The sequence below is a fragment of the Siphateles boraxobius genome, unplaced genomic scaffold (assembly GCF_051911475.1).
Source record: "Siphateles boraxobius isolate OS27281-9 unplaced genomic scaffold, OSU_SipBor_1 66, whole genome shotgun sequence".
Taxonomy (NCBI): domain Eukaryota; kingdom Metazoa; phylum Chordata; class Actinopteri; order Cypriniformes; family Leuciscidae; genus Siphateles; species Siphateles boraxobius.
The window spans coordinates 18,593,139-18,665,227 of NW_027509193.1; the positions used below are offsets into that span (position 1 = coordinate 18,593,139).

The 72,089-nt window shown below is 42.7% G+C and overlaps 1 protein-coding gene across 1 annotated transcript; it reads left to right on the forward strand.

Moving 5' to 3' along the window:
- The first annotated feature begins 24,653 nt into the window (after nt 1-24,653).
- On the forward strand, nt 24,654-51,613 carry c1ql1l2 (complement component 1, q subcomponent-like 1-like 2). The gene is made up of 2 exons (XM_077212684.1): nt 24,654-25,941; nt 49,983-51,613. The coding sequence occupies exons 1-2, from the start codon at nt 25,330-25,332 to the stop codon at nt 50,160-50,162; spliced, it is 792 nt and encodes a 263-aa protein (XP_077068799.1). The 5' UTR covers nt 24,654-25,329; the 3' UTR covers nt 50,163-51,613.
- The last annotated feature ends 20,476 nt before the right edge of the window (nt 51,614-72,089 follow it).

Below are 72,089 nucleotides of genomic sequence, written 5' to 3' on the forward strand. Positions count from 1 at the left end.
AAGAAAATGCGATTAAAAATGGTCGATACCAACTTCTGTTCGGCAGTCCCGAGGCCTGGATGAGCGCAAAGTGGCAAGACATGTTAGCCACGGAGTTCTATAGAACCAACCTGATAGGCATCGTTGTAGATGAAGTCCATTTAACATATAAATGGTAAGTGGTATTTATTAATATCTTATTGTCATTATGTCTGTAGACTTCTTCCTTGTCTAATTTCTGTCGCTCTACATACGTCATCTGGTATAATCGAAACGATTGGCTATGAGCTACGTACAGGCATATTTGATAGACATTCTTAGCACCCAATAAACTGCGACGGGCATTCTGAAACCACGCCTCAAATACGAGAAATTGCGCATGTGGTTCCCAGACCCAATTCTCAACGAGATTGGGTCTGGCGTTAGCCAGGCTAGTGTAAACGTACCCCAAATCTACATCTGTGTCACTTTCTACACTGTTACTCATTTTATGTAGTTTCTATCAGGTTTATTTTTTTATCCCTTTTTTTATTTTATTTTACATTTTAGAAACTGTAGCATTGGTGCATGTTGATTCAGTGTTTGCTTCATCTGAAGTCCTTGCAGGAGTTGGGGTCATCTATTCACAGGTGTTGGGTCATCTGAACTGTTCATAAGATGTTCGATCCAAACTGGAGCTGACATACTCTCTAGTTACCTCAGGATGGGCATCCCGATATAAAACAGAAATGCAAATGGAAAATAATTAGCGTAGCTGCTGTTCATCACATTAAGCAAAGGTAATCATGTGCATTTGATCTGATATAACTGGAGTATAAGGTTCCTCGCCCCGTCGAGACCAACGGATAGGAATCTCGCTAGAGAGGCCAATCTACTTTGAGTGAAACTAAACGAGCCAAAGCACATTGGCGTGCAATCATTTACATCAGCTGTTCAGCCATTTAGTGCGGGTATATAATGAGCATCAGGTGCGATTGCACTTCAGCTTTTTGCTTCGGAGCCGAGCGTTTCGATGCTGTTCTCTTCAAAAGAGTGTCTTCAAATTCAACGAGCGAGCTCTCCAGGAGGATCTCTCACGAGCTGTCTCTCTTTCTTTCTCTCTCTCTCTTCTGTCTTTTTGTGTCTTTTTGTCTCTGTCACTGAGCAAAACAAAAAGGCTGTTCTCTGTGCCAAGGCCGTTTTTACGGCTGGTAAGATCGCCGCGAGAGAGAGACAGCGCACGACAGGCTGCACACTTCCCTGTCTGTGTTCGCCGCGACCCTTCCCCTGCGTGCTTCAGCACCAGGGAGAGCAGTCCCCTGAAAGAGCTTATACGGGTGGAGCGTGTCTTTTTAAAGATGTCACTCTACCTGTGTGTTTCTGGATGCGGTCGTTACCTGGGATCACGGGATGGTCACGAACGTTGCATCGCGTGTCTGGGCATTGAACATGCTGAGGCAGCGTTCGTGGATGAGTCATGTACCCATTGTGGGAAAACGACCATCTCGGAGCTTCGGTCGAGACTCTTGTTCCTGCAAAGGGGCGGAGTCCCCGCGCCTGTGCCGCGATCTAACTCTCCTCAGAGGGTTACTTCAGGCAGTGGGGCAGATGACCTGAGGATTACCATGAGCGTGCTTCCTTCGGGGAACCAACCCCCTAGGAACCCTCATTCCTCCCACGCTCTGCAGCCAGTGGAGATGCCGACGGAACATGCTGGACCATCCACGAGATGTGTACCTGTCGTTTCCTTCGGCGCTCCCCGAGATGAACAGATGTTGATCGCTGCATCGGAGGGTGGGTCAGACTTCTTTGCGGATGACGATTCGGATACAGCAGCGGTGCTTGAGTCGACCCAGAGATGATGGCCATGCTTTCCTGGGCCACCAACAGGATCGGGCTTGTGTTGAACCCTCCACCATGTCCTGAGCCCTCGAGCCTGGACGACTGATATCTCTGGGTGGCGCATGCTGGTTTTCAGCAACCCACTCCAGTGCCTTTCTTCAGGAGGTGCATGAGGAACTCACAGGGGGCGTTTTACTGCCAGAAACTGCCCCGGTGGCTCCTCCTACCTCACCACCCTTGATGGCGGGGCGGCTAAGGGTTACACGCGTATCCCACCAGTGGAGCGGGCCGTTGCTATGCAACTGTGCCCTAACTCCACTTGGCGCTGAGAACCCTGTCTCCCTTCCCAGGAATTCTCATCGGAATTAACTGCCAAGGCTTACAAGGCCTGTGGGAAAGCCGCCTCTGCCATACACGCCATGGCACTGAAGGACCTGCACAAGGCTGGTCACGATCCACAAGTTCTCCAAGAACTTCGTGCCGCAACGGACCTTGTGCTTTGTGTGACGAAGGTCTGCACACTGCGCGGTCAGTGGGTCGTGCGATGTCCACTATGGTGGTCCAGGAATTCCATCTCTGGCCGTGTCTGGCTGACATGAGGGTACAAAAGTCAGGTTCCTTAATTCCCCCGTTTCCCAGACTGGCCTGTTCGGTGACGCGGTGGAGAACTTCACCCAGCAGTTCTCGGCTGTACAAAAGCAGAATGAAGCAATCAAACATCCTGCCACGACGATCAGCTGCTGCCTTCACCCCATCGCCAATGGCCCCTCAGTCTACTCGTCACCAAGGGCGTCCTCCTGCATCTGCCCCTGCTCCCGCGACTGGCAGCAGCCTCCATCTAGGCGGCGCAGAGGAGCCGCCCCACCCGTCCAGGCCCCCGCCAAGAAGGGCGGCAAAGCCAGGGGTAAGCGACCCTAGGACGGGCGACCCGGAGATGGATGGGACTGCTCTCCAGGAGATGGTGACCACACCACTCCCTCCCCCGGAAGAGGGCCGGGTGAAAAATCCTTTGTTCCCTTTTATTTGTGTTCCACCGCCATTCGCTAGAGTCTGTGCTTTCCTTCTTGCAGCAAGGGTTGGAGCGAAGGCTGTCTCCCTCCCCACCCTCAAAGTACATGCTGTCGCTATTTCAGCATATCACGACCACATAGATGGCAAAACAGTAGGAAAGCATGACCTGGTCGTCAGGTTCCTTAGGGGGGGCGAGACGGTTAAACCCTCCTCGACCCCCCTCCAGACCCTCTTGGGACCTTTCCCTGGTGCTTCGAGCATTCCAGGATGCTCCCTTTGAGACTTTGCAATCAGCAGACTTAAAGCTTCTCTCTTAAAGCTTCTCTTCATGAAGTCTTTGCTGCTGGTTGCACTGGCCTCTATCAAGAGGGTAGGGGATCTGCAGGCAGACGCCACGTGCCCTTCAGGGAACGAGGGTTACCATATGTTATGAGATGCATTATGGGAATGCTTTAATAAAAAGATGCATCTTTAACCTAGATTTAAACTGGGAGTCTGAGCACTGAACATTATCAGGAACGCTATTCCAGAGTTTAGGAGCCAAATGCGAAAACACTCTCCCTACTTTACTGGACTTACATATCCTAGGTTCTACCAAAAGCCCAATATGATAATTATTTGTATAAAAGAACCTTTCAGATCCAAAAAGAGAACAACAAACAGTGATATATACACTCACGGTGGGCTGTTATAAAAAAAATCATGATCTTAACCATTATCTTAATACCAAAATCTCAGTTGACACAGTGATTAATTTTTTATGAATCATTAAAATATTGGTATCCAAGAAACTGACCTTAAATACTGTAGTGCACACAATGTTTTTTCAAAAGCTTAGCTTAAATGTGTGCTATGAATAAATAGTGGTCATAAATGGCTGTTCAAATATCTATAGAAATGGAAGCTTAGATCCTGACACGACTTTTGAATGTTTGACCTTTTGACCTTATTAAGTGAGTCTGACTGACTTTTTTTTTTTATTCATCAGCTTCAATCATCTAACCTTTTAGCATGGAAAGGATTACACTTGTTTGTTTTTGTTGTGAGGATTAAGCTGCAAGGGAAGACTGTGAAAGTTTTACAGGGGCCCATGGGTAAGATGTGTGTGTGTTTGGGGAGAAGTTAATTTTGATAGAGTCCTGTAAGGCATTCTTTCATCCACAGTCAGCAGCAGCTTGGGAGCTCTGCTGAAGACATGCATTTGCTAATCTCTGCTTCTTTTTTTATATATAGTACCATAAAAGCACTTTTGAGAAGTCAAGAGCAGATATATTATGAGAGATTTTTTGGTGCTTTTGTACACATTTAACACTACAGCTGTGTACATTAATATGTTCAGGGTTCACTATATTGTATTGCAATGCATTTGGATGTATGCATGGCTTTATAACGTGTGTGTGTGTGTGTGTGTGTGTGTGTGTGTGTGTGTGTGTGTGTGTGTGTGTGTGTGTGTGTGTGTGTGTGTGTGTGTGTGTGTGTGTGTGTGTGTGTGTGTGTGTGTGTGTGGTTTTGTGAGCACAAGCGCGAAGGAGAGCAGAGAGAGTTCCCCAGTGCAGGCCCCATTACTCTCAGCTCAGGTGATTTATGACACATCTCTGTGCTGAATGTAAATGAACTGCTGTGTGGGAGAGGAGAGCTGTCCTGCCTCTGTGGACAAACACACACACACACACACACACACACACACACACACACACACACACACACACACACACACACACACACACACACACACACACACACACACACACACACACACACACACACACACACACACACACACACACACACACACACACACACACACACACACACACACAAAAACAGGTGAGAGACAGATAAATTACATTGAATAAATACAGTAACAAACCTACACCCCCTAGAGCCCCCAGAGAGGCTGTTGTGAATTTATATTATAATTATATTATTTATATAAGAGGTAATGATCTGCAATACACATGTAATAATTTCCATAAAATGTAAACAAAGCATCCATCTATAAAGCAAAGGTCAAAAATCAATTAGTCAGAGACGTCCAAACTTCAAAATTTGTGTTTGGATGTTTTTTTTTTTACATCAGTGTAATGTTATCTACAACACTGGAGCATCCTGCTTTCTTTCAAGTGTCCCTCTAAGGAAGGTGTTCTCAAGCATTGTCTGTATTTAAAGCTGAATAATATTAACTCAGCATTACCAAGATTATGCTACTTCTTAGCATAAAATATAGTTCTGTGTGCACTTTTCTCAGATAATGAATAGACTGAGCAGCTGAGGCCTTTGTCTTATGTTTAGCTCCTCTGCCAAGTGCAAGACCAGAATCCTTTTTTTATAAGGTCAAAATTCGTTTTCTGTTTTTAATCTTTCAATAAATGCTTAGTGTGCTGAAATTTAGAGCTGCCATCGAAAAATTGCAAATATAGATGACAAAAAATGTATACAATGTTTTTATTAAATGTTTTGATGCAGACTCCATGGGCCTACTGTATTGAATCATAACATGAAGTTCAAAATTCAAAACTAAAGTCATAAAAATATATATGTATACTCTAGGTATATTGTGGAGTGGGTTAAATATTACTATTCCCTCATTCTTTCATTTCAAAACAGAGGAAATATCAAATGTTTAGAATTTCCTCCCTCTCTCTGCAGTAGAATTACATAGCTTTACTAATAAATGAGATGAGAGATCAAATATAATTCCCTAATGACTTTTTCTCCGGCTTTTGTTTACTGTCATCAAGAGCAAATTAAACTTATTCCCTATTTATTCCTCTTTTTCCAATAACAAATTTCAAACCATTTGATTGACTCTAATTTTGCAGACAAGCCGTCTTCAACAGAAGTGTGAAATAATTATTAATGCAATTTCAGAGTTAAGTAGATTAATCACTTTCTGCAACATCAATCTGGAGACTCTGAAACTACTCATCAGCACAACTCATAGCAGATTGCTGTTTTTTCATTGTTGTTTCTAGCAAATGAAGACAAAACTCAAATTTGCTGTACTTTTCTGTGTTTGGGATTCCTTTCTGTCTCTCTGTCTGCTTCCTCTATCATACATCATCCTGACTCACAGAAACCCACATTTAATGTCACATTTAAAATCAATGGCTTACAACGTCCTGGTTGCGTATGCAACCCACCGTTCCCTGAAGGAGGGAACGGAGGACGTAGTCGACGCCGACTGAAATGGGATCACGCTAGGGAGCCTATCGTCTTCGAGTATTATTGAACGAGCCAATACACATTGGCGTGCGAGATTTGCATCTCACACTCCGCCCCGCAGCGCGGGTATAAATACGGAAGTGGATGCACGCACCATTTGCTTTTCGCTGAGGAGCCGAGCGTAACTCGGAGTCAGCGGTGGTCCAGCGGTAGTGGCAAGGGGACTACGTCCTCCGTTCCCTCCTTCAGGGAACGGTGGGTTGCATACGCAACCAGGACGTTCCCTTTCAGTCGATAACGTCGGACGTAGTCGACGCCGACTGAAATGGGATCAACCATTGAACACGCCACTAACGCTGCCACCTTCCAGTGCCTAGACAAAAGGCTTCTGATCCTCCCGACGTTCTAGCGGAAAAGGACAGGGCTTAGGCCAGGAAGTTGCTGCTGTTCCACAAGACCCACTCAGTTAGACTTGGTAACACTGGGAAAGCGTGCCCAACATTGGAAGGAAGGGACGCTGCGGAAGCCCAACCAACCCGAAAGGGGGGGGGGGAAATACACATATGAACTGGGCGGAGGGCCGGGCAGTATAACATATGGAGTGTCACTGGGGTGGCTCCAGCCTAGAGAGGGGGGAGACACACCAATTTACAGTGACGGCAGGACTCTGCCAAGGGAAAGACACAGGCTCACTTTGGGGAGCCGTATCGTGGAAGAATACACATATGGGGTCGCCGTAGGGACCGCAACATATGGACCCAGCCTAACACGGGTTCCACACTGCATACGAGTGGTAGGCCTAACACCAGATGTTCCGCCACGTCCGACGTTGGGGGGGGTACGGAGGAGCTCAACAGGTTCCGGACAAGGGAATTCCACCGGAGCGAAATGGCGTACGTATCCGGTCCGTAAGAGGGGAATGGCGCAGCAAGCCGACACTGAACCGGGGCTCACGGTGTTACTGGCTTCTATGAGAAGAGAGCACACGGGAAGCAACCGGCTCGACAAGTAGGCTATAGAATCTAGCAAACGTATTAGGTGTCGCCCAGCCCGCAGCTCTACAGACATCTGTCAGCGAGGCACCCTGCGCCAACGCCCAAGAAGCGGCAACACTCCTTGTGGAGTGAGATCGCAGTCCGGGGGGACAGGGTTCACCTTGGGACTCATACGCCAAGATGATGGCATCCACTATCCAGTGGGCCAACCTCTGCTTGGAGACAGCCTTTCCCTTCCACTGATCTCCATAACAGACGAAGAGCTGCTCTGAGGTCCTAAAGCTTTGCGTTCTGTCCACGTACAAGCGCAGGGCGCGAACGGGGCAGAGAAAAGCCAGGGCTGGGTCTGCCTCCTCCGGGGGCAGCGCTTGCAGGTTCACCACCTGGTCCCGAAAGGGGGTGGTAGGAACCTTGGGCACATATCCAGGCCGGGGTCTCAGGATAACGTGAGAGTTAGCCGGCCCGAATTCCAGGCACGATTCGCTGACCGAAAATGTGTGCAGGTCCCCTACCCTCTTGATGGAGGCCAAAGCAAGTAGGAGAACTGTCTTTTGGGACAGAATTTTTAACTCTGCTACCTGCAAAGGCTCGAAGGGCGGTCTCTGCAGTGCGGTTAGCACCAGAGATAAGTCCCAAGAGGGTATAGAGGGGGGGCGAGGCGGATTCAACCTCCTCGCTCCCCTCAGGAACCTGACGATCAAGTCATGCTTCCCCAGGGATTTCCCGTCTACTGCATCGTGATGTGCGGCAATAGCGGCGACATACACTTTGAGGGTGGAGGGGGACAGCCGACGCTCCAAAGCCTCTTGCAGGAAAGAAAGCACGGAAATGATCGAACACCTTCGGGGGTCTTCTCCTTGAGAAGCACACCACTCAACGAACAGTTTCCACTTCAGGGAGTAAGCAAGCCTCGTAGAGGGGGCTCTCGCTGACGTGATGGTATCTACGACTGCCTGTGGTAGACTACCTAGAACCTCCGCGTCCCGTCCAGGGACCACACATGGAGTCTCCAATAGTCTGGACGCTGGTGCCATATGGTGCCCCGTCTCTGAGAGAGTAGGTCCTCTCTCAGAGGAATAGGCCAGGGAGGAGCTGTCGAGAGGAGAAAAAGTTCGGGGAACCAGGTTCGGTTGGGCCAATAAGGGGCAACTAGCAAAACCTGCTCCTCTTCCTCCCTGACTTTGCACAGTAGTTGTGCAATAAGGCTCACTGGGGGAAACGCATACTTGCGGAGGCCCCGGGGCCAGCTGTGAGCCAGTGCATCCGTCTCGAGGGAATAAAACAACTGGCAATGGGACGAGTCCGGAGAGGCAAACAGATCTATCTGTGCGGCCCTGAAGTGGTCCCATATCAGCTGGACCGCCTGGGGATGGAGCCGCCATTCTCCTGAGGCCACAATCTGTCGTGAGAGCTCGTCGGCGGCACGATTGAGCAGGCCAGGGATGTGAACGGCACGAAGCGACCTCAGATGCTTCTGACCCCATAGGAGGAGGTGGCGGGCGAGTTGTGACATGTGGCGGGAACGTAGACCACCTTGGCGGTTGATGTACGCAACGGTCGCAGTGCTGTCCGTCCGGACCAGTACGTGTTTGCCGAGCAGCGTCGTCCTGAGGCGTCTCAAAGCAAGGAGCACTGCTAACAACTCGAGGCAGTTGATGTGCCAATGCAGGCGGGACCCCGTCCAGGTGCCAGCTACTGCATGCCCGTTGTACGTGGCCCCCCAGCCAGTGTTGGAGGCGTCTGTGAAGACCACAGCATGCCTGGACACTTGTTCTAGGGACACACCGGCCCGAAGAAACGAAAGGTCCGACCACGGGCTGAAGGTTTGGAGGCAGGCCGCGGTGATTCTCACAGGGAGCGTGCCTCTCCGCCACGCCCACCTCGGGACTCGGTCGCGAAGCCAGTGCTGGAGTGGTCTCATATGAAGCAGGCCGAGCGGCGTAACTGCGGCTGCGGCTGCCATATGCCCCAGGAGCCTCTGAAACTGTTTCAGAAAAAACACTGTTCTGCTCTTGATAAAATTCAGGCAGTTCAGCACCAACCGGGCGCGATTCTCTGTGAGGCGCGCCGTGTGTTGGACCGAGTCCAGCTCCAAACCGAGAAAAGAGATCCTCTGCACAGGGGCGAGTTTGCTCTTCTCCCAGTTGACCTGAAGACCCAGCTGGCTGATGTGCTGGAGCAGCAAATCCCTGTGTTCGCATAACAGCTCCCGAGACTGAGCTAGTATCAGCCAGTCGTCGAGATAGTTGAGAATGCGAATGCCCTGCTCTCTCATGGGAGCGAGGGCTGCCTCCGTAACCTTCGTAAAGACACGGGGTGACAGGGCCAGCCCGAAATGTAAGACTTTGTACTGATACGCCTGACCCTCGAACGCGAAACGCAGGAATGGCCTGTGTCGCGGCAGGATGGAGACATGAAAGTACGCGTCCTTCAGGTCGATCGCTGCAAACCAATCCTGGGGACGGACACATTGGAAGATGCGTTTCTGCGTCAGCATTCTGAACGGGAGCTTGTGAAGGGCCCGATTCAGGACTCACAGGTCCAGGATTGGTCGTAACCCACCCCCTTTCTTGGGTATAATGAAGTACGGGCTGTAAAAGCCGGCCTTCATATCGGCTACCGACACCGGCTCTATCGCGTCCTTCGCCAGCAGGACCGCTATCTCCGCGCGCATGACAGGAGCAGATTCGCTCGACACTGAAGTGTGGCGAATGCCACTGTACTTGGGCGGACTCCGGCGGAACTGAATCGTGTAGCCGAGCCTGATGGTACGGAGGAGCCAGCCGGACGGGTTGGAGAGCACCTTCCAGGCCTCGACGAACCGAACCAGGGGGACCAAGGGTAACACAGGCATACCCGGGGTGGGGCAGCGCGGTGGAGGGCAGGGACCCGGCTCGGAAGGCCCGTGGGCGGCCCGAAGCGGGGTCTGAGTGAGCCGTGCTGCACTTACCTGTCTCCACAGGGCAACAGAGGACGGGAAAGAAGGCGGATGACCGGGTCCTCGACCGCCTCGTGTTGCGGGCTGGCGAACAAGAGGGGGCTGGGGGGAGCAAGGCTGTTCTACAGGGTCGCAAGCCGCCAGCCTCGCCCTCTTGGGACCCAGGGACGGAGAAATTCGCTCTTCTGACAATTGGGGTACCACTGGACTCCGGAGAACCAATGGTGGAACGGTAACCATCTGAAGAGTTAGTCCCCCCATCCCTGGGTGGCCTGTCTCAGGAACGTTTCTGACACTCGACCCCTGGCTGGGCGGTGACTGAGACAGACTGGGCGGCCTGCCTGCTGCTGGTTCTACGCAGGGGCCTGGGTGAAGGCTGTTGCGGAGACCCCGCGGAACCGGAGGCAGCGGCAGGGGGGCGCCCTCGGCGACGAACGGGCGGAGGGACTATCCCCGGCGGCAGGGTGGAGGCAACAGCGGGCCGCCGGGATAGGGTGTGTCGGGGAGCCTCCGTCCGAGCCTGGGTGGCAGAGAACTGTTGGGCGCAGCTCTCCGCCACGTCGCCGAACAACCCAACCTGGGAAATTGGGGAGTCCAGGAACCGAACCTTGTCCGCATCCGCCATCTCAACCAGGCTGAGCCAACGATGGCGTTCCTGGACCACCAAAGTGGACATCGCTAGACCGACCGCACACGCCGCGACACTCGTACCCCGGAGGGCGAGGTCAGTGGCGGTGCGGAGCTCACTCACGAGCGCCCGGTCCAAACTACCCTCGTGCATGTCCATGAGTGTCTTGGCCTGGTAGACCTGCAACAACGCCAAGGCATGCAAAGAGAAAGCGGCTTGCCCGCAAGCTCTGTAAGCTCTGACCGCCAATCCTGACGCGAACTCACAGGCCCGCGAGGGGAAACAAGGATCCCCCACCCAGGATGCAGCGGCCGTTGGACATAAATGAGTCGCAACAGACCGCTCCACTGGAGGGATAGCCTCATAACCCTTCACCGCTCCTCCGACAAGGGTAGTGAGGGAGGAAGAACTACTTAAGTCGTTTTCAGCAGTAAAAGGTGCCGTCCACGACAAAGTAAGCTCTTCATGCACTTCGGGAAAGAAGGGCACTGGGGCGGCGGGCTGAGAACCAGCACGGCCCGCCCCGAGATACCAATCATCCAACCGAGACTGAACAGGACACGGTGGAGGGTTCCACTCGAGCCCGACAGCCTCGGCGGCCCGTTTCAGCATAGCTGATAATTCTGGATCCGGCTCGGGCAACATTGAACTCCCGGAGGGAGACAACGCAGCCAAGTCGTCATCTCCAGACATCAGCTCACCCTCCGATGCTGCAATCGACATCCTGTCCCCCAGGGGAGCCCCGAGTGAAACCGCTGGCCCACCCATTACAGATGGACCAGCAGATAACACCGGAGGCTCCAATGGTAGCAGTGGAAGGGAGGGGTGAGGAGCCCACAGGGAATGGTTACCGGGCGGGACATCCAGCACTACCCTCCGGTCACCCATCCCATGCAGCACCCGGGGGTGGGGCATGGCAATGGGGACTCGCTCTCCGCGGACGAAGGCGAGTCTCGCCCTCAACACTGCGACAGTCATGTTCCCACAGTGAAAACATGAGCTGTCCACAAAAGCTGCCTCAGCGTGCTGTAAGCCCAAACACGTGATACAACAATTGTGACCATCAGAGAGAGACAGGGAACGACCGCACCCCGAAACGCACGGGCGGAATGACATCTTGAAAAAGACGCAAACGCACCCGTGTTGCTCTTTTAGGAAGTGAAAACCTCTCACCAGTGCCGGAGCACACAGGGGAATGACCGCGGCAACACTGACACAGGAATGGTGCACCCTGTGCCAGTGAAGCACTCACTTTCTCGCCCTCAACCGACCGTCAGACAAACAAACACAAACAGAAATTTGGTTGCTGTGAAAACAGCAGTTGAGAGCTTGAAGCTCGCGATCACCGCTGCACTCGCGCTGTAACCACCGACACCAGGAGAGACTTCCCAAAGAAGCGCCGACACACTCGCTCGTTGTACAACAACACTCTTCAGATCCAGACATGAAGCTCGGCTCCGAAGCGAAAGGCAAATGGTGCGTGCATCCACTTCCGTATTTATACCCGCGCTGCGGGGCGGAGTGTGAGATGCAAATCTCGCACGCCAATGTGTATTGGCTCGTTCAATAATACTCGAAGACGATAGGCTCCCTAGCGTGATCCCATTTCAGTCGGCGTCGACTACGTCCGACGTTATCGACTGAAAGGGAACCACTGCAACCTCCATGCTTCATGCCACACATGCATGAGTCTGCACCTCACATGAGAGTGTCTGTGGCTGGATCGCTAATGTGAGAAGAAAGTTGAAAGCTGGTAACAAAGAAAAATCCAAGGCAAGGCAATTAAATTGAAGAAAGTTAGTTATTGTCGTAAGCATGTGGATTTGCTGCCAGTGTCTGGAATCAGCCAAAGAGATCAAGACTCAGCTAAAAGGCTGCTCATAGTACCTATTTTTTTCTTTTGCCTAATTAGCTTAGGTGAAATGTTTGCGAATCGGCTTTATTGAAAGACTTACAAAGTACAATAGGCATGTGTTTGCTAAGCAGACTCAATGTACTATATCATTATATTCTAAATATAATTATATTTAGAATATAATTCTAAAACACTAGGTGACTGAGGATCAGACACTACCAGACCTCCACATGCAGAACATGTGCCTCATTGCTAGGAGATGTGTGACAAATGAAAAGAGCCTACAATTGGCTCAAAATAACATGTTTTATTTTTCTCCAACTGGATGAAATTATTGTCTGAAGATAAAAAGGTGATTTTTCAAATAAAATCTGACAACTCTGACTGGCCAAACATCTGCAGACTGGTGGATTTTTTCATAAATAACGGAAAAGTCAGTGTTTGGTGGGAAAAGAGTCAATGCGTCTTGGATGCACATTCTTCAACCCATGCGGACAGAATATGGAAGTTAAAACATAGCACATGGCATCCAAATGACTTGGGAGCTGATTCATTTTAGTGAATCTGAAACATATATAATGGCCAGAGAAGTCCAATTTCTGAACTGATGGCTCTTATGAACAGGTTATTTTTAGTGAGTCAAAAAAATGAATTGATTGTATAGTTGGATGGTTGTGGTTTGCTATTGCTGTGATGTCATGTGAGTGACAGGTTGATCCCGTCCTCAAGCAGTAAACACGTCATCAGAGAAGAGAAGAGATGCCGCTGCAAGAGGGAGAGGAAGTTATTTTGATTACAAATTACAAGGGCACAAGAACAGAAAAATAATGATAAATCACTTGGATAAATCATTTATTATAAATACTGCAATATTCCATAAAAATATATACTTACTGGTGATTTTATAGTGTGTGTAGTAGGTGATCACACCTCTTGCAATAATTGTTTTCAGTGTATCCATCCATTCTCAAACCACTTATCCTCTGTAGGGTCACGGGGATGCTAAATCCTATAGTTTTCAATTGATTTATTATTGAAAAGATCTCATTATTTGAGATATCCAGAATCATTCAATTCCTTCCCCTAGTTGTAAGTCTAGGCTGGTCTAAAACCTCGTATTCCCTGCATGTCATCAAAGTTACAGCAGTTACTATAATACACTCAAACATTTATTCAGTGCTGCTCCATTTGACCAAAGGACGCCCCCAAACTGAAAATGGAGCATGTTAATATCTCATCTTATCACCGATTGGCTGCTAGAGGAAGAAAAAGTCAGCCTCCTCTGACCCTCCCAAAAATACCCACAGCTGTCCTGTTCACTCCCCGCTCTCCTCATGATTAAAAGAAAATAGCTGTTCGCTTCTCATTAATATCATAACGGACGGAGCAATGCCCAGGAGCGAAATAGTAATAGCGAGAAAGAGAAGGCGATGCCAGGGTGGAGTAAGACTGTGTGTTCATAGTGCTGAAAAGGGCAGTCCCCAAAATGCCTGCATATGAAATTCAGCGCAGAGTCTCACTTAGTATGACACATTGCTGAAACCTCATGGCAGGGGAGCCGCTTCTTAGAAGACTTCAAGATGATACATGTGTAGAGGAGAGAATGCTCTCAGGCAAATTCAGACTTGCAGCGCTTGCTGCCTTATCAAGCTGTGATTTCTGCCCTTACCTTCGATGGTTCTCATGATTTGCTTGTTTTTCTTATTTCTTTCTTTTTCTTTCTTTCTTAATTTATCATGCATACTTTGTGTATGCATTTGGGTTTTCTGCGCATCTCTGTTGTGGAGAGGTCTTCCCTTGTCTCTGTCCTGAGGGCCAGAACAAATACACCACTAATATTGCACCATAATATAATGGCTGTTTTCTCCTGTGTGTGGTCATTTGTGAAACAGTCTTGGAAATGCTATTATACAACTCTACAAACATTTCACTACTGACATTACCACAAGGCATTGTAGCTATCATTTGAATACATACATATTAATGCATTCACGGTTATCAGAACCCATAGTAGTGCAGAAATACCTGTTAAAAGTATCTGGGCATGCTGGGTAGCACATTAAATATGCCTGATAGACTGTAGATGGTTTGTGCAGAAAAGAATCAAAGAATCTCTAAAGCTCAAATATAGACTTTATTGACAGAAAAGCTGCTTTGTGTAATGGCTTAATAGTGTTGATTGTAGTAGCGTCAGGGTGGGGCTGTATCCATTATAGGCTATGTTAAATGAAACCAGTTGAATGCTAATGTGCTCTTCTAGCATACAGACCAGAGCACTATTCTTGTTTTTCTTCCAGGTTTTGGCTATATTCAGTTGCTTTGGATAAAAGGCTTTGCTAACTGAACAGTGTTGGGGAATGTTACTTTTGAAAGCACTGTATTACGATATTGAATCCCTCATAAAAATAATTAGTAAACTGAAGTCATTGCTCTATCAATAAGTTTTCTGGGAAAATAATGCCTTTTACTCTCACTTCTCCGGAGTGGAAGCATCATGGTTTGCAGCCATTGTTTATATTGGAAGCTTCTGTTTTCAAGCGTATCAAAATCACAGGAAACCATATACCACAGACCTAAATGTTATCACCGCTGCTCTGAGGCAACACCTGAATTCTGTTATTTTGTATATTACATATATTGAGTACCACTGAAGCTAGCAAACTAAGTTTGAATGTTTCTGAATAAATGGATGAATGTTTCAATGACTAACTCATAAAGACATCACTTATTATTTTTTTTATTTATTTTTTTTGACTGTTCACACAGAACATATTTTTGGTCTGCTTTTCCGTTGTTTGTTTATGTAAACATGCACTATGCTAGATGGACATGTTGACTGTTGTGCTCACGTCTTGCATTTTTTACAGTATCTCACACATTCTGAAAAGTGCTTATGTTAAAAAAGGTTTTAAAAATGTCTCTAAGCCTTGCGTATTTTTTATTGCACTACCCCAAGTCTAATTCTTTTCAGCGCAGAAACACATTCTGTGTGAATGGTCCCTAATGATGTAATTTACAGATGCAATCCCCATCACTTATATTTTTATATAAAATGGCCAATTGATTATTTAGCATGCATTGTTTATGACAATTTATTCCATAAGTTTACGTAAACAAAACATTAAAAACATAAAAAGCATGTTGACCATTATTAAAAGAAGAATTTATTTTGGTAACTTTGAATTATGTCTAGAGCTGAAGTGTGAAAAAAGAATCATAAGAGTGTGAAATTACAAGGTAAGCTTGGTCAAGTGCTGCAGACATGTATGTGTGAAACAGACCTTAGGCTTAATTTTATGTCACATCTGAAGAAATGATGAAGCTTTTGGCAAGACAAAGAGGAGTTTAGGTCAACCTGAACCTGTCTGAATGTGTGGCTGATTTCGCTTCAAGAACGCCTACGCCTACTCTCCCTGCTTTCCCTCTGGGTCCGTGCACCTCTCACCCCTCCCTGGAGAGATGGGATTTTTCCAGAGTATCCCTCCGTGAGGGCCAGGCCAAGCATAGTGCACCCCAGCTGGGATCCTGCCTGAAGTCTGACAGCCTCTGTTTCCCCACACCCGGATGACAGGAACCGTCCTGCGATTCTTCCCCAGGGTCAGATCAAAGAAGAGAGGAATAGAAAAAGATACTCACAAAAGTTTTCATTTATTAATTTATTTCTTTAAAGTTACATTTTGACAGCTGTCTCCACACTGAAGAGGGGTGGAGTGTCTAACATGAAAAGAAGTGGGCAATAGAGAAAACTGTTCTCATATCTCTAAACTTTAGAGACTGACTATTCAAAGAGAGTTTATTCAATTGCGTTCCTGACAGTGAATAAAGATCCTCAATGGGGTTTTCCCCCGTGTGAATCAGTTGACATTGACTGTAATAAGTAACGGGGGAATTCAGAGTCTTTAACTTCCATGTCCTCCTTGAGGTCTGTCCAACAAGAGACTTGTCAAATGTTATTGTTATGTTATTTCATAAAGTGCTTTTAGTCTAATATTTGCCCATTTTGGCATTGCTCAAATTGACCACGCTGCTTTATTAAATTATTTGATAAAAAGACCAAAACAATTGATAACAAGACCAAAATATGAATCACAATGATAATTAAGCAGTTTAAATATACTGTTGAAAAAAATATGACAAGAAAAAAATTATGTAAGATAATAACAATGGACTAACAATATTTTTGAAGAAGAAACATCATTTTGCTATGTATAATGCAAATGTAAATTGTAGTAATAATAAATGTGTTATGACAGATGTTGCAACTTACATTGGCACATACAATGAAGAATGCAAAGATATACATGAATTAGCAATGTTTTATGCTAGTCAGAATAAATATAGGCTACACTAGGGCTGTTTTAACACACAGACACACAGACATACACAAACATTTAGTGTTTTCATAATTTATGGGAATTTTCCAAAGACATAATGATTTTTATACTGTATTTTTTTTTATATTTTCAAAAAACACATTAGTATTATTTATAAGCTGTTTTCCTCATGGGGACCAAAAAATGTCCCCACAAGGACAAGGATTTCGGATATTGCCATATTTGTGGGGAAACAAAAGATGTTTGCCCACAAGATGAAAGAGAACACACACGCACGCACGCACGCACGCACGCACGCACGCACGCACGCACACACACACACACACACACACACACACACACACACACACACACACACACACACACACACACACACACACACACACTCACACTCACACTCACTCTGTTGGCTTATAATTAAAATTTAGTAAGTAGTTATATACTTTTATAAATGATTCGGTCACTTTTATAGATGCCTTTTATAAATAGTAAAATAGACCAAGATTACTTAAAACTGTGTAAAATTAACACTGAGTCTAGGGAGAGCGGCCATAATCATGACTAGCAACACTGTCACTATCCACCACGGCCTTCTAGGCAAGTGTAACCAGAGGGATGACACACCAGAAGAACCCAGTGACAGCTCCACATTCCCTCACCGGCAGGTCTGCGCAGCGGGGGTTGCAAAGGAGGAGAGAAAAATAGATGGACAAAGGGATGGCAGTGCCACTTTTATTTATTCTTTCTCTCGGTGCAAACCAATGACTCTTTAGTGCTTATGGAGACTCTGTTGTCTGTGGCCTTGGTGTTTCTTCAACAATGGAAGAAAAAGACAAAAACAGCATGCTCTCTTTGAATAAACCTTTCCGATGAAACCAATGCAAGTATGCACACCATCCAGCCTTTGAAAGTAATGAAAGTGAATAAAAAATATAATTGGTGTCACCCTGATGTGGAAAACAGAACCTTGACCTCCTCTCAGATGAAGTCCAGCTTTACAATCAATGTGGCTTTTAAAAGTTGCAGAGATATAATGAATAAATTCAATTATTAGGCAGCAGCAGCAGTCTTTTGAGAACAGTCGTGGACAAAGAAAAAATAAATGGAAAATGGAGAACAAAAAAATAACATTGTTGGAGAGTCACAGTGATGTGCTTGTAGAGTTCAGGGAAAATGTGTCACATGCCATGTACAGCATGTGTCAAACCCGCTGGCATTTTTGAGACTAGTTCGCCCAGAAATGAGTCATATGTAGTTCTTAACCCGTATGACTTTCCCTTTAAAGGTGAAATGTTTTAAGAATATTCTGGAATAACCAATATAATAAAAAAAAATGCATTCCCAAATCAAACATCACCTTTATAAAACTCTCAAGCTATTGTATGGCTTTATATGATTTAGAATTTCGTGCATGAGTCATATGGACTGTTAATGCTAATTTTTTATCTCATTCACTTTCCTTACGTTATCAGCATGATGGTAAATAACTACATTGCTTGTCGATTACCACCCACTGCTACAACGACGGAAATAAGCGCAGTTAGAGTAGCAAAATATGTGGGAGAGCGTTGCTATAGTGTGACAGTATTGTATTGCAATAGTTTAAAACTAGTTAATAATAATTAGCAAGTTAATACTAAATCAAAATTAGTTAGCACATCATTTGTAATGGAAAGGGTTTGATGACAACATTTGATTATGGTTACACCTAAAATAGTTTAAAAATAGATGTCTAAGATTATAAATACTCATGCCATTAATACCCAGCATATATGTAAGTATATGTTACCTGAGAGATAGGAAGGGAGAGAGAGAGAGAGAGAGAGAGAGAGAGAGAGAGAGAGAGAGAGAGAGAGAGAGAGAGAGAGAGAGAGAGAGAGAGAGAGAGAGAGAGAGAGAGAGAGAGAGAAAAAAAAGAGGAGACAAAGTAAGAGGGTCCCAAGAAACCCAGAGAATACAAGAGACAGAGCAACAGGTTGCAATATTCTTTTATCCCTTACCTGACCATGTGACTTCAACCCAAATGTGAGACATTCAAATTGTCATATTGGACTGATTTCTGAAGGATCATGTGACTGGAGTAATGATGCTGAAAATTCAGCTTTGCCAACACAAGAATTAATTGCATATAGTAAAATATATTACACAATTATAATACAATATTACTCTTTTTTTGTTTTTGCTGAATTTTGGATCAAATTAATTATTTTAAAATGTATATATATATATATATATATATATATATATATACTCACTGTAGGTATTCCAAGAAACGTTTGTTCATAACCACACTGTGTTCTGCTCTGTACAAGTGTGTTAGGACTGAGCAGAGGAGAATGAATAGTTGGATTGGATGTATTACTCACACTGGGCCTTCCCAGAGTGCAGGAGGTGAGGCCAGCCTGTCTTCCCCATCACTTTCATCTACAGTATCTATCCATTTCAAAGCGCAGAGAGAATACAGAGGCAGTAGAGGTGCTAATGTCTTACATTTAGCTTTCTATTTCAAAAAAGCGTGCCCTCCAAATAGCTTCTTTCAATCTGTAAAAATCTTTCAGCTCGAGCAAAATTGTCTTGCTTTGACAGGCTAAAAAATGTTTGTGCTTATTGGCGGCTGCCATATTCTGCTTGGGTCAAGGAAGTCTTTCTTAGTCAGTCCTGTTCTTCTTGCTTTCATTTGGATTGCCCTTACACAAACATTCACATACATAAATACACCAGGCGCAATGCAGTGCCAGGCACGCCGCAAGTGTGTTATGCTAGTGTTTTTTTTGTTATTTAAAGAGCACGTATAGCCAGGTCCACAACGCGCATACACTTTGTACCGTAGATGGTCTGCTTGCGTGCATTAACCACACACATGAAAAGATCCGTTTCCTCGCTAGAGAAGCGTTCGGTTTTTTCCACATGCAAATTTTGCCATGTAAATAGCAAATCCGCCATGGCACAAGCGCAACTGGCTTTTAAAGGGAATGGAAGATGAGACTCTGATTGGTTTATTGCACGTTACGCCCAAAACACACCCATTAATCATTAAGAGAATTATATGGACAACCCTTTTAGACTATGCGCCATGTGCACCGACCATTTTTCATGAATTCATACACGCCCTAAGAACACTTGCGCCGTGCGCTGTAGACCATGGGCTTAGATCGTTAAAATAGGGCCCAAAATGTTTTTATTCATAAAATGAAAGCATTTTATCTCCCTTTAGAAATGTAATCAAGTGATACGTGAGGTGCCAGGAGTTTTTTTTTTTTTTAAACTTGAATTCTCCATTGTGCTATTCACTTCACAGACACTATTCATGTCTTACTGACCTTCTGTTTAATTTGTGCTCTGTCCTGTGCATCTCACCTTCTGTTCTGTTTATCAGCCTATTTTATTATGTGAACATTTGTCGATTAAGCACAACATTTAGCACAAGCAGTTGTGACTTCAAATCAACTCTGACAAAAGCCAAACTGTGTCTGAGTCTCCCTCTCTGGCCATTCTCTGTACCTCAGTCCTGCTCTGAAAGGAGCTCTTTGATAAGGCAGCGGTCAGGAAGGATGCAGGGAAGCAGTCAAAGTCAAAGACATTAAGACTGTCTGTGTATATAATGTTAACTATTCTGCTTACTTGTCATACCCAGCCCCCCCCCCCCCCCCCCCCCCCCCCCCATAGTCCTATGAGTACTAAAAGTGATCTATTAATTTGTTCCTCTCAAGCGCTATACTTTTTCTTATTTATTTATTTGTTAGTTTGTTTTTCAACCATTAGCTCTTAAAAGAGTCTCCAATCTTTTTGTCTTGCGCACTTTATTTGGTTGCCATGACAAACATGAATGTGAGCGAATCCATTTGAGACCCTTTCTAGTGCGGATGGTTAATGCGTAATCTTCAGTAGGTGGAGATATGAGTCCTCTTGCTCTCTTTCTCTCGCAGCGCTGAGCTCCTAACAGCACACAGATCAAAGGCTAAATAAACATGCATCACTTGTGTCCTATCACTCCATTCCTTCTGAGTTTGCTTTCACACTCATCACTTCTTACAAGTGTCTTGCTCTAAAAGACTTGGTCAAATCAATCAAATTATCAAGAGGACTGCAGTGCACTTATGATTTAGTATCACATAGGTTTGTTTGTTTATTTATATATAAATATTATAAACTGTACACTTCTGTTCAAAAGTTTGGGGTCATGAAGATTTTCTTGGGAAAGAAAATACTTTTATTCAGCAAGGATGCATTTAATAGATCAAAAGTGACAGTAAGGACATTTCAGATCCATTTTTGTTTAACAAAGAATCTTGGCTTCCTAAAGAAACATTAAGTAGTAGTTTCCAGCATGGATAGTAATAAGAAATGTTTTTTTAAACTCCCAAATAATCATATTGGACTGATTTCTGGAGGATCTTGTGAGACTGCAGACTGGAGTAATGATGCTGTAAATACAGCTTTGCCATCACAGGAATTACATAAAAAGTGTTATTTTGAATTTTTAATAATATTTGACAATAGTACTGCTTCATTGTATTTTTGATCAAATAAATGCAGCCTTGGTGCAGAGAATACCTTCAAAAATCTTACAGACCTTATCAGAAATGTTTTTGGATAGTACATGAACAGATATAAGCATATACATTTAATTAAAGCTGAATTGCAAAAATAATGATTTTCAAAAAGGTTTCCTGAACACTTTCATTGGCTGAACAAACAGATAGTCCCACCCCCAGACTCACTCCATTGTTCTATATCTATGGCTATGGCTGGTTTAAAAGAAAGTATTTGGTTACACTTTATTTTAAGGTGTCATTGTTACAGTGCAATTATATATGTAAGTACTGAGTAATAATAATTAACTACATGTTCTTACTATATGGTTAGGGTAGGATTAGGATTTTGGTTGAGGGTTAGTTGCATGTAATTATGCATAATTTACTGTTATAGCTATTGTAAGTACATGTAACATATGCAACAAGGACACTGTAAAATAAAGTGTTACCAAGTATTTTTTCATAACTAGAGAAAAAAAATTCACCTTTAAGTTCACGTACAGCATTTGGGTTTAAAACAGGGTTTTCAAATATTAATTTATGAAATATGAACATATGGTCGTGTCTGTATTCATGTGTCTAATGAATTCTACCATTAGATCACTGTGTGAAACTGACCAGTGTAAACGGTTGCAATCCCTTACCAATAAATGTCCCCACACCTTTTTCTTTTCAATCACACTTCCTTTACTGAACTCATCAATGGCAATGAAAACATCATCAGGTCATTTATTACCAGTGAGCACACACTGTCTTCCTTTCTTGTCTCTCAGATGCTCTCTCTATCTATTGACATCTCTATCTTTCATTGCTCCTTTATTTCTCATCTTCTCTTGCTGTTTGCTCTCATACTCTGAAAGAGTCTTTTTTTATTATTATTTCTGATCAAAAAATAGTCAACTGTACACAGACAGATTTTTTGGTAACACTCTAGTTTAGGGTCCAATTCTCACTATTAACTAGTTGCTTATTAGCATGCAATTAATTAGGATATCAGTTGTGTATTAGTACTTATAAAGCACATAATAATGCCTTATTCTGCATGACCTTAAGTTATTTTACATCCCTTAATCCTACCCAAAACCTAAACTTAACAACTATGCCTTAATAATTATTAATAAGCCACATTAGGAGTTTATTGAGGCAAAAGATGTAGTTAATATTTAGTTAATGGTGAGAATTGGACCCTAATCTAAAGTGTGATCGATTTTTCTTTTGGATGTCTCACTTCTTAACAAAACATCATCTTTACTCACATCACACTCCTGCAGTAATTCAAGACATGTCCAGAATCCTGTAGTTCTTCTTCCAGTGGCCAGCTCTTTGGGTAGAAATGTCAGCTGTCTAGTATGAGCCATAGAGATTATTACCCCCCCCCCCCCCCCCCCCCCACACAGGACCCTTAATTCAATCAAAGGACTGGATCAAAAGACACCATGCTCAAAAACGCAACAGGACAATAACAAACTATTTCTGAACAGGAGGAGGAGGGAACTTTATTGGCAGCCAGGGGGGGAGGGGGGGGGGGGGGGGGGATAAGTGATATATAATAAGACTATATGACATACACTCAAAGTCAAAGGCACATACAAAGAGGAATAACAAGATAATTTTCTTCTTACATGGTCTTGATAATAGTACTGTATATTAATATATCTAAAATAATTCTTCTAGCACCTCAATTCAATAACAGCAAGTTTAAGTGTGAGTAAAAAAAGGGATATATATATATCCCTTTTTTTACTCACACTTAAACTATACTTAAACTATATATATATATATATCCACTGTGATTTTAATGATAACATACGGTAAAAATGCTATGGTAAAAAAAAATGTAATGGACCATTAATTTAATGTAATTTTACAGTAAAAGAAAATGCAAAATAGACAGTTTTTGGAAGTGAGAATTTATTGAGTTATTATATAATTTACAGTGAAAAAACATAAATTGACATTCCCAAAATTCCCTGGGTGACACTTCCCATTTGATGTATTTTCTTTTAAATACTGTTTCTTCTTAGTTTTTAAATATGTTATTAATGTTGTTAAATTAATATTCATTGCATTTTTTTTAATGTCATGTATGTTACCACATGTTTGTGTGAATGACACTGTGTATATATTAATATATATTTTTTCTTTTCAAATATTGCTTTTGCGGTTGTATTTCTATAAAAGTGGTCAAAACATTTATTATTAGTGGTATAGTAGTAGAAGTAGTCATATGTATTGTATTTAGAATTTTTTGTTAAAGGGGGCATTTAAATAATTATTATTGAATTATTAATTTTCTTTCCTGTTTGATGTGCCAAATATATAAATGGGATTCCATGCTGAAATATATTGCACAAACTGCTATTTTGTTAAAATTGGGATCATTGACACAATGCCAGGCAAAGCACAAGGTTTGACCTTCACCTTTGGGGAACCCGACAAGGGCCTCTTTCCATCCATCATGTTCTTTGCGTCGTTAATTCCATGTGCTGTATTTTAAAGTAATGAGAGAAAGACATCACTATATATGTATCTATGTGTATATATCACATATATACACAAATAAACAATAATGGTTTTAAGTGGTGATTTGCGACTCCCCATTCTGGTGGGCCCATATGCCTAACATAATCTGCACCCCCAACATATAGGCTTTAACGAGAATGATAAAGATATAGTTATACAAATCATTCTAGATATAAAAGAATAGCAAAGTCCACACTACAGCTATAACAATAACGACACAGAGAAACGATACTGTTGGAATCACTTTTTGAATGTCTTTTCCAGTTGTTGAATGAAAAAATAAAATTGACAGCCAATCAGAATTCATCCTGCTTTAAAGAGCTTGAGTGGCAGACGAAATAACTGGAGCACTCGCTTAGAGTAAACAAAACAATCGTCTATCGGTGTGAACGCTATAATTATGATATTTATAGTTATCGTTCTTGGTGTGAATGGGCCTTTACTCTTGTTTCCAAATTTAAGTGGCATTTTAGAGTACCTCACCACGGCTAGGTAGTGTAAATGTGTAATCTTGTGTGTTTTTTTGTGTCTTTTTGCATTGAAGAGGATGTTTTCAGTTCTTAAAAGGACAATGTTTTCAGTGTTTTTATCTTCAAATATATATATATATATATATATATATATATATATATATATATATATATTTATATATATATATAAAACCTGTGTCAAACATAAAATCTTAATGTTTACTGTGAGCTTTTTATGATGAGATTTTATATTTCCTACTGTATTCTTTTTTTCCTTTTATATTTCCTGTGTTGTCCCCTCCTCTCCTCTCTGTTGTTACTTTTCTTCCTTTCCCCTGGCTGTATCCTTGTGACACAGAGAGGGAGAAGAGAGGATGGGTGTGTGTGTGTGTGTGTGTGTGTGTGTGTGTGTGTGTGTGGCAGGGGGGGTTACTCAGTATAAAACCTCAGTCTGAGAAAACGCCTCTGCAAACATACCCTGTCGCTCCTCTATATCTGCTTCTCTCGCTCTCTCTCTAGCGCGCGCGTTCACGCTGTCCTTCACTCCCATGCACACACTCGCTCACTTCATTCTCTCTACCTCTTTGCCGCCTCTGCCGTCCCTCATTCTCTTCATTACCTAGTGCAACTCTGTCCACCAGACAATGGGATCGACTTTTTGGGAGCGCGTGTGAGCACTTTGCATGCATGCACGCGTGCGTGTGTGAGAGTGTGTATATGTGTGAGTGAGATTGAGTGGATGTGGGATCTGTGTGAAAGCTCTATCCAGCCTGCCCAACGGATCCAGTGAGCCAGCTTAACAAACCAGGCGTGCAAGGAGCTAGGAAAGCGTGTGAGAGCGTGTGCATGTGGGTCTCTTTCACCCTCACGTGCTCCTCTACACATTTGGGATCCTAGGGCTTGGCACCTTTCCCCTGGGACCCCCCCTGCACCCTCTGTCTTTCTCTCTCTCTCTGCGGTCTCCTCTTCTCCAGCAGTCACCATTTCGGCTCCCGGCAGACCCACGCTGGCTGCCCAGCCACTCCCGCGCCTCAGCCTGGGCAGGAAGACCCTGGTAGCGGCTGCTGTAGGGGTCATGCTGGTGCTGGTGCTGGTGGTGCTCATCCCTGTGCTGGTCAGCTCCGTGAGCAATGACAACAGCCACTACGAGATGCTGGGCACCTGTCGAATGGTGTGCGACCCGTACCAGAACAAGGGCACCACCACGGGCATCACCAGCACCGGCTCTTCTGTGCAGGCCGAGGCCGAGGCTCTGGCCGACCACAGCAACATGCCTCCACCCTCCACGCTCCTCCAGGGGCCACAGGGGAAGCCGGGCAGGCCAGGCAAACCCGGACCTCCAGGGCCACCAGGGGAGCCAGGGCCCCCGGGTCCAATGGGGCCCCCGGGGAACCGGGAGGACGGTGGCCGAAACGGGGTTCTGAGTCTTGACAAGGATGGAGCTATCAGCACGGTTACATATAACACGCACCCACGGGTGGCTTTCTACGCGGGACTGAAGAACCCTCACGAGGGCTATGAGATCCTCAAGTTCGACGATGTGGTCACCAACCTCGGCAACAACTATGATGGCACTTTGGGCAAGTTCATCTGCAGTGTTCCGGGCACGTATTTCTTCATCTACCACGTCCTGATGAGGGGAGGTGACGGCACCAGCATGTGGGCTGACCTGTGTAAGAACGGACAGGTGAGTGCCAAATTCTTAATAAGTTATTTTTTTTTTGCTGTTGAAAAGCTTAGCTATCACATGATCATGATATATATACATATATATATATATATATATATATATATATATATATATATATATATATATATATATAATATATATTCTTATTTACATAAGTTAATTCAATTTTATAGTTTTTTCAGTTTTTATTTTATTCTGATCTTTTTCAAGTATTGTTTCTAAAATCGTGTTGCATATCTATAAAGCGCATTTCTTCATCTCGTGTTACAAGTACGTGCTTGTGGTTTGAGCTGGTATTCACAGAGCGGATCTAAAATTAATTAAGCTGTTAATAATGACCCCACAGAGGACAAAAAAGACTGTCGTTTCTCTCTCCTCCGTTTTTTTTTTTTTTTTTTTTTTTGTGAAACTGGTGGGAGACGCAGTAACATCTGCTGTGAGTTCCTCGTCCCCCCAGAGCACGCGGGTGAAGTTCGCACAGCTGCGGCGCCACACACCCGGCGAGAAGACACGAGCTGAATGCGCTAAATGCGCGCTGACATTGTGCGCGTGTCCCCGTTAACAGAGGACAGAGATTCGATCTCTCTCTCTATTTTGAGGAATTGTCTTAGCATGGGACACTTAAAAGTTTGCCACTCCAAACTTTTTTATGAAGTGTCCAGTGTGTTTTAAAGCGCATAATTATAGCCTATATCTTTTTTTCCTAATATATATTTAGGAGAATGTATTTTGTTCATCGATATAAAGGCCTACATATTCCAAAGTTACATTTGGTGTTATCAATTTTATCAAGGCTATTGTCATTACACATAGTTAAAGGGAAAATTTCCATTTATTTATTTGCAGTAAATGTTTTACCGCGAATGTGGCAATTTTCCGCACGAAGCTTAGCCTATTAACATAATGCTCATTAATTATGGGGTGAGAACAAAAATGCCAAAATTAGATAACAAAAAAACGGCAGCGCGTGCCAAATCGTGCAACTTCATGAACTTATAATCACAGTGCCAAGCTACAGCCACAAACACATCTTATTATCCCAGCAATATATATATATATATATATATATATATATATATATATATATATATATATATATATATATATCAGGAAACGACCGTTTAATGGTATTGTAGCCTGGTATTGTGGTATTGTGTGTGTGTGTGTGTCTTTCCCTCTGTTCAGAGCTTTTGTTGTTTGCGCTATTTAATGATCAAATGTGGAGTTAGGCTACGAGATACAGTGACACAGTGACACGTCAGAAACTGCACTTTAGACTATAGACAAAAGTGTAACGTCCGATGTTTAAGGATCTGAGACTATTGTTAAGGTTTTGTCGACAAGGTTGTAATTCCTGATACAGCATTTATTAGAAGACCGTTATATATTTATTCTGTATAGTTTGGCACGCAAGACTAACTCTCAAGAGGGAGAAAAGCGCACGTGAAACATCATCCACAGAGTTCTGCCGCACGCGCAACGGGGGTGAAAGATGGAATATAATTATACAGTATACTTCAGAGTTCCTTCAGGATTTGGTGAACAAGAATTTGCATTTCCAAATAGTCCTACTGAAATATTGCATAGTTTCGGAAGTGTACAAAGACACCACAAGGCCAGTTTTGACTTAAAAAAAAAAACTGTCCTGTAGCCCAGGCAGACAATTGACAGCATATTTCATAAACATACTTAATCACACTCATTTAAATGTAGGCTAATTTCAGGCACTGCAATGGTAATTATATGTATATAGCTCTAATTTCAATAATTAAATATTTCATTTGTCAAAGCGTAGGTGTATCTGCTCTGATGTGTCCTTATATTGTGAGCTTTAGTGGTTATAAACTGTCTGGCACCAATATACTGCGTTATATTGTGCGTGTTTTACATAAACCAATCAATTAATAAATGCCTTTCAGACATTTTTCAGTTACAATCTGTGAGTTCACAACGATCAGCCTACTGGCTGATCACAGAATACACTTCAAATTTACATTTCAAGCTCTTTAATTTGCGCATGTATTTCAGTTAATAGAAACAACTTAAATGTCTCCCATTTGCTTCGCTTCGACAGACAACGTGGCCCATAAAGTGTATTTGTCAACATGTAGCCTATTTTTAACTGTTTAGCAAGAACTGCACCTGATATTGATAATGGGTTGAGGAGACTGGAGAGCATCACCTGGAGGGCGCGTGCATGTGTTTTTAGTCTATCTGTGGCCCGGTCCGGAGGTCAGCGCGCGCAGGACTCAGTGTTGCCGCAGCAACCGGAGCTTTCGCGAGACAGCCGATATTTCAGTTCAGATAAATACAATTACCGTGGGTTATCTGACTGCCGCCGCCGCGAACATCAAGCAGCCGCTCTTAGAACATGTAACTCCCAAAAAGAAATTGTCAAAGAGGAAAGAATGGCAGACGTTTAAAAGTTGGCCTATAAGGGTAAGCAGAAAAATGAAAGAGATAATAAAAGGAAGCTGTAACGGTCACTGTAATATCTGGAATTGAAATATGTTTCTTTGTTCCCAACATGTCTTAAACTCTCTCTCCCTCCTCTGCTCATGTGTGTCTCACTACCCCTCCCTTTCTATCTCTTTTAAACCTTATAAATGTAATCATGTTCTTCTTCATTAGATCAAACTAGGCCGCTCGCTGAGACAGAGTTCTTATAAGCGCTGAGTGTCTTTTATTCTCTAGCTGCCATATTAATGTAACTCGTCTGGTCCCTTGGTGCCATGATAATGTGGGCAGATCGCTTCCTCTTAATTAAGATGAACACTTGCTTCTGTCACAGACACATTTTTAATCTGATTACTTGTGCTTTAATCTGAACACATACCTACCAATCAACCACAGTGAATTGCATTCCCCGCCAGAAACTATAAACAGCACTTGGGAAGATTGCAAGTTAGCAGACAAACTTTTTAGCAGAGACGTTTACAAAGGTCTCTATACTTCTCTGTTGTGCAGCTAAAAAGTTTGTCTGCTAACTTGCAATCTTCCCAAGTGCTGTTTTAGGTTTCTTTGTTTTCCCAGTGTCCTAACTAGATTGCCTAAGCAAAACCCATAAAAGAAGTACACTAATGGCAAAGGCAAGAACAGGCAAAAACTGCAGGGAGCACAGTACAGCATTAATGAAGTGTGTGAAGGAAGAGCATTGGGAGAGCATATGTTGTCGTAAAGCACCGTCTGTTGAACACAATGGGTCCTGATCTCTAGAGACCCTCCTCACAGACACTCTAGGCAGACATGGGAGACAAGCCTTCCTCCTGAGAGCAAGCTAATCTTTATAAAGTGGTTACCGCCTCACTAATTAAACCGCTATTCCAGATCAAGCAATTGCAGCAGTGTGTGTGTGTGTGTGTGTGTGTGTGTGTGTGTGTGTATGTGTGAATGGGCATATAGGACCTCAGGCGAGCTGCTGCTGAATTAGCTGTCTCACATTATCCCTTAACAGTTTAAAAGAAACTTTCACTTTGTTGTATCCCTCTTACTCTGAATGTATGTGAACGCAGTATAGTGTTTCTCAATGGCAGTGATGGAGTGCTAACAGACTTTCAGCTAGTCTGCTGTATCCCTGTGGACTTACTCTATTCTTCAAGCGGCCACTGACCATACCACCATACAGACCCACACAGCTGGTGTGCAAAATGTGTACGTGAGTGTATGAGAAAGAAAAAAATTCTGGTGAGACTGTATTTCTGGGTGGAAAATATTAGCGCTGTAATTATTTATATTTAATGGATTTTAGCTTTAATACACATGCTCGTACACAGAAGATGCATTTCTTTTCATCCATTTCCACTCCTCTTTCCATGCTCCTTCTGTTTATTCCTTGCCATTCATTTTTTTTCTTAATTTGCCAAGTCAAACCCCCCCCCCCCCCCCCCCCCCCCCCAAATCACATTTCTGCCAGATGGACATGTAGGAATGGCTGCGAGTTCCTTTTGAAACTCTACTGGCTTTGCAAGGAATTACACTTCAAATGTGATAAAGGAGTAAAAAAGAAAAACTGGGAAAAGAAAAATGCGTTTGTAGTGTGCCAGAGTCTTTTGAATCGTAATTAAAAACTTTGAACCACATCCAGATTGTGCTGGCACCTGTCCTCATGTTCCTTCTGTTGATATTGTCATTAATCCACCCAAACCCATTCTGACTTCAATTATAAGCAAATGCATCCAGGCACTCTTTGTGTTTCTCAAGAGGCTCCTTTGGGATAATCTTGCTGTCTCAGACCACACTCTAATGAACACACACATATTCAAGCATGCGCAGATGTGCGCACTGGTATCTGAAGATTCACCTGTTTGGTTTAAAGCTGATTTATAAAGTACAATATGTGTAACAGTAAGCTACAATAAAGGGACACCCTAAAAATTGAATTTCTCTCATAATTTACTTACCGTCACGTATGACGTTTTCTTTTGCCTTGCACATAAGAAGTTATTTTGAAGAACTGTTTTCACCCATACAGTATAATGAAAATTAGTGGGGTCCAAAACAGCATTGGACCCCACTGACTTTAACTGTACAGACAATACAATTTTTCAAAATATATTATTTTAAGTTCAACTGCAGAAAGGAAGTAATACAGGTTTACAAAGACAAGAGGCTGAGTAAATCATGACGATTAAATCATTTTCATTTTTGGATGAACCATCCCTTTAATCATGAAATTCACTCAATCCTTCTTTAAGAGGGACCTATTATTACAAGATGCCCATTTTTTCAAGAGGTAATATTGGTCTTAGGTGTCCCCAGATGTGTCTTTGAAGTTTCAGCTCAAAATACCCCACAGATCATTTATTATACCATGTTATAAATGCCTAATTTTGAGTAGAAGGAAAAACACGTTTTCGTGCATGTATCTTTAAATTCAAATGAGCTGCTGCTCCCTGCCCCGCTTTCTAGAAGAGGGCGGAGCCTGTACAGCTTGTGCTTTGGAATATATACAGATGGTTGGTCTGGGAACGCCCCCGGGAACGCCCCGTCACTTGATGTGAATTTAGCCCCTGGGGGAATACATCGCCTTGGCGCTCATTGAAATACACATTGAGGTGCTGTGTCGTTTTCTGTACCGCCAATAAACAAACAAATAATGAATTGAAGTTCTACATCCTTCCTAATGAACACACAGAACCGGAAAGGAGAACAAAATGGCTACAAGCAATAAATAGTAGTGTAATACTTCTGTGATGTTCTGTAATACCTCTATAGTACTTCTATAGTATGTCCCAAAATACTATAGTATTCCTTTAGGATTACTATAATATTTTGTCCTAAAATACTACAAGATTCCTATAGTTGTTTTTCATAAGGGATGTCTCATTCAAATTAGCGTTATCAGCTGAAGGCTCGCTTGATAGGCCAATCGCTACGGTCTACACTCAATGCAGACTGCAGTCTGTGAGTTAGGGATCACTGTCAGCACAGTCCCTCGGCAACCTCGTACTACTGATCACCGTTTTACAAAAGGATTAATAGTTTGGAGTGAAGCATGTGTACAATTGACCTATGGCTAAGCCACGCCCCCTCAACTCACTCGGACAAACAGTCAACATTCGGTGACAGGCGCTATGGCAGCTGTCACAGTAGGAGACATTTCACAGGAGGCAATTGATGATTTTTGGAGACAGAAAGATTATATAGATATATATTTTGGTAGAAAGTTGTCTAAAATATTGTGCTTTAATATGTAATTAATGGTTCATGATCAAATTAAATATGTACAGGTCTAAGTTGCATACGTTTCCAGGAACGTTTACCATCTTTACCAAGAGTACCTCTCCGTTAGTTTGGTGCTACAGTATTTACATGAATCATTCAGCACAACATGGCTAACATTTGTTATCTCGGTTATTTACAGATACATTAATGAAGCTAAGTGACATGATGTACAATGCAGCTAGAAGCTAACGTTAACTTGTTCTAATGTTAGGCTAATGTTACATTAGAGATGTTAAAGATAATGTTCAAATACGTTGTTGACTTATCTTAGAACAGATGTAGACATCCTTGTTTAATTTATCCACGTTTAGTTGGTGTTGTGGTCTACCCCATAACTTAATCCAGACAGTTATCTCGGTTGAGATGTGGCTTGGGAAAGGGTAAAAAATAGACACCGTCGCCCAGCCTCTTGGGATACCTAGTGTTGGAGTTGCATGTACCCCATGCACACCGTTTGACCATTTTAAACTTAAAATGACAAGAAAAAACATATAAAAACAAATGAAAACTGACTAACTGCAATGCATTTCAATGGACGAAGAAGCAAATAATGTCCGAGTGTATGGGTTAGCTATGTGCACTGTGATTGGCTCATCGCATTTGGTGGCATGGCTTAGCCGTAGGTCAATTGGTAAGTGACAAGGTTTTATGGAGTTATAGTATGCAACACGAAAGTTGATTGAGTTATAGGCTTGTTACCGCTACAGCAACCGCGATGTCTTACCTGGAGATTCAACCAGATAACAAAATATGTCTGGAAACGACACCTCTGGCCATTTGGTTGGGTTATTGAGTCAGTTTTGAATTAAATAAGGGCAATCATAATGTATTGCTGTTAATTTTGCAATGTTCCGTTCCCGGTCGCCAGGCGTAAATGACATGAAATACGACATTTTGTCATTCAAATACACACAACGTTCGTGGTGTTTTCCCCCACGCCGACCACGCCCCCAACTATGACTAGTTGCCGACTGTATCTATAATCTGCCAAAAACATCACGCTGATGTTCTTTATCATGATGAAAGTTTATTATCTGCATGCGTTTTAAAGCCATATCAATCTAAACTTCTGATATATGGTTTTCTACAGTCAGCTTTGACATTGATAAATCTGCATATTTTCATTTGAAATTCTTAAATTTGATCAATAAATCAAATTAGAATAATAAGGCACTATAGAGTGCCGAAGTTATAACGTCACTTTGTAGGCCAAAACGCGGAAGTGAGTTAGCATTTTAGCACTTCCGGTTCCCTCCCCCTAAAGTCTATGGGTTTTTTGAATGGGTTTTTGCTAAATCGCCAGAAATAAGGTCTGTGGTTAACAAAGCCTCTAAATATTTTCACGTTTGGATGTATGACATAAAACACACCAGTTATAACCTGCAGGTGTTTTTTTAAATTTTATTGTGTCTGCTTGTGGTTTTTTAAACTTTATATAGGCTTCAAAATGTATACATTTTGGATTAACTTGTAAAGATTATCTTGATAGACAAAACATGTAAGGGTCACAACTCTTTGATGAACACAGATCTTATTTTTTGCGATTTTCCAAAAGTCTATGGGGAAAATGCATAGCTTTTCGATCGAGGGAACCCATGCGCCGCTAACTTCCGAGTTGTCCAACAAAGTGACGTCATAACTTCGGCCCTCTATTATGGCTGTTACCAATCAAATTAAATAATTTACACTGAAAAATTACAACCGCATTAAATAATGTTATGAGAATGTTTAAAAAAAAAATGAATATACAAATATGAAATATTGGAATGAATGATATTTTTAATGAAACTAAACCACCAGTAGGTGACGGCAGGAGACCGTCTTAATGAGTGAGTCATTAAGCCATTTATTTAAACGAGATTCGTTCAAACGGTTCGTTCAAAACGCTGAATCATTCAGTAAAGAAAACACGGTTATGTGTTCCGGTGAGATGCTTTATGATTCTGCTATGATCTTTGTTTGGAACTATTTTCGCTGCTGAAATAGAACAAAAACAGTCAATATTGTGTCCAAAAATGTAGGCTAAGTGACTTAATATTAATTGCTTGTTTATTGAACTGTCATTGTGTAAAATGAAATCACTCACACCTTCAATCGTGATGGTTTTCAGCACTCTTGATCGTGTGATGTTGCTTACCTGTATCATATGTTATAAATATAAAAACTTATATGTTGATGTTTATATGCTATATGTTCCCTGAGTTTCTTTGTGTGAGCTACTCTCATTTTTTTCCATTTCTTCTCATGAGGCGCGAGCCTCAACAACACAACCTTGTTACAGTCAGCGGCTGTTTTAGGATTGGTTGGCAGTCCAAATGGCAGGAGATATTTTTTTTAACAATAATAATTTAAACATTAAATTACATTTAAAATGAACAAATATTGTAAGTAAACAACAATAGCCCAAGTTTAGAATTTTTTTTTTATTAAGACTATTTTTAGGTGTGAACCCCTGGCCACGCCAATGCTGTGAAGGTAAACAGCAAGTAAAGAAATCCCATTTGTATATACCTTTGTATTAAAGGGGAGGTTGATTATGATTTCACTTTTCTAACTTTAGCTAGTATAGGCCTATGTATTGTTGCGTTAAACAACATAAACAACGTTGTCAGCATAAACAACATCTGCAAAGTTACAACGATCAAAGTTCAAAGCAAAGGGAGATCTTTTCTTTTAAAGAAATTGCTTTTTAAGGACTACAAACGGCTGTTAGGGACTACATAAGCTTCCTCCCGGGTTAGTGACATTACTAACCCTAAAATTGACATAAACCCCGCACCCAGGAACATGCCACAAAGGCCATGAGAAGAGGATGAGTTGTTGTAGTAGAGCACATTTGGGAGTCTGCTCAAGCTGTCGCACCCATCTTTTCACATTTATTGCAATACAGTACTTAACATAAAGGCAATAGCTTGTCACTCTGTAGGCATCTTACAACAGTTCCCTCACTAGAGATTTATAGATTATCATGACATAATATGCTAATCAATGACTTGAAGATAGTAACTCCACATCAATCACATCAAAACTCTACATAAATTCATCAACTAACCATTCAGAAACATCCTATAGCATTCTGCATGTTGTCACTTCTTCTTGAGTATCTCCATCATTGTCGGACTCCGGTTTAAACAAAAGGCTAAAAGTTTTGAAGCTGCTAACACACACACACGCACGCACGCACGCACGCACACACACACACACACACACACACACACTGTTGATGCTCCACCCTCTGTGCCGGGAGCAGCAGGTAATTTGCATTTAAAGCGACACACACAAAACAAAGCGTTTTTTGCTCACCCTCAAAAAGGGACTGTAGCAATGTCCAGGGAAGAAGGAGGCGGGAACCGGCGAACAATCAAAGAAACTTTATTTAAAATAAAACAAACAAACCAAAATACAGCCAGCAGCCCCTCGCGGACAACTGCTGGCTACCGCTCGCGGAAGACTGCTGGCTAAAATAAAATACAAAAAAAAAAACACAACCTAAAATACAGGCCTGTTCCTCTCTCGATCATCAACGTCGTTGCTCCTCCTTTATGCTTCTGCTCCTCCGTGAGAGATGCGAGACCGGTGTGCTTCACAGGTGTTGCTCATTAGCAATCGCACCACCGGTCTTGCACCGTTCTCTCACGTCCCTCGGCCGTCTTGTTCGCCACAGGGACAGTTTTAACACGCTATAAAAATGATCTGTGAGGTATTTTGAGCTAAAACTTCACATGCACACTATGGGGACATCAGATACTTATTTTACATTTTGTACAAAGGGGCATTATTCAACCCATTTAAAGTGAAAGCAGCGTAATATACAGTGCCTACTGCTGTATAGGCTGTTAAAATGAATCAAACAACAAAAGGAAAACAGAAAATCAACTTTAGTAGCTTTAATAAGTACACATTTCTTACTTGAATGCTGCTGTTAAAAGCTCTGGCGAGTAGATAAACATGGCGGACTGTGTACTGCTCACTCAGGACAGGGTCTATGCTAATACTGCAGGACAGAGTCTGTCAAGTTTTGGGAGGGCCTGTGCAATGTGATGTCACAAAAACTAGAATCTGCAAACGGCTTGTTCTGAGAAACTGCTTATGATTTATGGGGATAAAAAAGGGAAGTGGGTAGATTTTTAACACTGTAGGGTGTTAACTTTTGCATGAATTTTGCATAATAGGTCCCCTTTAAGATGTCTTTAAGCATAGTGTGCGCTTAAAGGCAATTGTTTTTACATGCATAAAATGTGCTAATATAATTAACATGATTTACTAGGACAAATATGAATAATATATGTGTACAGTATATGTGTGTGTGTGTGGGGGGGGGGGGAGCACACTTCACCATCTGGAACAGCAAAAACGTGTTTTTAATTAGAGTTCAGTGTTCAGTTATTAGATTCAAACAAATTGCTCATGTTTAATTACACTGCGTACATAAATGCAAGTGTTGTTCATTGGTATTTGGATGAGAAGAGAGACAAGTAATGCACTGCTAGAGGGAAAACGTCCCCCGGATCAATACTCTTTATGCAAGAAACAGGAAAAAATTCATCCAGTATAGCTTGTGCTATAATTATTTTGGTTGAAGTATACAACATTTTTCACTCGTCTTTTCGGTCAGAAACACACTTATTATCCTCAAAATAATCTCCTAAAGAAAGTCTGCAGTGTCTTTTAACAAGTCCAATAAGCAGTCCTCTTAAATAACAGCTTGTTAATTTGCGTTGGAGTTGTAGGGTGTAGCCTACTTGTGTTTCAGTCAAACACATTCTTCTCGCTCTCCACTCTTCTAATCAGCTGTTGAGGCACTAGGGCGGGGCCTTTGCCCCTGATGTGATGTCTAATTGGACACTAAATTTGCCGCCCAGTGGAGCAGAACATTAAAACCAGTCTAATTGGGTGCTGTAGGGTTTTAGCAGTGGATTTTCCCGTATGCCACACATGTCACATGTGTCGGGGTGAGACGGAGCAAACACTGCGGAGGAATCCATCATTTATTTATAGGCGAGAAACTATACTTTTAAAACACAGACCTTCTACACCTCAGCTCTATCATTCAAATATCCACCCAGAGAGATTTCAGCGGAACTGCTGTGAGCGTGTATGTTGAATATATGCACTAAAATAGCCGCGCATTCCTATCTGAGTGACTGTGGCCTGGTCTGTGACTAGAGACCCTCTACTTCTTTTAAAGTGAAGAAATCAACACTCTCATTTACATGCGGTGATAACCAAACCCTCTCGACTCATGTGTTCACGTGTTCAACACACACACACACACACACACACTCTCTCTCTCTCTCTCTCTCTCTCTCTCTCTCTCTCTCTCTCTCTCTCTCTCTCTCTCACTCACTCTGCTGTCTCAGGGAATAACAACTTGCCCCTCGGCAAAGTTCCTCTGTAAACATCTTGATGCTTCAATTATGCTTCCAGAGACTCCACTCAATTCCACTCAGACGCACGTAGGCTACGTCCGCTGCGACTCCCTCGCTCAGCCCACTTACTTGATCGAATTAGTCCGCGCGTGTACGTGCGTGTTTAACGCCCCGATCACCTTGGAAAATAAACAACAGCTACTGTAACATTACAGCTATCCGCCCAGCGCCAAATGATGAATAGGGCAATTCATGAAAAATGTATCCTGCAGCAAAAACCGTGCGTTTCTCCCTCGCTCCCTCTCCTCATCTTTCTCACCCTTTTCCTTAGTCTCCCTCAAGACTTAGAATTACTGAACTCTCCTCATTATGGCACCGAGAGGAGGTGAGACGACTCTATCACACGATAATGCAGCGAGATGTTTCATTAAGCAGCTGCACTGCTCAGAGGTTTCAGAGAGGGGCTTCATGTAGAGGTCAGGCCACTGTGTGCACTCCAGGAGTTCGTCTTCAGGGGGATCCGCCACTTGTGGTTTAGGGGAATATTTCTTGCTTTAAGTGTGAGGTCACTGTTAAGTCGAGCTTGACTGACAGTTCTTTTAAAACAAACCAATTAAACTGCATCTGTTTGTCTGTTATATCAGTGACAGTAGCACACACTTTAGTTTGTGATTGTTTGCATTAGTTTGTCACTTTCTACCTAATGTAACAAACTTTTTTTAACAACTGTTATAAAATATTGTTGAGAAGATTCAGAGAGAAAATACTTTTTTCAAACTTTTTAATGCCAAGAACCCCCAAATATAATGTAATTATCATGGCTGGTATATAAAGGCAATGATTAAAAAAATGTAAAAACAGGTGTATTTGCATGCATAAAGCCCCGTTCACACCGCCAGCGACACGCAGCGACAAAGCTACATGATCCCATTCATTTCAATGGAGCGCTGGCGACATCCGGCGACACGAGCGACATTGACCGTTGGCGACAGAATGTGGGCGTGTCAAGCGACAAGAGACAAGCGACAAAAGTTGAGAAATTTCAACTTTATGCAAATGAGAAGCGATTTTCGCGAGCGACAACCAATAGAAAAGAAGCCTTTTCAGTAGAGCTCACGTCACCGTCTCGAGTGCAGGCAAGACAGAAGAGTTCGAGGATGATTACACTGTTTAATATGATTTAACTGTAACCACATATATGGATATAATAAAATGATGCATGGAAAAGAAACTGTCGACAGTCTCAGTGAGTTTAATTCATACATTTATAGTTCGAGTTGTCTAATTTTATGATGCAAGTTTAGTACTGCTGCAGTTCATTTTACAGTTTCCCCTGCATTGTTTTGACTATTAGGGACAAGAAAATTGATTATTTGTCAAATACCAATGACGTTTTAGTAATTTATGACTGTATGAGTGAGTTTAATTTGTTGATTGATCGAGCGTTAATCTAGTAAACTATTTCATCCACTGAACACTGCTGTGGTAATATAAAAACACTCTCCCAACAGCAAATACTGTTTCTTTTGAGCCTAATTCCTAGTCAAATTAAAATTGTATAGTTGTATATATCACTTGTGATGGTATTTGGTATAGATATGGCCAGACGTGCAGTCTACCAATAACATTAGAGTGACAGCACTACGAACGCCCACAAGCGACTTCACAGTACAGAGCCGAGTATGGCGTTATTTTTTAGTCAAAAGTTATGAGCGTGTAAGACATGCTCACGAGCACATTATGTTATTTCACACGCGCAAAAATGAACCTTCAGCTGGCATGATAAAAGTCCTCGCGCACAAATTCAACAACCGAGAGGTGTACAGGTAGCTGCGAGCGAGCGCCTGGCATACTCTCATAGGTTAACTCTGCTTGTACAGTGGAATCCTGCTCGCGCGCAGCGGGCTTCTGCTCGCGGAGTGCTGTTTTGCTCGCGCAGTGGATTTCTGCTCGCTCAGCTGATTTCTGCTCCCTCGAGTCTACATGACTTTTGACAATTTGGGGGCGGAACCAAGGAGGGCACTGACCCTCTTATGATTGGTCACTTTAATCGTAATCACAACCACAGGGACTTTGTACTTTGATTGACAGCTCTCATTACAGGAAGCACGGAGTCAAAGTATCTGACGGAGTTTTTTTTTTTTTTATTGAAATATCAAGATTTACAGACAAACATGGCTGCATAACTTCCTTTTCTTTAGAATAGGATACAAGGACAATATAGTCAGAGGGAGCAGCTCTTAATGCAACAAGAATATAAATGTAGTCTTAGTACAAAAATAAGGATATTTGTAAGCAAAATAAACATTTTAATAAATAAGCGGTAAGGAATTATAATATAACATGACATAAGGGGAGAATTCAGTCTTTGTTCATCCATTTATCTTAGTTGGGAAGTGTTTTAGGGTATCATATATTTTTTATGCTTTAGGACCTTTCAAAGTTTTTAAGGAATTTATATACAGTTTAAATTCATTTTTAAAAAAAACTAAAAAAAAAAAAAACTCCGTCAGATCCTTTGACTCTGACTTCCTGTAATGAGAGCTGTCAATCAAGGTACAAAGATGTCCCTGTGGTTGCGATTACGATGAAAGTGACCAATCATAAGAGGGTCAGTGCCCTCCTTGGTTCCGCCCCCAAATTGTCAAAAGTCATGTAGACTCGAGGGAGCAGAAATCCACTGCGCGAGCAAAACAGCACTCCGCGAGCAGTGCTGCGCGCGAGCAGGATTCCACTGTACAAGCAGAGTTAACCTATGAGAGTATGCCAGGCGCTCGCTCGCAGCTACCTGTACACCTCTCGGTTGTTGAATTTGTGCGCGAGGACTTTTATCATGCCAGCTGAAGGTTCATTTTTGCCCGTGTGAAATAACATAATGTGCTCGTGAGCATGTCTTACACGCTCATAACTTTTGACTAAAAAATAACGCCATAGCCGAGCGACATACAGCGACTGTCACGGTACTGATCCACTTTTGCGACACGACACGTGGTGTCGCACGCCTCTCCACATTTGTAAGTTGATGAGCGTTCGTCAAGTTTACCGCTATGGGCGTGGTTTTGACCCAGCGGCCAGTCTAGAACAAAGGCCCCTCGAGAGACTACTTCTATTGGATAGACGCGTCGCGTTTGACGGATGCATTTGCATAAAGATGGGCATCGGCCAGCTTTTTGACGCGCAGCATTTTTCCAAATGAAGCGCCGCCTTCCCGGGATGCTTTGCGGGCGCGTTAAAGTCGCGTGACGTCACCCATAGGAATAAAGTGGAGTGCGGCGCGACTGAAGTGTCGCACGGACAAGTGGATCAGTACCGAAAGTCGCTGGCGGTGTGAACGTTGCTTAAGTGCCTGTTTATATTGTTAAAAGTAGTAATATTAGGCTAATTGTTTGCTTAACATAAGAATTTGCTTTGTAATTTAAATTTAAAGCCTAAAATATATTGTTTATATTAAGCTTACAATTTATCTTTTTCTTCTTGTATGCCAGATTTTTGTGGGGCTGATGTGACAAATATATACCCCTCTTAATAAGATCTAGATTTGGTTATAAAAGACAGCACATGTTGTAAACTACCTGTCTGTTTTTGCAAAAAAAAACTTTATTAGAATAGATGACACTTAAATGGCTTTTGCAAGCAGTCTAAAAATCTTTGTGAATAATTTTATTTCCAGATTTTTTTTTGATTTTTTTTTGCGGGGGCTATTTTGTGAACTGTCTTCCTTGACTTCAGCTACTTGAACTGTGCATGAATCAGCCTGTTTAAATTTCTTTTAGATGCATAAGTGTGAGTAACTGATGGAAAGCTGCTCTGGCATTAGCTGATGGCTGTTGGCATCATCTTCTTTAGCCAGCTGGCCCTCGTCTATCACGGCCATCAGCAGACGACATGATTATTTAAACTCCTTCTCAGTAATAACTTTATTAGAAGTAGGCTACTTCTGAAGTTTCATCCAAAACTTTCCTTTTAACCGCTATTCACCGTTCATTCTCAGTGCAAACACCATGGCCCGCACTTCTCAAACAGTTCTAATTATTGTTTAAACATTATATCAATGTTATTTAAGTTTTCCTGGAGATCGCTGACAAGACGGAGAGCAGCTGGGTAGATTAATCTCTCCGGGTGTCTCTGCGACAGATGGAAATGAAAGCGTGGCACCTTCACTTTTGTTCTCCACTCAACTTATCTTGTCCTTAATCAGGTTTGCTTTGCTAATAAACCCAAGTGAAAAAGGAACACACGTCCGTCTCTAATGTCCTCAGGAATTTCACACAACCAGCAAGCATCTGGCTCACTCTCGTCCACGAGGGGATTTTTCTCCGAGCACTGTGTGAAGAGCTCTGCTAAACCTCGATCAGGGATGCAGCTCACAGTCCACCTTTTAAGTATAATTAGAGGCAGGCGCAAGCTTCAATTAAACTACACTACCACTTACCTTCTAAGAGCCTGTAATAGGGTAGAAGTCAACTGCAAATGAAAATTAGCCAGGTTCAAAATTGTACATGGTCCCTTTTCAAATAAATAAATAAACTATAAACTGGTGTCAGTCACAGAAAAAAAAAAACAAGGAAGAGAGAAGGAAACAGGGGGACTTGTCCATCAGGATTAGTTTGCTTTCCATAGATGAAATGTTTCATATCGTTCAGAGACAGATCAGTCTCTGGCAGGGAGATGCTGCTGACATCTGTAAGAATATCCACTGGCTTCTGCATGCGTTTCAGTCGCAGCACGCTTAATCTCTCCATTGACTGTATTAAGAAATCGAGCCAGGAAATTTAAAGTATAAGGTGTAAGGTTTGATTTACTAAGGTGCAGTTTTGGTACGTAAATTCCAAGGTGTATTTTTGATTTCAATAATAGGCTACATTCACTGTAAAAAAAATAAAAAAATAATAAATGCTGCCTTACATTTTTAAGTAGGCTACAGTCACCTTGGTTGTGTAAGTCATTTTCACTTAAAGCAGCACTATGCAGTTTTTTTGGCTTGACTGAACAGCTTCGGAGTTATTGGAATGGTTATATGACTCTTTTCGGGTTGAATGGTGGTCGTCTCGCCCCCCACCCGGTGTGAGTGGAAAACCGCACTTGCAACTTTGGGCCGGCGGACCGCCGTCAGGAAGTATCGCATGATTTCAGCTCTCGATGTAACGAATTGCTTTACGGCACTGCACACATTACACGCATACACGCCCCCATCCAGGATCCGGCTAGCTATAAGAACAACTATCGTCCCATGGCAAAGCCGGCATATAAGAAGCAGAAAGCTAGAAAAGCGTTGTCGGACGAACAGAGAAAGAGGAAACGGCAGACTGACCAAGCGAGGAGTCAGACACGAGTAAACATCGGACCTGCGTTTTCAGAATGGCGAAAAAAACGAAGAAAGTGCAGTCGGAAGAGTCTAGAAAAAGGTAACGAGAATCTGACAGCGCGAGGAACCGGACAAGAGTCCCACTCAGTCAGGCTTTCATTGTTAAAGTTGATTCCTGCGATTATCATGAGAACAGTTGTCAATATCTCACATAATTATCAGGACATAAATAACTTAAGCCTACACGTTGTAAATAGTGTAAATGAGCGCAATTTGCAAACTATTATGATAAATTGCAATAATCATGTCTAACAACATCATAACGGACAATGGTCCGAAATAATGCAACATACATGATACAATTTATTGGTGTCATCTGGCATTTAGGCTCAGGTAAGCCGGTAGGCTACTTTATTATTATGAAGTGCAGAGGCCGTGAGTGCAGATACGCTCTGCGTGAGTTGTATTTACGACAGTAACGTTAAATACAAGTACTCTACAGGGACTCTAGGGATCGCTGTTTGACAAAAACAGAAATCCTGCATAGTGCCGCTTTAAAATACAATAAACTGACTTGACTTGAGTTGAATCTCGGGGGGAAAAAACTGTTAAAAAAACTTATTTTTATTAGTTGAAGTAAAGTAAAAACATGTTGTGTCATCATGTCATTTTTACAGTGTTTCAACTATACAGATGTATTACGGTTTTACAGCTGATCAGAAAAAAGTCCAAACAATAAACTGGGGTTTGATGACTATTTAAAATAAACTTAATCAGCTCTTATATATGTTTTACAGAGAAAACATTTTATAAAAATTGAGTTTTTATTTTATTACACTATCATTTTTGATTTTTGAAGGTTCGTGTCACACTGAAGAGTACTGGCTGCAAAAAAAATCCGCTTTGCCATCACAAGATTAAGTTACATTTTATAAGTATTAAAAAACAACAACACTTATTTTAAATTGTACAAATATACAAATACTCTATTTCTGAACAATAAAAATGCAGCCTTTAAAAATGCAGCCAGAGAATAAGACTTTATAAAAAACATTTTTTATGTTATGTAAAAACATTTATATATAAAAATAGAAACATTGGAGATTATTTAGTGATATCTTGACTTTGGTAGGTATCCTAATACTATCCATCTATATAAATTGACAAAACAAATTATGTCAGATTATCTACATGTTTAGACATTTATCTCTCTGATCAGTCACATAAATCTTGCATTATCACCAGAGAGGTCATTCTCTGAAAGTCAAAAAGCCATTACATGACGAAGTCTATAGACGCATGGCATGTATGTGCTCTGAGCACACACCGACTGTTTTCTAAAATAGGGACAAACAGATGCGTGTCAGAGCAGGGCCGCCGGTTTCCGTCTGTTTGAAATGCTAAATGCAGGCTGTCTGTCGCCCTTACCCAGCCCTAAAGCCCAGCAATGTCTTTGGACTTACATTCTTTGACTTTGCCCAACTATACCTCCTCCCTCCGTCATTTGCTCCCCATGGACCTGTTTTGCAGCTATTTCACTCCATGTAAAATAAACACTCTGGGATAAATATGTGCTATATGGCAACATCTGTGGCATGCTATTGATTACCACAGAATATCATTTCAACTCAAACTTCAGTTTGAAAAAAACAAACACAACTGATAATTATTCACTTATAAAGGAAGTCTATTTAGGGCAAGTGCGCAACGGAATGCCCCATAGACCATTGTAAGTGCATATACACGTTTTTAGTTTGTTTTTACAACTAAGGTACAATTAACAATTATTCTCTGTGTTAATTGACAGAATCACAAAAAAGCTTTCTAAAGAGCCCAGAATATTCATTTAAATCTCAGCGTTTGTTGCAGTGACTGTCTTTGTTAATTATTTTGTTTAGGACTCGGCTAACACAGATTCTCCGAGGGCATCATAAAGGAAGGTTTACCGTGGACCTCTTAGAGGCAATTGATATATCCATCTTTCTATTTGATTTCTGTTTACGCAGAGTTGAAAATGCCTTGTGGTGTCTCATTGCTCAGGATATAATTTATAGTCATAGTGACCTTACCAATGAAATCAGTTTTATAGTATTGTCAATCAGAACACAGTTTCTGTCATTAAGTCTTTATAAGAGTTTTTTAAGCTTAGATTTCAACCGCAGTTCAATTGCTTTTTAATTACCCTGAAATGATATCACAACACAGACAACAACGGAAGTCCGGCTTCCCAGAGGAAGCTAATATAAAAACTAAAAATATAAAGATTAAAACGTGTTTCATCGAAATCCTCTCCAACAAATCCCACGCACTCCCAGGGCACTAAGAGCTCACCCTTTAATAAGGCCGCCATGCAGACTGTGTGTGCTAAAGGCGGATTATTTGACATTAATATGCACCGGACGATCGTCACCAAGGATTCAGAATAGCAGACTTTGTTTGCACATCGATATTAGACTCACCAGATTTAATCAAGAGGGTAAACAATGAATAGAAAAAGGATAGAGAATAAAAAGAGAGACAGGGCGACACAGAGTCATCTGGGTTGAGTGACGGGCAAGTCCTCTTGCATTTGACCGACAGCGACTTTATGTGACGACAAGACGCAATAGAAGCTCTCCGGTTGCTTTATTGCACTGAATGTGCAATCCAAAGCAGACCTTACAGTACTTCTGAATTAAATGCTGGCACAATATTTCCTGAACACATCTTTAATGTTTATGGCTTTATAGAACATTTATTTATTATTTTTTTATTTTTTTATTAGTAGTAGTCACAAAAAAAACTATTCATAGCCACAGCATCATACACTAGTAATTATTTAAAACTGTCCATGACTCGTATATGTGTAAGGCACAAACTTTGAATACAAATCAGTTCTTTCTTTTGTTCTAATTAACATCTTTTGATTAATCTCAGTATGTCAAAGCAAAATGTCACTCACTCTTTTTACACTATTGGTTATATTAGGGTTGTGGGTGGGGAGCATGTTGCTGATGGTCAATATGAATCTGTAAATTTCAACCGTTCACCTTTATCTCACCTGGTCTCACATGAATTGAAAAAGGATTGAGAAAAATGGCAGACTGAATATTCATGCAAGTCTGGGTTCATCTCACTCTCATCTTCTGAATATACTTGATATTGAAGACTGACAGAACTATTCCATTAACAAAGTAATTCACAGCTCCAGGGTGGCAGACAAAACTAAGAATTTTGTAATATCAGGAAAGTGTTGCTAATGTTTTAAAACATGTAGATGACGGCAGAATAATAATTAATTTACCCTTTAAAAAGTAATTATTAATATTTAAAAGAAGACTTGTAAAATGAGCATGATGGTTATAAGGTAAAATGTACCGATTTAAAAAATATATATATATTATTGCAACACTTACTAGAAGTGAGGTTGGGCAGTGAAGATGGTGGACAGATGGCACCAGGGTCGGAGTCTGTCTCTCTTAATACTTTCTCATTTATATCACAGCCGCCTGTTCCTCTTACCTGAGCTATTGATCGTCTGCTCTCGACCTCTCAGACCTAAAGACATGGATATAGATGTAAATAGAAAATAGAAAGAGGATAAAAGTGGAAAGAGAGAATGAAAGCGGAAAGTCCTAAGATGATTAAGAAAACGAATTGGATGGAAGAAAAAACAGACATGCATGTGAAGAGATTTATAAAGGAGAACATAATCTCTGACAAGAGAGACTCTTGGTAAATCAGGTAAATAAGAAGTTTCTTAGCGGAGAGGAAGGACGTTAACCAATATACAGTGTTCTAAGTATTTGGACAATTTAGCCAAATTTAGAAATATATGAATAAAAAAATAATAAAAAAAATCAAGCTACATTTATTTCGAAGAAATATAGCACACGCAGACTTTTCCAGCAAAACATATCAGGGAAAATAAGGCTGTAACAACACTTTCTGGTTGTCAAAACAATGGAATATGTGTATAATTTTGGTTTAATATTTTGTTATCTACTGAAATGACATTCATATAATTCAAGTGTGGCTTCAGCAAATATACAAATATGCAAATATACTTTGGGGTACTTTTAAATACAGATGTCCCAAAGACTTTGTCCAAGAATCCTGAAGCTTTCTGATTGCTGTCAAACTACCATATCTCACTCTTTTCCATGGCCATGGCCATGTCACATTTCTCTCTATTCCTTCTTGCACTGTGCTCTGTCCATCATAATTAAAGAACACATTACAGTCTCTGGCTGACAAACCCACTGCCATTCAGCTCAAAAATGAAAACTAATGAGAGGGCTCCACTGCTTTTGCTGATCCTACCGTGTCCCTGAGGAGGGCTGGTCCACCTCTCCAGGTGATGGAAAGCTCCAGATCCTTCTATCTCTTTGGCTCAGAAAGAAGAGGGGGAATTTCGGCCAATGTCACCCAAGCTGCACAGCATTCTTACGCTGGCACATGTGTCAATGTGTCCGATCAATAAGGAACAATTCTGGCAAGAGCTGCCTCAGCACAAAATGAAAAACACAGCAGAATCATTCGATTTGAAGAAATTGACAGCTCTTTTCTAGATAGCTTCATAACATTCTCTCTCCCTCTGTTTCTTTATTGCATTTTCTTTCACCATTTGGTTCGTCACTAAAATCATAAGCCGATATATGGCCCTATTGAGATTTTAGTAGCCATCTCTGGTAAATTCAGAAGACCTGATTTGGTTCAATTTAATCATTCCAATTCAACCTTTTGCAATCCTCACAGTGCTGGCCTTGAGTAACTAAGTTTACATATTTTGTTGGCTACTTACCTAATAATTAAATAAGCATGAAATATTGATTGATTTTAAATTGTTTGAAAAGATTATTTATCAGACTCCGAAGTTATGCATATTTAATAAACCTGGATATTCATACATGCCAGTGTAAGCATGGATAACAGTTGTGTGTTTTCATTCCTGCATTTCAGATTGCGCTTGAGTAAAGTGTATTTAGCAGCAGCTGGTAAACCAGCACTGCACCGCTATCCATTACACTTCAGCACTGCAAGCTCATGTGTCCCTCTACAGCCACTGTACCACAGCCCAAACATCCATATGGCCTTGACCTCAGGGAATCCCCTCTGCCAGAGTATTTACAGGGTGTTTGTGTGGATGAACGAAATTAGACAGCCACACACGCACATGCATACCCGCAAACAACAGCCAACTTTTCAATGGGACAGGTGGCGATATAATCAATCCAGCCATTTACTCAAGCAACACAAACATACTATCTCTGTTCCAAAACCTAGAGAGCTGCCTCGCGTTCGTACTGTCTAAGCAGCTGCCTTGTGTAGGCATAGGTAGCAACTCCACACACCACACATATAGCGCTACACACAGAAGATGCATTGCATGATTCAAGCAATTGATTAATAGATTATACTTGAATTGGGAAATACAGAAATCTCACAAGCTCACATTTAATTGACAAATTTCGATTTATCTACAAAATCTGACCCATAACTGTTGTTTCTCAAATAGAATGATTAAAAAAAACATATTTCAGTTCGGTAAAGCCAATGCACATGTGCAGTCCCAAGCGTACGTCTTAGGTTACTGACTGATTCAATAGAAACACAACTTCTAATAGCAGCTGCAGTGATTCAATGACTTTACCAATCGCCCATTGGCACTTTTATATAGAAGGCGGGACTTATTCTGTCAAATTGCTGCACTTTGTCCAATTCATAAACTGGGTCTCTTCGGAGGTTGCATTTGTCCGTCTCATGCACCATCAAAGCTGCATCATTTCAGAAAAGCAACCATTACATTCCAAAGTAAGATAGAAATTACAGTAATCTTTGCTTCACAAGAAATAAGACAGCCTCGATGACGTTTGTGGCCGACAAATGGGATCTCAGAAAGGTGCAGCTTTTGAAATGAGACAATACAAGTAATATGAGTGAACAATTTTAATATTCATAATCTTTAGTTTGACATTAGCATGTTTCTAAGTTAACGACACAATATTCAGCACTCAAATACTGGGAGGGAAAAAAAATCTATAATTCGCAATATTGATTGTAAAATAAGTTATCTCACCGAATTTGCGTTTTTGAAAGTGTATTTTTCACTGCATTCTGGAATTGCCTTTTTCACAAAAGATAGATGCAGAGATATCTAAAAACATGGCAGAAATTGGGTTAAAAAATATTTGTTTTAAAAAAGAATATTCTGGCATTATCCAAACCCGTATGTCTTTATTTCTTCTGTACAGTGAAAGTCTATGGGGTCCATTGTTGTTTGTTTGAATTCCAAAGACCTCCATTCTATGGGCAAAAACAGTTTGTCAGTCTTCTGTTGTTCCACAAAATAAAGTAAGTCATACAGGTTTAGAACAACACAAAGGATCAGGACAATTTTGGGTGGCCCTGTAAAATTTCCTTTTATACAAAAGGCAAAGCATTGGTTTGTTAGTATGTGTGAACGCAGCAGACTGTACATTTTACTTAGCAAAGTCATTTCTGACTCTTCCCCTTCCAGAACCCTGGTTCCCTCTATATTTCTTACTAGTATTGCCAAAGAGCGAAAGCCACATAGTGTGGGAGGGACACACTTACACACACCAACTCCGCCACACACACCACCATACACTGGTGTCGATTATAATAGTGCACCGGGGTTTGCTATAACACCCCTGCCTACGGAGTTTCTCCCTTGAGTCTGTAAAAATCCTTTCAAACAGAACTCTTAATTAGATGTAAAAGAAGTCATCTAGAACCAGAACACAAGGACACACAAATACACACCCACACAAACACTTCCTTCCTTCCTAATTTTCTTAATAAATAACACAGACATTAGCACTTATCTGAAGTTGAACTTTATTTCTGATAATGAACTTGGAAAAAAAGTCGGCCAGTCACATTCAATGCTTTTAAAACACATTTTACAGGTTGTTGTGAGTGAGATCCAGACAGACAAGCTGTACGTATTCATGCCTTTACCATTTCAAAATTGTATTCACCAGACAGATGACAGAAATCCTCAGCAATTTCCCTAACGCTGTTGTGTGGTACTCGAACAAATCCACACATATTAAATCCATCAGTGTCTCAATCTTCTCCCGGCCCGCTCAGGTGAACGGTAACAGTTGTCATTAATTTGAAGCCAGTCTGAATGTGTGTCAACGATTACGTGTTTTTATGCATCCTAGAGTCTTATGTGCGCTTATGTGTTGGTGGATATCTGATACTTCCTATTTAATGAGGGATATTTAAGCAGAGGTTGCAGATTTTAAGCATCAGTGTCAGAAAACGAGATTGGCACTATATTGTATTCATTACCTTGGTGTGAACCGTACAGCTGAACGGCTTGTGTGTTTTTTATTAATAGCTTGAGAAAGCTATCCATAACATCACCATCACAATGGCAGTTGCTTGGCTGGTGCAGGACCTTCCATTTTTGAGAAGTTACTTGTCAAAAAGTTATTTAGTCATAATAAACGGATAATTGTAAATGGACTACGATGCCTTTTGGATCCAGCTGGTATATTTACAGCATCTACCAACCATCACAGGCTAACAGAACCATGCAAACCAGCTAAACCTTGACCGACTGTGCCAGACAGACATTATTTTCTGTTACTGAACCTCCTTGTTTGTTTTCTCTTTCTCTTCTGTAGGTGCGAGCCAGCGCGATCGCTCAGGATGCTGATCAGAACTATGACTACGCCTCGAACAGTGTGATTCTGCATCTGGACGCTGGCGATGAAGTCTACATCAAACTGGATGGTGGCAAAGCCCACGGGGGCAACAACAACAAATACAGCACCTTCTCTGGCTTCATTCTTTATGCCGACTGAATATATGAGCGTAAGAGAGAAGGAGTGGGAAAGAAAGAGATATAGTGAAAGGAACAAGGAAGTGAAAGAAGGAGCATTCATCATCTCAGAGCTTTATTTTATCAGGATCTCTCCATTGTTTCAGCACACATTTTCACAGAAAGAGACTCAATGGAATTAGGTTCAGCTTTTCTTCGAATCACCTTATTGTTCGATAAAAGACAAGGAAATAAAGTGATAAAAGTGATGTTTTTCTCTTTCAATGTTGAAAGGGCATCTTTGCGTTTCTTGTTTTAAGACTCCAAGAGTGACTGGCAGAGACCTTTAACCTCATCATCATGTGCTTTTCCTCAGTAAAACTTTCTTTACCCACAGATATCTAATGTTAAAAATGTCCCCTGGCACCCTGCTGAAAAAAGTATTTATATAATTGTAACACTCATGTCCATTCAATTTCTCCTTACCTCGACATTGGACAAAGCACCCCCTGTTGGCTACTGTTGATTAATGATTTCCATCTGCATTCTTTCAATGTCTGTTGTACTTCGTTGGGACTTCAGTAGCTGATGAGAATTGTGAATGAATGTTATTCCTTAAATACTCAATTTAAACAATTGATACTCTGCTACCCCCTCTTCCCATAACTCCTTTCCTCCCCTGTCAATTAGCACTCGACCCTAAACTCCCTCCTCTCAGCCACCTTCTGCCCCTCTGCGCTCCTGCGGAAACTGCAGATGACGTTCTCTTTCTTTTGAACATGAGTGACAGTAAATGATGACTTAAAGGATGCTTATATTTTAGTATTAGTTAACTTAAAGTAGCATGAATGGAGAGTCTGTGATTGACAAAAAAAAAAAAAAAAACAGATGGATATTTTTCTGTAGCTAAATTATTATTTTTTTTAAACAAAGTAGCGTTTGGCAAATCTACAGTAATAATACTTGATTATTTCCTTTTTGCTTGAGTTGTCATTATAACCTGAACATTACGGTGAAATACAGAAGTCAGAAGTGTTTGTTAAAAAAAGTTTTGATTTTCAAGAGGGGTGAGGGATGCATTTCTGGGGAGAGTTGAGGTGCGGTTGAGGGGCTTCACTTATCACTCAATCATTTTTGCAAAAAAATGCAACAACATTCAGTGAGAGCATTTAGAATATTTGTATTTATTTTATCCTGATGGGACGAATGAATATGTGCAAATGAAGTTTGTTTGTAAGCGTGCATGTGCGTTTGTGAGTGTGAGTGGTGTGTGAGTGTGTATCAGTACCAACACCAGAGCATGAACTACATTTTGTCTTTGCCACATTATTGGTTTGAGAAATGTTCTATGCTTTAGCAGGTCAAAGATGTGATATAGAGCCAATGAGATTGCATCAGACACGTTTAGCTAAGCCTCTACAGAGAAGATTTAAAAGAAACAATAAAGCTGTAAATTGAATAAATCTATTGTATGTTTGTCAGTCCTACTCTATCTTTTGGAAATGTTGAATAAATTTAAATAACAAATGGGATATTTGAAGTCATTTGTGGTGTAATGTTTTTTTTTTTCAATGAAAGAAAACAGTTTTTAGGAAATAAAGCCCATTTGCATAAATCTTCCAATTTATCTAATATTTCACGTTATAGGCAATTTAATACATGCTCTAGTCATTTGAAATTACATCAGAATAAATAGGAAAGCAACAAAGATTCAGATTTATGCCTCTGCTTTTCCGTCCACAGATTCCTCCCTCCCATCCCTCTATTTTTATCTTGTACCTGTCATCTGGCTTGACTCACAAGAGCACACAGGGGGAAAAAACTGCTGTAGACTTAACAAAAGCTTTCATTAAGTGTGCCTCATTGCTTGATTCACGTTGTCACCTCTGTTGCATCTTCGGACACGCTCTTCCAGGACGCACTCAAACAGCCAGGGCTGGTGTTTTGAGAAGTCACTTCCACTGAAACAGAGAGAGAAAGAGAGAGAGAAATGTTGGCAGGTATTTGGAAATCAAATTAACTGATATTCTGAGAGGGATTTAAATGAATACACTGTTCTGCTCATAAGTTGACAGCATCTGCAAGATATTTATCTTTTTTTTTTAAAATAAATAAATGAGGCATTATAAAAAATGGCAGTTTATGTTTTTTATATTCCACAATAGAACTGAATTTAAAGATATCACTCGTACAACATTTTAGATAGATTTCTTGTCCTGAGCAGTGAAAAATCTTCCAAATACTGGAAAGTTTTTGGCTTCTCAGAATGTTTTGCACATTAGAATTTTGTTTTGTTTTGTTTTTACATTTTTTTACATATATGATACTGAGATCCAAGACAACACAATATTGAGAAGGCTACGGAGAGGGATATGAAAATTAAAATTTGTGTACATTACAATTCATTTAATCTTGCGAAATATTTTATATATATATATATATATATATATATATATATATATATATATATATATATATATATATATGAATCATTTTATACCATTTAATTTAATAATTTATTTAATCTTTTTAAAAAAAAAATTATTACATGTTAAAAATTCTAAACATCAAATTCTGCAAGGGGTATGTACACATATAAGCACACCTGTAAATCTGAACTGAGATTGTAAACCCCATAAAACCAAGGTTTGTTCCTGCAAATGTCATTTTTTAGGTGACCTCTATACAACTGACATTGTTGTCTTGTTTCACTCTTTCTATTTTCCCAGCTCTGGTCCTCTTCTGTGCTGAGAGTCTTTTCTCATTCTGGGACAAAACCATGGGTCAGAATACACTTTTATTTTCCATCCATTTCTCTCTCTTTAAACGAAATGGTGCTATTCACACCACACACACACACACACACACACACACACACACACACACACACACACACACACACACACACACACACACACACACACACACACACACACACACACACACACACACACACACACACACACACACACACACACACACACACACACACACACACACACACACACACACACACACACACACACAACATGTACTTGGGTATCTCTAGAGAGCCACTGAAAAACAAGATAAAACAACAGCATCAGACATCCTGTGCTGCTCTCTTCCTTCATGAGCTCTAACCTTCCAGAGCTTCAACAACTCCAGGCTATTGTCCTGGGATCTGTCCTGCTCCAAAATGCCATCAAAGAGCTTCTGAGTTTAGTCTGATCACAGAGCAGTTTAAAGACTGCCAGACAGACAGCATTCCAGCTCAGAGGAATTCAGAACACCTGTCTGACAGGAACTGAAGGATTCACTGATTTCCAGGTCTATCGCTCTCCAGGAAGTGCTGTTGTATCAAAATAGGTGACCTTTAATTTTACACAATACTCTAATAATAGAGTTTTGTTCTTGTTATTATTATTTTAAAATTATACATTAACATAATATTAATAATAATTTTATATTTTCTTTATAGACTGTATTTCTGTCATAAGCCCTTTACTGTCAGCATATTCATGAGTGGACATACAGTGCTGGTCAGAATTATTTGCCCCCTTGGCAAATATGATCAAAGATGGCTGTAAAAAATTAATATGCATTGTTTATCCATTTGATATTTTGTATGTCATTTTGTATGAAATGTTTGTTTATATTATAAATGCAAAAATCTAACCTTTTATTGAAGTAAAATAATTGAAAGTGGTTTGGGGGAAATCACATTATGAAATAAATGTTTTTCTCCAAAACACACTGGGAACAATTATTTGCCCAATTTTATTAAATACTTTTTGCAACCTCCTTTTTCCAAGTTAACAGCTCTGAGTCTTCTCCTATAATGCCTGATGAGTTTGGAGAACACCTGACAAGAGATCAGAGACCATTCCTCCACAGAATCTCTCCAGATCCTTCGGATTCCCGGATCCATGTGTGCCCGTTATAAGATTTCTAGCACAGGGTATTAGGTTGTGATTTTTTATCTGTTGGTATTTGATTGAATCCATGATGCCATGTATCTGAACAAGATGTGACCTCTGGCAGAATATTAGGCCCACAGCATTAAAGATACAGCAGGGTATTTCATTTTACACATGGGGTACTTTTTTATCCCTGTATGAACCAAACCCATATTAAGTGTGTTTGCTGCCAAAAAGCTATTTTTTGTTGTTTGAAGGATGGAAGTGAATGTTGGCATCAGCATCTGCGAACACAGACATGTGTAAGTACCGATCTTTTATACTACGAGTATTAGATCACGATTTTAAGATGGGAAAGTAATAAGTGGCATAACAATTGAGTCTTCCTGGCAGAACTTACGCTATAGCTTTCATTTCTCACACATGTCTGAGGCAACACATGGTTTGGCACTGTGGGGACGATCAGCTGTCCTTCCTGTTTCCCTGTAGCACTGTCTTAGGTGTCTTACATTACGAACATTGAAGATTTTACGCTCTGTTCACATCTGTAGTCCTCATGCCTCCCTCCAGCAGATCAGGGACCCTGGGCATCTTTCTTCTGGTGTTTTTCAGAGTCAGTAGAAAGATCTCTTTAGTGTCCTAAATTATTATATACATTTACCACCTTTAAACAGTTAGGGGTGGTTGACCCGGGCAGGGTTTGTGGCTAACCCTAACCCTTTCTGAAACACAGATTAAGTACAGAGTACAGAGGTGGCACTGAACAGAGTCCTGAACTGAAATAAACAAGATAAATTTAAAACCAATTGTGCTAATCTGAATTAGCATGACAGAGGTTGCCTATAAAAAATGAAATGAATCAAGAAATTCTTAAAAATGCATGGAATTGAGAAGTAAATCCAAGGAAAGCAAGCAAAATAAAAAGCACACATCAGCTGTGGGATACAACAAAAGGAAAGCCTGGACATCTGTTTGTAATGAATTTATATATATATATAGATGAATTATACATATATATGTATATGTTGTATTAGGGGTATAACGGTATATGTATTCATCCCGAACCGTCACGGTTTGGTGCATACAGTCAGACGACAAATACAGTCAGTCACAGCCGATCCACTCTCCAGTTCAAAAGAGGGTGCGACAGGAAGAAGAGAAGAAGAACAGCTCCTGTGCGAATTACTTCCTATACCAGGGGTCTGCAACGTTTTTCAGGGCAAGGACTGCTTAGGCGATAGAGACATGGAGCAGGGACCCCCGATACAAAATGTGTCAAACAGAGCAGTATATTCAGCATATATCCTTCGATATTAATAGAAACTAATTATATAATGAATAAGAATAAGTTACATTATGGTAAGACAGTAGATTAGAACTATGCAAATTATTGTTGTTGCAAATGCATCATTTCATTGTTAAAATTAAGATTTATTAAGAATTAAGACAATTAAGAATCAAATCACTGATTATTTGAAATCAGTGAGGGGTCTCAGTAAAGCGGAGATGTAATGTGTATGGCTCCACCATAACAAGAATAGTAATGTACAGTGAGATATATAAGATTATTTACAAGTCATTACTTTTACAAATAATTGGAATGGAATTAAAAAAATATATTGATTAGTAATCTATTAGTCTGCATTTAGCCTACATTGGGCGTATCTTTGACATGCCATATTTTTGTCCGTGCTAGTTATCATGTCAATTGCAATTTCAAGAGTGAATCCTGCATTTATATGTAGATGTTACTTCAAAAACTTTTCAGCATGTAACTGACCATTGGTCCTCTCAGCATGAAAAACAAAACTTTTCTTCAATGGATTATAGCTATAGACTCGAAAGTGCGAAAGAGTGCTCGCTTTACAAATCACTAAAAAGCTGTCACTCATCTCAGTTTGCTATCTCACAACGCTCCATTAAAACAATAAAGTTGTCTACACACACTGCATAATAAATTTCTTACATCATGTCTTTGTTTGTAAATGGAGGATTCGCGAGAGAGCGAGCAGAACTCATCACTGAACAAAAACTCCTGCGTTTTGAGGGTGAGTGGATTCCAACTTAAACACTTGATTGTACATTGCGTTCAAAAGATCAACAGAAAGAGGTCTGTGATTGGCTACATTTCTCACCACTATGAAAACGAGCTATAAATAGGAACATTTCATGTTGCAGTTATCATGTGTCTTTTCTTCTCCACCTGTTTTTGTCTGACCCTGCTGACCCGATGAGCATTCACTTTCCAATGGTCATGCCTTAACTGCAATTTCTAGTATTGCATTAGTATTGTGTCCTTCTCATGGGCATTTAATAATTTTTGTCTTTTCAGTCCGAGTTAAATCTCTTTTTTGGCTTATTTTATCTGTAAATAAAACATGCCTAATAATTATGCAGACCAGAATATAAGGCGTTTTTCATTTCCAGGCTTCATGAACAATTATATATCACTTATAAATGATTAAATACAAGATTAATAGTAGTTATTAAGATTAATGTGGTTTGGAATTGGCAAAATGTGCCTGGAAAAAAAATATGATCAGAAAATCATGACTAATAACTCTGCACACACTGTACAGTATCAACTGAGGGTGCTCTTGCTTTCGTTTCAGAGTGCTTATATTTAAATTTGACTTTGTGATGTTTTACCCATGTTTTAAAATTTTTAACAAAAAAATATTTGTGATCAAACATTAATTGGCAGACCCATGCAGTACAACTGCGGACGCCCAGTTGAAGACCCTTGTCCTATAGCCTGTCCTGTTGATGATTGCGTTATTTTACATATGCATCTGCTTACATATGAGATCGCTTGTTTCTGCTTCTTATTCACATGTCTAACTATCAGGTTGTGCTTTCCTAAGGACCTACCACACTGTGTCGTGATCAGGTCTATTGCTGTGTGGTGAACATCAGTTAAGATGGCATTCCAGGGACAAGTTTATGGCAAGGCCCCTCTCTAACTACTGGTGTGGAAGATGATGTACCACACTGTGATTGGATCCTTGGTGAATGAACATAGACAACTTTTCAGCAACATCAGATACAATGCTAAGACAACTACCAGATACCTCTTACAGGGCAGGAAGGGGGACCTTCTGCACCATTCGCCACCACCAAGGAGAGGAATTCTCATTGGTCGACAAGTTGACTATAACCACCAAACTCATTCCTAAGGTTTAGGCAAGAACTGCCATAAAAAATCCTTCAGGACCTTACGGATGCAGCAAAGAAAAAGGCCGTAGAGATCTATCTAAATCCATTCATACATATGCCTTAAATTAAAATAAACTGTAAAATATCCACTTCATCTTCATGCAAAGCACAGTTTGTGTTAATGGTTATTGACTGTTAACACAACAGCTCATGGGACAGACGTATTAACAGATAAACTAATGCACGGACGATGACTCAACCGTTTCTTATCATGTTTGGTCTCTATCTGTTCCATACGATGCCTTCAATATTTTAAAAGAGGTATGGTAAAGAAATAATACATGGTAAAACATTAAAAACACAGTCTCACTGTACTTAATGCAATGCAAATGAGTTCCACACTAGGGTGGGCAACACAGTGCCTACTTTAGACACCAGTGGCCAATAACACTCCAGGATCAGAAAGGCACCAGATTTCAATCTCCTCCTCATCTCCAAAAAGGCATACATATGTCCCCTGGATATTAGACACACCCTTGTTCTGCATTTACAACTCGATGGGGAAGGAGACACTAACAGACACACCACGTCCTGAGTTTCTGATCTGACGAGGAAAAAGACTACAAGATAGTTGAGGTTAAGTTTTTGGAAGCAAAAACTTTTGCAAAACCTATTCCTTTCGGCTGCACTTTAGCTGCAAAGGGCCCCAGCATTGAGGGACCTCATCTGACCCTTTCGGCTCATCCAGCAGCGCAGCTCAGTCCACATAAGAACCACTGCTTTTGCAGACACTGCCTGTCCCAAACAGCTCCTCAGTGACGGAGCAAAGTCTGCAAAGGACCCTTTGAAGATTTATCTGACCCAGCTCCCCAGTCCACTCTTTACAGATCTTCTTGGCACAAACAAAGTTCAGCATCCTCCAGCCCAGCGTGACAACGACTACTGGATCGCAACTCTGCACCCTTCCCACTGCACGCTACCCTCCTCACCAGTAGAAGATGTTTCCTGAGGTCAGTTACCTGAGGTCAGCTTGTTACAAATAATAGGTTTATTATTAGTTTAATGATAAATAAGCATTTATTAATAACCATTTTGCCAGAGCCAATAAGTGGTTTTCCAGAAGAAAGATTATCATAAATTTCTCTTTCATTGCTACATTCAGTTCAACAACATTGCATTTATCCATTCTGTGTTGTATTGCACAGGGGAATGGGTCATCTGATACACTCATAAGTTAACTACACCTTAAGTGACACGTGCTCAAAAATCACTACGTCATCGGTGAATTAAGTAAAAATCATTACAGCCGCGAACCAATCCTGATGCTGAACACATCATTTTGAATGGAAGCTTGTACAGGATCCAATTCAAAACTCACAGATCTAAGATTGGTCTCAACCCACCTTCTTTCTTTGGTATGATGATTTAGGGGCTGTAAAAACCCTTCTTCATCTCGGCGAAGGCGAAGGCTCTTTCGTGTCCTTCGCCAGAAGGACAGCAATCTCCACCCGGACCAGATCATTCTGATAAGCCAGTGTGCAGCCCTAGCCACACGTCCAGACTCCGTACAGGTGGCACCAATAGAATTATATCTGGCGTACCCCCAGGGGATTCGTGGCGAGGGGAGCAACGGAAGTGTCCCTCGTTACTCGTGATGAATGATGTTAAAACACCTACTTTGCCCTCAGGTCTGCTGTGGCAGTAACTGGTGACAACCGATGAGGCTGGGCGCCGCCAACACTCGTCACACTTACCTGCTGTGTACAGAGACCTGTTGCAGCAGAACGCAGGGAGGTACTGGTGCGAGGTTCTGGTGCGAGTGTTTGATGTCTGGCCGTCGAGAAGATGAGGGCCATGAGCATCATGTGTGTGAGTGACCCAGTGAAAGAGGAAATTTAAAGAGGACCATGGAAAATTCAGTACCTCCTCTGTCTGCAGCCTCTCCTTCCCTGGGTCGCCCGTCTCACTAATGCTTGCAAGGGTTCTCAATATCCTGTCGATGGGCTGGCGGTGCCTCTGGGGTCTGGTGCCTCAGGCTGTGGACAGCTGGTCCTATGCAGCCTTTGCCGGTCGCCCTCGGCAATGAGCAGCCAGAGCTTGGGGTCTCGGGGGGTTTAAAGGAAGATCCGTATCTAGGCAAGTTGTGCTTGATTGCCTCCGTCTACTTCTTTAATACCGAGAACTGCTGCGAGTCCTTGAAAGTGTCGCTGAACAGGCCACCTTGGGAGATGGGGGCATCGAGAATTTTCTCTGTAAGGTTGAGCCAAAGGTGGCATTCCTAGACCATCGCCCGACCCAGGGCCTGTGCCATCCCCTTCATAGCCAAAAGGGCATAGTTGATTGCCGAACACAGTTCCTGCATTACCTCCAGGTCAAGACTGCCCTCATATATATATAATATATATATATATATATATAATATATATAATATCTTCTTTTTTTTGATGATGATGATGATGTTATATATAAGATTGGTCTCAATGACTCAATATTGGTCTCAAGAATCTATCCAGTACAAATCTTCAGGCATCCTTTCATATGAACAGATGGAGGTTTATCTCTAGGAGATAAGCTAAGGGCTGATGAGGCAGACAAAAGGGGAAACGATAATTGCGTGTGTACAAGTGTGATAGGAAAGGGGTTGTTGTGTCTCTCTGTGTGTATGTTTTGCTTAAAGGCCACTGCATCACTGAGGGAGACTCATAGAGCCATCTGCCCAATTAGGCAATGTACCCACCACAACACACTTCTTCAAAAACTATAGTTTTGATCTAAGATAACACACACACACACACACACACACACACACACACACACACACACACACACACACACACACACACACACACACACACACACACACACACACACACACACACACACACACACACACACACACACACACACACACACACACACACACACACACACACACACCTGCACAAGACCAACAGGAACCACATCCACTAATATATTTGTGTGAATGCCAGCTAGACACACATACACACAATTCATGCCAAACTCTGAGAGCTGGCGACTTTCTACAGAGTTTCTGACTCAAAGGTCAAAGCCACACAAGTCAAAGGCTCCTAACGTTGAGAAGTCAATGGTTTCAATGATGATGGGTGAAGTTTGGTCATTAATTTCTGCCAGCTGAAAAGGCCACAGTGCCCTGGCATCTTGGTTAGTTAAAGATCTACTAAATCATTCTTAATAAATGTGTGTGTGTACTCTGCTAAAAAGCCTGAAATACTTTAAGCAAATTAGACAATTCTCCTCATATTAAACACTTTTAACATTATCAAGAATTTTGCACCTTGAAAGTTCAGTGTATTTATATACTAAAATAACGTTCCAACTGCTTGCAAAAGTAAATATTAATGCAATATTTGTGTAATATTAAGAATCTGTATTTATAGATCTTAGATATTAACTGACATTTCAAGAGAGATAATCTTATGACAATAAACAGCTGATTTGTTAAGACTTGCATTACATTGCTCTCACATATTCCCATCCCAACATTGTCCCATAAAAAGTATCTTATGTTCATCAAGACTGCATTTATAAAAACAGTAATATTGTAGACTATTTGTAGAATTTATTTTATTATAATTTTTTTTTTACAATTTAACAACTGTTCCCTTTCGTAGTCACTCCGAGTTACGTCGGATGACGACGAATGGGGGTTTCGCCTAGAAAGCCAATCATCTTCGTGTATTATAAAACGAGCCAATGGCGATGAAATGCCATGGGTCTGCGGAATTTGCATAGCGTAACTCCGCCCCACCTCGTGGGTATAAAAGGAGGACGCTCGCCAACATGCAGATATGTTTTCGCTTCGGAGCCAAGAGCTTCTCTTCACTCCACAAGCCAATCCTGACTTCATCTTCTGTGACGAGCGAACTCTCCGGTGTTGGTGTGACGGCGGTACCCAGCGAGTTCACATTGCCTGCGATCTGAGCAGTGATCTGCCAGTCTGTGTGTTTCTCCCTGGTCGCCTCAGCATCGCTGAGTTTTTTCTCTAAAAGAGCTGCACGTGGCACGTCTTTTTAAAGATGTCTCGCCCGTGTTCTTCTGGGTGCGGTCGTTTCCTGTCTTCCTTTGATGGGCACAATCGCTGCTTTGCGTGTTTGGGCTTAGAGCACGCTAAAGCAGCGCTTGTGGATGACTCATGTTCCTTCTGTGGGAACATGGCCATCGCAACACTGAGGTCTAGACTCAATGATCTCATTCGGGAGAGAGTCCCCTCATCCACACCCCGATCTACATCCTCCACGAGAGGCTGTACTTCGGCTGGTGGACAGGGTGATCTGAGGGTTACGGTGTGGGACAATCCGACGATGCGTCCTCGGACCACGCCCCCCTCTACAGTGTTGCAACCCGCGAGTGCCGCGGTGATTCTACCGGGTTCATCCTTCGATGCCCCGCGTGTTTCATTCGGCGCTCCAGAGGAAGACTCGATGTCGATCGCGGCATCACAAGGCGGGCAAGAGTCATCGGGAAGTGACGATGCGGCTGCGTTGCCTCCTTCTGGAGCTCCAGCGTTGCCCGTATCAGATCCCGAGATGACGGCCATGCTCTCCCGGGCCGCCGCGAGCATCGGGCTTGAGTGGAACCCTCCGCCCTGCCCTGAGCGCTCGCGGTTGGATGATTGGTTTTTGGGTGCGGCTGCCGCCTCACGGCCACAGCCAACCCCAATGCCATTCTTCCCGGAGGTGCATGAGGAGTTGACGAAATCATGGAAGGCTCCCTTGACCTCCCGTGTACGTTCGTCAGCTTTCTCCGCTTTTCCTCCCCTCGATGGGGCAGCCGCCCATGGGTACACTGGGATTCCCCCGGTTGAACGCTCTGTTGCCATGCAACTATGTCCTCAGAGTGCTTCATCTCGTGGTAATCCTAAGCACCCGTCCAAGGCCTGTAGATTCTCGTCCACCTTAGTGGCGAGGTCTCACAGAGCTGCAGGACAGGCGGCTGCCGCTCTGCATGCGATGAGCACCTTGCAGGTCTACCAGGCCCAGCTGCTCAGAGATATCCACGAGGCGGGGACTGACCCAGGGCTCTTCAATGAGCTGCGTGCCGCCACTGACCTCGCTCTCCGAGCGACGAAAGTGGCCTCACGCTCCCTGGGTCAGGTGATGGCCACCTCTGTGGTCCAGGAGCGTCACCTATGGCTGAACCTGGCTGATATGCGGGACGCCGAGCGTACCCGTCTGCTCGACGCCCCCATATCCCAGGCCGGCCTCTTCGGCGGAGCGGTTGAGGACTTTGCCCAGCAGTTCTCAACCGCACAGAAGCAGTCTGAGGCGATTAAACATATTCTGCCCCGACGGCCTGCTGCTGCCTCCACCCAGCCGTCGGTACAGACACCTCAGACTGCTCGCCGCCGAGGGCGCCCTCCTGTGGCTCCCTCCCCTCCCGCACGGCCCCAGCAGCAGCCTTCACCCGGGCCGCGTCGTGGAGGAGGCCGCAGGAAGGCGCCACAGCCCTCTCCAGCCCCGCGCCCCGCTAAACGCCAGGCTAAGCGGCGCTCCTGAGACGGGCTGCTCAGTGATGGTGTCGGTTTTTTCCCAGGAGGTGGTTGCAGGCCCCCTCCTTCCCCCGGCGGAGGGCCGGGGGAGAATCTTTTGTTCTCCCGCTGCCCACCCACGGGTGGGCAGTACCCTATTATGGTCAAAGAAAGAATCAATACACCCATCACTGAGCACACAGAGCCGGTTGACAGTGCGCGACGCCCCCGGGCCTCGCCGCTCTCATCCCCCTCTGTCACCGAGTTCTCGGACCGCAGTGTGTGCCGCCTCCGGGCCTCGCCACTCCCGTCCCCCTCTGTCCCGGAGGGTGCGGGCGACAGTGTGTGCCGTCTCCGGACCTCACCACTCTCGTCCCCCTCTATCGCCAGACCCCTGGCAGAGCAGACCCCCGTGGAACGCTGGTCCTTCCCTGGTCTCCTCTGTCAGGACGCGGAGCATGACCGCGCCCCCGCTCCGGGCCGCTTTGCCACCCTCGCCTGGGCTGGTCACTCCGCTTCGCCGCCCCTCCGGGGGGACGCCTGTGGTTCGTATGACCCCGCTGGTTCAGTATCTGACAGCTTGGTTGGAGCTTCCCAGCCTTTCTCGCTGGGTCGCCCGAACTATCAGGCTCGGCTATGCGATTCAGTTCGCACGGTCTCCTCCCCGCTTCAGGGGAGTTCGCTTCACTATGGTCGGTGGCAATGCCCCTATCATGAGAGCGGAGGTTGCTACCCTGCTGGCGAAGGGTGCAATCGAGACTGTCCCTCCAGCCGAGATGAAGTCAGGGTTTTACAGCCCGTACTTCATTGTCCCCAAGAAATCCGGTGGGTTACGGCCGATCCTGGATCTGCGCGTCTTGAACCGCTCCCTTCACAGGCTGCCGTTCAAGATGCTCACGGCCAAACGCATTTTCGAATGTGTGCGGCCACGGGATTGGTTTGCAGCCATAGACCTGAAGGACGCCTACTTTCATGTCTCCATCTTACCTTCGACAGTTCGATGGCAAGAGTGCGGTCCCACTGAAATTGTTTCAGAGGCTCCTGGGGCATATGGCATCCGCAGCCGCAGCAACGCCGCTCGGATTGCTTCATATGAGACCGCTTCAGCTGTGGCTTCGCGATCGAGTCCCGAGGTGAGCATGGCATCACGGCACGTTCCGAGTCCCAGTGACTCCGACCTGCCGTCAGTCCTTCACTCCGTGGAGGAACCTCAGCTTTCTACGGGCCGGAGTTCCCCTAGAACGAGTTTCCAGGCATGTTGTTGTCTCCACAGATGCCTCTTCCACGGGTTGGGGCTCCATGTGCAATGGACATGCTGCCGCGGGCTCCTGGACAGGACCCCAGCGCCTTTTGCACGTCAATTGCCTCGAGTTGCTGGCAGTACGCCTTGCCCTGCACCGTTTCCTCACGTTGCTCAGGGGTCAACACGTACTAGTCCGTTCAGACAATACCGCGACTGTAGCGTACATCAACCGTCAGGGTGGTCTACGCTCCCGCCGTATGTCGCAACTCGCACGCCACCTCCTCTTATGGAGTCAGAAGCACCTGAGGTCCCTTCGTGCTATCTACATTCCGGGAGATCGGAACTTTGCAGCCGACGAGCTGTCACTCCATCCCCAGTCGGTTCAGCTGATTTGGGACCAGTTCGGGGACGCACAGATAGATCTGTTTGCCTCTCACGACTCGACCCATTGCGCCCTGTTCTATTCCCTGACCGAGGGCTCTCTCGGCACGGATGCACTGGCGCACAGCTGGCCGCGGGGCCTACGCAAGTATGCGTTTCCCCCAGTGAGCCTTCTCGCACAGACCTTGTGCAAGATCAAGGAGGACGAGGAGCAGCTCATTCTGGTTGCGCCGTATTGGCCCACCCGGACCTGGTTCTCCGAACTGGTGCTCCTCGCGACAGCACCTCCTTGGCCGATTCCTCTGAGGAAGGATCTCCTTTCTCAGAGACGGGGCACCCTTTGGCACCCTCGACCCGATCTCTGGAGGCTCCACGTGTGGCTCCTGGATGGGACGAGGCAGGTTTGAGTACCCTGCCACCAGCGGTGGCGGCTACCATCACTTCCGCTAGAGCATCGTCCACGAGACATGTCTATGCGTTGAAGTGGAACCTCTTCGTCAACTGGTGCTCTTCTCGTCGAGAAGACCCCAGGAAATGCTCGATCTCTGTCGTGCTTTCCTTCCTGCAAGAGGGGTTGGAGCGAAGGCTGTCTCCCTCCACCCTGAAGGTGTATGTGGCCGCTATCGCCGCATATCACGAAGCAGTTCAAGGTAAGTCTCTGGGGAAGCACGACCTGATCGTCAGGTTCCTGAGAGGAGCGAGGAGACTAAATCCTCCTCGTCCTCCTCTCGTTCCCTCTTGGGACCTCTCAGTGGTCTTAAATGCCCTGCAGAGGGCTCCCTTTGAGCCTCTGCAATCAGTGGAGCTTAAGTTCCTGTCTATGAAGACAGCGCTCCTGGTTGCATTGGCCTCCATCAAGAGGGTAGGGGACCTGCACGCATTCTCCGTTGACGAAGCGTGCCTGGAATTCGGGCCCGGTCACTCTCACGTGATCCTGAGACCCCGGCCTGGATATGTGCCCAAGGTTCCCACCACTCCCTTCCGGGACCAGGTGGTGAACCTGCAAGCGCTGCCCCGGGAGGAGGCAGACCCAGCCTTGGCACTGCTCTGTCCAGTACGCGCTCTCCGCGCTTACGTAGACAGAACGCAGTGTTTCAGGACCTCAGACCAGCTCTTTGTCTGTTATGGTGGGAGACTGAAGGGAAAGGCTCTCTCAAAGCAGAGGTTGTCTCACTGGATAGTGGACGCCATTGCTTTGGCTTACCAACAGCAAGGCCGACCGTGCCCCCTTGGTGTGACAGCCCACTCCACCCGGAGTGTGGCTTCCTCTTGGGCTCTAGCGCATGGCGCCTCGCTGGCAGACATTTGTAGAGCTGCAGGCTGGGCGACACCCAACACATTCGCCAGATTCTATAATCTCCGAGTGGAACCTGTGTCCTCTCGTGTACTCGCTTCAGTCAGCTAGTACTGGACCCGCTCAGGTGTCTTCGCTTGCTCGCCTTTCCACTCCACGGACTGGATACGTGCGATTATTCCTCAGGTGAGCCTTCCTCTCTGAAGCCCTGAGTTCCTCCAGCACTGTTGATGCTGGCGCCAGTGTCTATTGCCTGGGCGTCGGCTAGGTGCCTCCGTGTGCATGGTTCCTCCCTGAGTAACCCCCACATGTGTATTTCCACTGTAAGCCTCCTTGAGCATGTGTCTTTCCCTTGGCAAGCCATCTTGCCCTCCTGGAGTTGAAAGTTGCCACCCCTCGGGCTGGTCACTCCAGTGTTCCTCCATATGTAGCCCTCCGGCCATATGTGTATCTTAAGTCCTCCCTACGGGTAGGCATGCTGCGGCATATCTCCTCTGAGATATGCTTCCCAGTGTACCTTGGTATTGCTGTGTTAAGTAGGACTCCTTCGTCTGTGCCAGTATCACGACAGGGGGATCAGACTTTCGCAGGGCACTGGAAGACAGCTGTGAAGGTGGCGTGATTTCACGGGGACCCCCATTCGTCGTCATCCGACGTAACTCGGAGTGACTACGAAAGGGAACGTCTCGGTTACATATGTAACCCTCGTTCCCTGAGTAGGGAACGGAGACGTTACGTCTCCCTGCCACTTCCGCTGTACCGCTGGGTAGACGCCTGAGTTCAGTCTCGGCTCCTCAGCGAAGACATATCTGCATGTTGCCGAGCGTCCTCCTTTTATACCCACGAGGTGGGGCGGAGTTACGCTATGCAAATTCCGCAGACCCATGGCATTTCATCGCCATTGGCTCGTTTTATAATACACGAAGATGATTGGCTTTCTAGGCGAAACCCCCATTCGTCGTCATCCGACGTAACGTCTCCGTTCCCTACTCAGGGAACGAGGGTTACATATGTAACCGAGACGTTTTCTATAGTAATATATTCTAAAATGACATTTATTGCTGTTATTGTAAATCTGAATTTTCAGCATCTTTACTACAGTAGTCTTCAGTGTTGCATGACACCATCATTCTGATGATTTGCTGCTCAAGAAACATACAGTAATACATGCATGTACATATAGCACATACATATATACAGTACACAGGGGTCCCACACCTTGGTTAACTTCAAATTCAAGGATCTTTCAAGGACTTTCCAAGTCCAATACCCTCAAATTGAAGGACTTAATGTGGGGATACATTTCAAGTGAGAGCAAGGTTACATCGTTTTAGCGGTTTCAGTCTATTTTTGCAGAGGTTTACGGTGTGTCTGTGAAACGTTGAGGTACCATCGTAGTAGTTTCATGTGCGCGTGAACGTTATGGTAACGTACAGCACAAAGTACCTCACGCGGGAAACACTTGATGTAACGTGTAAATGCGAGTAACTAACGTAAATCAAGCAAGCTAGTTTGCATAGGCCACGAAGTGTTGGCACATAACATATTAGTGGACCGGGTGGAATAATATGGATTTTTTTTCCAGAAAACCTCTTGCACAAAATAAATTCAAGCACTTTTAAGGACCTGTATCTATGTATGTTTATTTTCAAAAACTTTCCAGGGCCTTGACATTTTTTTCAGATTCACAAACTTTCAAGGATTTCAAGGACCCGTAGGAACCCTGAATACATAATACATATAATATATGTAAGCAGAGTGTTATCTTTGATTACACTGCGATTTTCCGAATTAACAAATTTTGTCAAGTGAAGGAGAGAGAGAGAGAGAGAGAGAGAGAGAGAGAGAGAGAGAGAGAGAGAGAGAGAGAGAGAGAGAGATCTGGTGCTGTGGCAATGAGTGTCATACATCCACTCCACACACCCTTTTGAACCCAATGCGATTATGGCACATCCCTCTGCAAACACAAATACTGATAACCACACTGAGCAGGAGTGTTTGCCTCTGGCTTCCTGACAGACGGGTCATCACAAAAGCATTCGTCTGTATTTGGCCGCCACCAAACACGACATCATGGATCACGGTAGTACTGCACAAACATGCTTCTGGCTACTAGGAGAGAGACAGGAGAACAATCCAGGGGACTTCATAACATTGTTCTTTATTAATAGTCAGATGTGTTGATTATGTGTTTTTCGTAGCAGATGGCAAGATCTTAAATTAATTTTTAATAAAGCTAATCCACACCCAATCCATCCTTTTTTATTATGAAGCTACTGTGCCAAAAAACTGTGAATTTTGAGGTGAACTAGATTCAGTGTAACAGAAAATGACATGGTCGTTTATAAGTGCCAACAGCTTCATTTCCCTAAAATCTCCTGTTGATTTCATTCATTGGCTCTTTTGTGTTTCATCAGTGTGAGTGTATTCAGGCAACAGAAAACATAAACCCGGCATAATATTCAGTTTGACCCTACTTTGATTTGATTTGACATTACCATAGTACAAGCAACTCACATACATTTGCCTGTTTGCAGCATTTCTGTCTGGCTGCAAAGGGACAGGCGTGATGTCTTTACCCTGACGCTCGGCCACGTACCCTCATAATGGAGGTCAACGTCAAATACGGCCTCTCAGCATCCATGTCTAATGAAAACAAGTGTGTGTGAGTATTTGAAGTGCTTGAAAGCCCTATCACACACCATAATCCAAACACATCCTGAATTCCACATGCACAGTCAACAGACTTAAGCAGAGCGCACACAATCCACTGAAGGAGAAAAGGGCATCCTCTGACTTTGATAAAGGCCAGCTTTATCTCGCTCTCTCTTTCTCGCCCCTTCTCATTTACGTTTGTACATGTTGCCCTTATTCTTGCTGTTACAGTATGACATCCAAAGACCCATATGATTGTGTTTGATGGCAGGTTAATGCCAAGGAGATCCGGCATATCATACAAACAATATGTGTGAACTTCTTTTAAGGAGTTGTGTTAAAAGTTATGATGTCATAACCATGACCATTTTAAAATGAGCCATTTAAAATGGTAGGGGTAGGTTTGGCTGGTTAGCAAGCCCTTGCTGGTTGATGCCTTAACTACACCACCTTCCTAAAGGCATCTTTCTCCACTTTTGCAAGCAACATGAATTACTGTTCAAAAGTTTACATATAAAATAGCAATGCATGTCAATGGCTGTGGAGTTATGTGTTGACTCCTCTTAGAACATGTTCCTGTCCATCCCCTCTGTGCTGGCTTTAGCCCCAGGATAAGGCTAAATCACATTAGTGTTTGCCAGCAGAAATGCTGAGTTGGGCATTTGACTGACCTACTGCCTGAGACACACACAAACACACAACACAACCTTCCTGATGGCTTACAAATGCACACACTCACAGCTGGTGTCAGATTTAGCACGATGACCTTTGTATCGTGTTGTTTGTAGCGGAACCCTAAAAAAGTCTGCTCTAGAATCAATGCATGACTTGTCAGTCTGACACTAAATATTGCTCTAGTACTTTCTTCTTACCTTTCTTTGTACTGGTGCACAAAGGCCAAGGACGAGTTTTAAAAGGTCAGTGGTTCAATGCCAGTCTGGAGACCATAACTTATTCAGCTGTAGCTGCCCACATCTGCTACTGCATATTGATACTGCAGGACTACTAGTTCAGCTTAGTCTAAAAAATGGAGCATTCACAGTTTGTACAAATTCAGCTTTTTATATATATTTATATTATATATAGAGAGATTTTTTGTATCTGTACTGAAATAATAACAGCACTGTAGACTAGAGTCTTTCAGCACCAAGGACAGTGAATTTCCCACTATGTGTCAAGCGCTGAATTCATCCATCAGGCAAGCCCAGAAAAAAAGACATCATGTACTGTTAGAGTCGGCGAACAGCAGCAATTCTGTGAGTGTGTCAGTGTGTGTGTTTCTATGCACTCATTAAAAGTAGAGAGGCTCCTCATGCATCAGTGTCCAGGCCAGAAATTAGTAAGTCAGTCAGAGCAAACAGCTATTTTAATGCATGCACTTCTTGTGTAAATCACAATGCTACACACCCACTTACACTGACGCCATCATCATCATCATCATGCCTGGATCTGATGACTGCCGTGTATTTAAAATAAAATGGGTTGGTGTGTGCACAGTGACAGTGGGTGTCATTGATGAACCATCCAAATTTGTGCATAAAAACTACTTATGAACAGAATCATGATTCATCAGTAATTTTTGTACTATGCCTACTATGTACTATGCACACACACACACACACACACACACACACACACACACACACACACACACACACACACACACACACACACACACACACACACACACACACACACACACACACACACACACACACACACACACACACACACACACACACACACACACACACACACACACTCACTCACTCACTCACTCTAATTTTTACTGCCCTAATCATACATCGTCAACTTTTTTCACCCCACAAAATGTTTTTGAAATATGCTTGCAATGTAAATGTAAAGGTAAGGGACTCAGACGTGTCACTAAATTGTAAAATAGTACACAGTTTTCTTTTAGACAACATAATTTGGCTGTTGTATACAAACACATTTGAGATCTTAAAGTGTTCGGCTTAAATCTGTGATACAGGGGGTGCATTATCGGAGGAATTCTGGAACCATAAAATAGTCTGTGGACAAAAAAAGGTTGAGAACCCCTGACCTAACCCTACCCTTATACAAACATTTTTACATTTTCCCTGAGGAAATTTTTGTTATGTTCTCTGTTTATTTATCTAACATTTGTTCCCCAAAAACTGACCTACACACACACACACACACACACACACACACACACACACACACACACACACACACACACACACACACACACACACACACACACACACACACACACACACACACACACACACACACACACACACACACACACACACACATCAAGGCTAAGATGCATGTCCAGTTTATAACAGGCTTTCAGAATTTCTGATCCTACTGAGATCTGAGACCCAAAGCAAACTGTCTGATAATTATGCACATTTTAATCAGTCTCCCCTTTCCGCCTGTGTGTGTGTGTGTGTGTGTGTGTGTGTGTGTGTGTGTGTGTGTGTGTGTGTGTGTGTGTGTGAAAGATGGGGAAGGGATTGGAAAATAGAACAGGACCATGAACACACGTGAGGTACAGAAAAAAGTGCATCTGTGCGTATGTGTGTGTGTAACAAAGTCAAGGGTAAAAAACTATTAAACTAAAGTGGACCTCGGGCCACTGTAAGACTTAATGGCTTTTTCCCCTACTTTCTCTCTCTCTCTCTCTCTCTCTCTCTCTCTCTCTCTCTCTCTCTCTCTCTCTCTCTAGCTCTGGGTCTCATTCCTCTCCTCTAATCCCACATGCTAAGACGTAGCAGGTAAATTGACTTTTCAGTGACAGACACGGGGGCTTTTCTTTCGCGCTTGACAACAGTTCCTCACCTGTGACAGAGCATATACAGCTCACATCACCACTCCATTCTCAGAGCTGCTGCCATTAGCTTCAGATCACTGCTGCCATTAAAGCAACCTCCGGGTAAAACAGCACTCCAACCGTCATCAGCCCCTACACACACACACACACACAATCCATCACAACCACAAATAAAAGCAACAATCACCACACACTTAGGACAATGATCGGTCCATCATTCTCTTCAAAGAACACTCAATAAAATTTCTGAATTCAGCACTGAATAAAGGCACCAAATTATGGATTTACAATTGAATTATGTTATGATGCTTACATTGCAAATCTATTAAAATAGTAATTTACAGAATCATATATATGTGTACATTACCTTGTGACTTTACTACTAATGCGTGAGGAGCAAATAAAGCATTTACCCAAATTCAGCGTCCTCTGATTTTTTAAAGCTAACTTAATATAATTTTATTTAATGCATTAAATAAAGTTACAATAATAATTGACAGACAACGTGCAGCACTGAAACAGACACACTGTTGTAGACTATTGACAATTTAAAGCATCATTACAAAGATGCTTTCCAAATAACTAAAATAAATAAAAAGTTCTTTGAGGAACATAAAGAGGTTCTTTCATGGCAACAGGCAGCAGAATCCTTTTTGGTATAACTTTTACTTAAATCTTTTTTTTAAGTGTAATAGAATCAGATGAGCATAGATTATTTCACTCATGCAGATTTGGAGATACATTTATTCTGACTCATTAACACAATTTAATATGATTAAATGTGAACATTCTAGTTTTGTTACATCACATCACATTGCTTGCTTGCAGTAAGTGCACATAGTGTCGATTTTAGAAACCTATTGAGGCCATAGAGCTCAGAAAAGCACTTCAAAAGAAACATGAGACACCTGCCACTCTAATATGCTTCCTGTTTGAGGGAAATAAGACCCCATCTATGGTGAGCTCGAGCTGCATTTAAGAAAAGCATGAAAATACCCATGCATGCACA

Excerpts from the sequence above, each read along its gene's own strand:
- c1ql1l2 (XM_077212684.1), top strand. The coding sequence starts at position 25,330 with ATGCTGGTGCTGGTGCTGGTGGTGCTCATCCCTGTGCTGGTCAGCTCC. Across the intron at positions 25,942-49,982 it reads ACCTGTGTAAGAACGGACAG|GTGCGAGCCAGCGCGATCGC; the intron begins GTGAGTGCCAAA and ends TCTCTTCTGTAG.